We start from the raw sequence: 72089 nt of genomic DNA on the forward strand, positions 1-72089 counted from the left end.
TCTACTGCTACTGTCCTACTTACTGCACCTCCCCTATACTGTACTTACTGTACCTCCCCTATACTGTACTTACTGCACCTCCCTATACTGTACTTACTGCACCTCCCTATACTGTACTTACTGCACCTCCCCTATACTGTATGTCTACTGCTACTGTCCTACTTACTGCACCTCAGTTAACCCACTGTTCCCCATCATTGTAAATAAACATTTGTTCTTAACTGACTTGCCTAATAAAACAATAAATCAAGTTCAAATATAACCCCTCTCGTCTGTAGTTTGAGCTGATTCCAGAGACTGGAGGAGGGAACAGGAGTGTCACCGTACCTTTAACAGGGTTTTGTAGTAAGTGGCGTACCAGTGTGTTCCCACATAAACTTTAACAACTTTATAAATGCTGAACGTTGCCACTGAGGCGGACCAGGGCCCTGCTGTAAAACACCCTGTAAAACACAGACAGAGAGACAGAGAGAGAGAGAGACAGAAAGAAAGACAGAGAGAGAGAGACAGAGATGGAGAGAGACAGAGATGGAGAGAGACAGAGAGAGAGAAAGAAAGAGAGAGAGAAAGAAAGACAGAGAGCGAGAGAGACAGAGAGAAAGAAAGACACAGAGAGAGACATTCACTTTATATATTATCTACCTCACTTGCTTTGGCACAATGCACACGTGTGTGTGTGTGTGTGTGTGTGTGTGTGTGTGTGTGTGTGTGTGTGTGTGTGTGTGTGTGTGTGTGTGTGTGTGTGTGTGTGTGTGTGTGTGTGTGTGTGTGTGTGTGTGTTCCTCACTGCCTCTGGTCCTGTGTAGGAACTCCCACAGTGCATCTCTGAAGGTGTGGTAGGCCTCATCCTGCCTGTCCAGGTACTCACACAACCCCGGCAGCTCACACTGCCTCTCTGTCAGCGGGACACGACTCGTCCCTAACCAGTTCCTGCAACATCCCCCAATGGGAATGACAGTTTTAGGGTCTGTTCACACTGCTCACCGCAACAACAAACAAAACACTACGTCAGAAAGGAAGCCGTTTCATTGGTTGTAAGCTGTGCAAGGTTGCAATTGAACCAATGAAAAGGCTTTTCCCAGTGTGACTGGCCCGTTATGAGGAGCATGAACATTAAATCCACGTTAGATAACGACACAACGCTGCTGTTCACCGTCTCTCCAGCAGCTACAGTCACGTCAGTCACTGAATTACATTATGATCACCACTAGAGTAGGGCCAGGAGTTTTACCGGACCACTAGAATAGGGCCAGGAGTTTTACCGACCACTGGAGTAGGGCCAGGAGTGTTACCGGACCACTGGAGTAGGGCCAGGAGTTTTACCGGACCACTAGAATAGGGCCAGGAGTTTTACCGGACCACTGGAGTAGGGCCAGGAGTGTTACCGGACCACTGGAATAGGGCCGGGAGTTTTACCGGACCTCTAGAATAGGGCCAGGAGTTTTACCGGATCACTGGAATAGGGCCAGGAGTTTTACCGGACCTCTAGAATAGGGCCAGGAGTTTTACCGGACCACTGGAATAGGGCCAGGAGTTTTAATGGACCACTGGAATAGGGCCAGGAGTTTTACCGGACCTCTAGAATAGGGCCAGGGGTTTTACCGGACCTCTAGAATAGGGCCAGGGGTTTTACCGGACCACTGGAATAGGGCCAGGAGTTTTACCGGACCTCTAGAATATGGCCAGGGGTTTTACTGGACCACTGGAATAGGGCCAGGAGTTTTACCGGACCACTGGAATAGGGCCAGGAGTTTTACCGGACCTCTAGAATAGGGCCAGGAGTTTTACCGGACCTCTAGAATAGGGCCAGGAGTTTTACCGGACCACTGGAATAGGGCCAGGAGTTTTACCGACCACTGGAATAGGGCCAGGAGTTTTACCGGACCACTGGAATAGGGCCTAGTTTCCTAGTCAGTAGGTATAGACGACTACCAGGGCCAGAGTGTTTCCTAGTCAGTAGGTATAGACAGCTTTCTCAGGGGCCCAGAGTGTTTCCTAGTCAGTAGGTATAGACAACAGGGGCCCAGAGTGTTTCCTAGTCAGTAGGTAGACGACAACAGGGGCCCCAGAGTGTTTCCTAGTCAGTAGGTATAGACGACAACAGGGGCCCAGAGTGTTTCCTAGTCAGTAGGTATAGACAACAGGGGCCCAGAGTGTTTCCTAGTCAGTAGGTATAGACTACAACAGGGGCCCAGAGTGTTTCCTAGTCAGTAGGTATAGACAACAGGGGCCCAGAGTGTTTCCTAGTCAGTAGGTATAGACGACAACAGGGGCCCCAGAATGTTTCCTAGTCAGTAGGTATAGACAACAGGGGCCCCAGAGTGTTTCCTAGTCAGTAGGTACTGACTACAACAGGGGTCCCAGAGTGTTTCCTAGTCAGTAGTTATAGACGACAACAGGGGCCCAGAGTGTTTCCTAGTCAGTAGGTATAGACGACAGGGGCCCAGAGTGTTTCCTAGTCAGTAGGTATAGACAACAGGGCCCAAGAGTGTTTCCTAGTCAGTAGGTATAGACGACAACAGGGGCCCCAGAGTGTTTCCTAGTCAGTAGGTATAGACAACAGGGGCCCCAGAGTGTTTCCTAGTCAGTAGGTATAGACGACAGGGGCCCAGAGTGTTTCCTAGTCAGGTCAGTAGATCAGGAGACTCCTGTCTCTAATCATCACTGATAATGGAGAGACTTGTTGCTCCATATCATAATGGCCTCCTGTAGGATAAATAAAGTCTATGTGAATTGGGTGGACTTACTCCACGTGCTGGAAGACCACCCCGTTGCCAGAGAGATGCAGCCTGCTGCCCTCCACGTTACTGTCCACACAGAGCTGTCCCAGAGCCGAGTCCTGGTACCTCACCAACAGGTCAAAGGTCATAATGTACAGAGGTTGAGGGGACAACTGATGCTGCTGCTGTTGTTGCTGTTGCTTCATCTGAGGGCAGCCATCTTGAGGCTGCATGATGTCATCACCAATCAATTCTGTGGTAGGAATGACACGCTGTAGTTACTATAGACCAGAGCCCTGTTCCCTATATAGTGGTACTACTATAGACCAGAGCCCTGTTCCCTATATAGTGGTACTACTATAGACCAGAGCCCTGTTCCCTATATAGTGGTACTACTATAGACCAGAGCCCTGTTCCCTATATAGTGGTACTACTATAGACCAGAGCCCTATTCCCTATATAGTGGTACTACTATAGACCAGAGCCCTATTCCCTATATAGTGCACTACTATAGACCAGAGCCCTATTCCCTATATAGTGGTACTACTATAGACCAGAGCCCTATTCCCTATATAGTGGTACTACTATAGACCAGAGCCCTGTTCCCTATATAGTGGTACTACTATAGACCAGAGCCCTATTCCCTATATAGTGGTACTACTATAGACCAGAGCCCTATTCCCTATATAGTGGTACTACTATAGACCAGAGCCCTATTCCCTATATAGTGGTACTACTATAGACCAGAGCCCTGTTCCCTATATAGTGGTACTACTATAGACCAGAGCCCTGTTCCCTATATAGTGGTACTACTATAGACCAGAGCCCTGTTCCCTATATAGTGGTACTACTATAGACCAGAGCCCTGTTCCCTATATAGTGGTACTACTATAGACCAGAGCCCTGTTCCCTATATAGTGGTACTACTATAGACCAGAGCCCTGTTCCCTATATAGTGGTACTACTATAGACCAGAGCCCTGTTCCCTATATAGTGGTACTACTATAGACCAGAGCCCTGTTCCCTATATAGTGGTACTACTATAGACCAGAGCCCTATTCCCTATATAGTACTACTATAGACCAGAGCCCTATTCCCTATATAGTGGTACTACTATAGACCAGAGCCCTATTCCCTATATAGTGGTACTACTATAGACCAGAGCCCTATTCCCTATATAGTGGTACTACTATAGACCAGAGCCCTATTCCCTATATAGTGGTACTACTATAGACCAGAGCCCTATTCCCTATATAGTGGTACTCCTATTCCTATATAGTGGTACTACTATAGACCAGAGCCCTATTCCTATATAGTGGTACTACTATAGACCAGAGCCCTATTCCCTATATAGTGGTACTACTATAGACCAGAGCCCTATTCCTATATAGTGGTACTACTATAGACCAGAGCCCTATTCCTATATAGTGGTACTACTATAGACCAGAGCCCTATTCCTATATAGTGGTACTACTATAGACCAGAGCCCTATTCCCTATATAGTGGTACTACTATAGACCAGAGCCCTATTCCCTATATAGTGGTACTACTATAGACCAGAGCCCTATTCCTATATAGTGGTACTACTTAGACCAGAGCCCTATTCCTATATAGTGGTACTACTATAGACCAGAGCCCTATTCCTATATAGTGGTACTACTATAGACCAGAGCCCTATTCCCTATATAGTGGTACTACTATAGACCAGACCTATTCCTATATAGTGGTACTACTTTAGACCAGAGCCCTATTCCTATATAGTGGTACTACTATAGACCAGAGCCCTATTCCTATATAGTGGTACTACTATAGACCAGAGCCCTATTCCTATATAGTGGTACTACTATAGACCAGAGCCCTATTCCTATATAGTGGTACTACTATAGACCAGAGCCCTATTCCTATATAGTGGTACTACTATAGACCAGAGCCCTATTCCTATATAGTGGTACTACTATAGACCAGAGCCCTATTCCCTATATAGTGGTACTACTATAGACCAGAGCCCTATTCCTATATAGTGGTACTACTACTTTAGACCAGAGCCCTATTCCTATATAGTGGTACTACTATAGACCAGAGCCCTATTCCTATATAGTGGTACTACTATAGACCAGAGCCCTATTCCTATATAGTGGTACTACTATAGACCAGAGCCCTATTCCTATATAGTGGTACTACTATAGACCAGAGCCCTATTCCTATAGTGGTACTTATAGACCAGAGCCCTATTCCTATATAGTGGTACTACTATAGACCAGAGCCCTATTCCTATATAGTGGTACTACTATAGACCAGAGCCCTATTCCTATATAGTGGTACTACTATAGACCAGAGCCCTATTCCTATATAGTGTACTACTATAGACCAGAGCCCTATTCCTATATAGTGGTACTACTTTAGACCAGAGCCCTATTCCTATATAGTGGTACTACTATAGACCAGAGCCCTATTCCTATATAGTGGTACTACTTTAGACCAGAGCCCTATTCCTATATAGTGGTACTACTATAGACCAGAGCCCTATTCCTATATAGTGGTACTACTATAGACCAGAGCCCTATTCCTATATAGTGGTACTACTTTAGACCAGAGCCCTATTCCTATATGGTGGTACTACTTTAGACCAGAGCCCTATTCCTATATAGTGGTACTACTTTAGACCAGAGCCCTATTCCTATATAGTGGTACTACTTTATAGACCAGAGCCTTTAGACCAGAGCCCTATTCCTATATGGTGGTACTACTATAGACCAGGCCCTATTCCTATATAGTGGTACTACTATAGACCAGAGCCCTATTCCTATATAGTGGTACTACTATAGACCAGAGCCCTATTCCTATATAGTGTACTACTATAGACCAGAGCCCTATTCCTATATAGTGTACTACTATAGACCAGAGCCCTATTCCTATATAGTTACTACTATAGACCAGAGCCCTATTCCTATATAGTGGCACTACTATAGACCAGAGCCCTATTCCTATATAGTGTACTACTATAGACCAGAGCCCTATTCCTATATAGTGGTACTACTATAGACCAGAGCCCTATTCCTATATAGTGGTACTACTATAGACCAGAGCCCTATTCCTATATAGTGGTACTACTATAGACCAGAGCCCTATTCCTATATGGTACTACTATAGACCAGAGCCCTATTCCCTATATAGTGGTACTACTATAGACCAGAGCCCTATTCCTATATAGTGGTACTACTATAGACCAGAGCCCTATTCCTATATAGTGGTACTACTATAGACCAGAGCCCTATTCCCTATATAGTGGTACTACTATAGACCAGAGCCCTATTCCTATATAGTGGTACTACTATAGACCAGAGCCCTATTCCTATAGTGGTACTACTATAGACCAGAGCCCTATTCCTATATAGGAGCCCTGTTCCCTATATAGTGGTACTACTATAGACCAGCGCCCTATTCCTATATAGTGGTACTACTATAGACCAGAGCCCTATTCCTATATAGTGGTACTACTATAGACCAGAGCCCTATTCCTACCGGGTCGTTTCTGTAACTCTTCCAGGAAGTCTGTCATGCCAGCGACTCCGGCCTCCTGGTTCAACCTGTCATGATCACTGAAGTCCTCTGGCAGGAAGATGTTTCCCGGTCTGAAGGTAATTAGCTGAACAGAACACAGACACATGGCTCTCATCACCTGTTAGGAGATGCTGCTGCTTCACATCCGCAGAGATACACACGGAAATACATTCAAACACGCCACACACACGCATGCACGCAAGCAAACACACTTACAGAAACACGCTTATTTTGACAGATGCATCAACGGAATCATCCTGACTAACACAATGACAGGAATCATCACAGAGATACTAGATAGGGTCCTTCCTGTAGCTACTAGAGATAATACTGGTCCTTACTGTAGCTACTAGAGATAATACTGATCCTTACTGTAGCTACTAGAGATAATACCAGAGGGTAATACTGATCCTGACTGTAGCTACTAGAGATAATACTGATCCTTACTGTAGCTACTAGAGATAATACTGGTCCTTACTGTAGCTACTAGAGATAATACTGGTCCTTACTGTAGCTACTAGAGATAATACTGGTCCTTACTGTAGCTACTAGAGATAATACCAGAGATACTAGATGGGGTCCTGGGAATCATCACAGTGAAGAGTCAGATACCAGAGATAATAGATGGGGTCCTTCCTGTAGCTACTAGAGATAATACTGGTCCTTACTGTAGCTACTAGAGATAATACTGGTCCTTACTGTAGCTACTAGAGATAATACTGGTCCTTACTGTAGCTACTAGAGATAATACTGGTCCTTACTGTAGCTACTAGAGATAATACTGGTCCTTACTGTAGCTACTAGAGATAATACTGGTCCTTACTGTAGCTACTAGAGATAATACCAGAGATACTAGATGGGGTCCTGGGAATCATCACAGTGAAGAGTCAGATACCAGAGATAATAGATGGGGTCCTTCCTGTAGCTACTAGAGATAATACTGGTCCTTACTGTAGCTACTAGAGATAATACTGGTCCTTACTGTAGCTACTAGAGATAATACCAGAGATACTAGATGGGGTCCTGGGAATCATCACAGTGAAGAGTCAGATACCAGAGATAATAGATAGGGTCCTGGGAATCATCACAGTGAAGAGTCAGATACCAGAGATAATAGATAGGGTCCTGGGAATCATCACAGTGAAGAGTCAGATACCAGAGATAATAGATAGGGCCCTGGGAATCATCACAGTGAAGAGTCAGATACCAGAGATAATAGATAGGGTCCTGGGAATCATCACAGTGAAGAGTCAGATACCAGAGATACTAGATAGCTACTAGAGATAATACTGATCCTTACTGTAGCTACTAGAGGTAATACTGATCCTTACTGTAGCTACTAGAGGTAATACTGATCCTTACTGTAGCTACTAGAGGTAATACTGATCCTTCCTGTAGCTACTAGAGATAATACCAGAGATACTAGATAGGGTCCTGGGAATCATCACAGTGAAGAGTCAGATACCAGAGATACTAGATGGGGTCCTTCCTGTAGCTACTAGAGATAATACCAGAGGGTAATACTGATCCTCACTGTAGCTACTAGAGATAATACTGTTCCTTACTGTAGCTACTAGAGATAATACTGTTCCTTACTGTAGCTACTAGAGATAATACCAGAGGGTAATACTGTTCCTTACTGTAGTTACTAGAGATAATACTGTTCCTTACTGTAGTTACTAGAGATAATACTGATCCTTACTGTAGCTACTAGAGATAATACTGTTCCTTACTGTAGCTACTAGAGATAATACTGTTCCTTACTGTAGCTACTAGAGATAATACTGTTCCTTACTGTAGTTACTAGAGATAATACCAGAGGGTAATACTGATCCTTACTGTAGCTACTAGAGATAATACTGTTCCTTACTGTAGCTACTAGAGATAATACTGTTCCTTACTGTAGTTACTAGAGATAATACTGGTCCTTACTATAGCTACTAGAGATAATACCAGAGGGTAACACTGGTCCTTACTGTAGCTACTAGAGATAATACCAGAGGGTAATACTGATCCTTACTGTAGCTACTAGAGATAATACTGATCCTTACTGTAGCTACTAGAGATAATACCAGAGGGTAATACTGATCCTTACTGTAGCTACTAGAGATAATACTGATCCTTACTGTAGCTACTAGAGATAATACTGTTCCTTACTGTAGCTACTAGAGATAATACTGTTCCTTACTGTAGCTACTAGAGATAATACTGTTCCTTACTGTAGTTACTAGAGATAATACCAGAGGGTAATACTGATCCTTACTGTAGCTACTAGAGATAATACTGTTCCTTACTGTAGCTACTAGAGATAATACTGTTCCTTACTGTAGTTACTAGAGATAATACTGTTCCTTACTGTAGTTACTAGAGATAATACTGATCCTTACTGTAGCTACTAGAGATAACACTGATCCTTACTGTAGTTACTAGAGATAATACTGATCCTTACTGTAGCTACTAGAGATAATACTGATCCTTACTGTAGCTACTAGAGATAATACCAGAGGGTAATACTGATCCTTACTGTAGCTACTAGAGATAATACCAGAGGGTAATACTGATCCTTACTGTAGCTACTAGAGATAATACCAGAGGGTAATACTGATCCTTACTGTAGCTACTAGAGATAATACTGATCCTTACTGTAGCTACTAGAGATAATACCAGAGGGTAATACTGGTCCTTACTGTAGCTACTAGAGATAATACTGATCCTTACTGTAGCTACTAGAGATAATACCAGAGGGTAATACTGGTCCTTACTGTAGCTACTAGAGATAATACCAGAGGGTAACACTGGTCCTTACTGTAGCTACTAGAGATAATACCAGAGGGTAATACTGATCCTGACTGTAGCTACTAGAGATAATACCAGAGGGTAATACTGATCCTGACTGTAGCTACTAGAGATAACACTGATCCTTACTGTAGCTACTAGAGATAATACCAGAGGGTAATACTGGTCCTTACTGTAGCTACTAGAGATAATACCAGAGGGTAACACTGGTCCTTACTGTAGCTACTAGAGATAATACCAGAGGGTAATACTGATCCTTACTGTAGCTACTAGAGATAATACTGATCCTTACTGTAGCTACTAGAGATAATACCAGAGGGTAATACTGATCCTTACTGTAGCTACTAGAGATAATACTGATCCTTACTGTAGCTACTAGAGATAATACTGTTCCTTACTGTAGCTACTAGAGATAATACTGTTCCTTACTGTAGCTACTAGAGATAATACTGTTCCTTACTGTAGTTACTAGAGATAATACCAGAGGGTAATACTGATCCTTACTGTAGCAACTAGAGATAATACTGTTCCTTACTGTAGCTACTAGAGATAATACTGTTCCTTACTGTAGTTACTAGAGATAATACTGTTCCTTACTGTAGTTACTAGAGATAATACTGGTCCTTACTGTAGCTACTAGAGATAATACCAGAGGGTAATACTGATCCTGACTGTAGCTACTAGAGATAATACCAGAGGGTAATACTGATCCTTACTGTAGCTACTAGAGATAATACCAGAGGGTAATACTGATCCTGACTGTAGCTACTAGAGATAATACCAGAGGGTAATACTGATCCTTACTGTAGCTACTAGAGATAATACTGTTCCTTACTGTAGCTACTAGAGATAATACTGTTCCTTACTGTAGCTACTAGAGATAATACCAGAGGGTAATACTGATCCTTACTGTAGCTACTAGAGATAATACTGATCCTTACTGTAGCTACTGGAGATAATACCAGAGGGTAATACTGATCCTTACTGTAGCTACTAGAGATAATACCAGAGGGTAATACTGATCCTTACTGTAGCTACTAGAGATAATACCAGAGGGTAATACTGATCCTTACTGTAGCTACTAGAGATAATACTGATCCTTACTGTATCTACTAGAGATAATACTGGTCCTTACTGTAGCTACTAGAGATAATACCAGAGGGTAATACTGATCCTTACTGTAGCTACTAGAGATAATACTGGTCCTTACTGTAGCTACTAGAGATAACACCAGAGGGTAATACTGATCCTTACTGTAGCTACTAGAGATAATACTGATCCTTACTGTATCTACTAGAGATAATACTGGTCCTTACTGTAGCTACTAGAGATAATACCAGAGGGTAATACTGATCCTTACTGTAGCTACTAGAGATAACACTGATCCTTACTGTAGCTACTAGAGATAATACCAGAGGGTAATACTGATCCTTACTGTAGCTACTAGAGATAACACTGATCCTTACTGTAGCTACTAGAGATAATACCAGAGGGTAATACTGATCCTTACTGTAGCTACTAGAGATAATACCAGAGGGTAATACTGGTCCTTCCTGTAGCTACTAGAGATAATACTGGTCCTTACTGTAGCTACTAGAGATAATACTGGTCCTTACTGTAGCTACTGGAGATAATACTGATCCTTACTGTAGCTACTAGAGATAATACCAGAGGGTAATACTGATCCTTACTGTAGCTACTAGAGATAATACTGATCCTTACTGTAGCTACTAGAGATAATACTGTTCCTTACTGTAGCTACTAGAGATAATACTGATCCTTACTGTAGCTACTAGAGATAATACCAGAGGGTAATACTGATCCTTACTGTAGCTACTAGAGATAACACTGATCCTTACTGTAGCGACTAGAGATAATACTGGTCCTTACTGTAGCTACTAGAGATAATACTGATCCTTACTGTAGCTACTAGAGATAATACCAGAGGGTAATACTGATCCTTACTGTAGCTACTAGAGATAATACCAGAGGGTAACACTGATCCTTACTGTAGCTACTAGAGATAATACTGATCCTTACTGTAGCTACTAGAGATAATACCAGAGGGTAATACTGATCCTTACTGTAGCTACTAGAGATAATAGACCAGAGGGTAATACTGGTCCTTACTGTAGCTACTAGAGATAATACCAGAGGTAACACTGATCCTTACTGTAGCTACTAGAGATAATACCAGAGGGTAACACTGATCCTTACTGTAGCTACTAGAGATAATACCAGAGGGTAACACTGATCCTTACTGTAGCTACTAGAGATAATACCAGAGGGTAACACTGATCCTTACTGTAGCTACTAGAGATAATACCAGAGGGTAACACTGATTCCTTACTGTAGCTACTAGAGATAATACCAGAGGGTAACACTGATCCTTACTGTAGCTACTAGAGATAATACCAGAGGTAACACTGTCCCTTACTGTAGCTACTAGAGATAATACCAGAGGGTAACACTGGTCCTTACTGTAGCTACTAGAGATAATACCAGAGGGTAACACTGATCCTTACTGTAGCTACTAGAGATAATACCAGAGGGTAACAGGTAACACTGGTCCTTACTGTAGCTACTAGAGATAATACCAGAGGGTAACACTGATCCTTACTGTAGCTACTAGAGATAATACCAGAGGGTAATACTGATCCTTACTGTAGCTACTAGAGATAATACCAGAGGGTAATACTGATCCTTACTGTAGCTACTAGAGATAATACTGATCCTTACTGTATCTGACTAGAGATAATACTGGTCCTTACTGTAGCTACTAGAGATAATACCTGTAGAGGGTAATACTGATCCTTACTGTAGCTACTAGAGATAATACTGATCCTTCCTGTAGCTACTAGAGATAATACCAGAGGGTAATACTGAATCCTCACTGTAGCTACTAGAGATAATACTGATCCTTACTGTATCTACTAGAGATAATACTGGTCCTTACTGTAGCTACTAGAATACTGATACCAGAGGTAATAATACTGATCCTGACTGTAGCTACTAGAGATAACACTGATCCTTACTGTAGCTACTAGAGATAATACCAGAGGGTAATACTGATCCTTACTGTAGCTACTAGAGATAACACTGATCCTTACTGTAGCTACTAGAGATAATACCAGAGGGTAATACTGATCCTTACTGTAGCTACTAGAGGTAATACTGATCCTTACTGTAGCTACTAGAGATAATACCAGAGGGTAATACTGGTCCTTCCTGTAGCTACTAGAGATAATACTGATCCTTACTGTAGCTACTAGAGATAATACCAGAGGGTAATACTGATCCTTACTGTAGCTACTAGAGATAATACTGGTCCTTACTGTAGCTACTAGAGATAATACTGGTCCTTACTGTAGCTACTAGAGATAATACTGATCCTTACTGTAGCTACTAGAGATAATACCAGAGGGTAATACTGATCCTTACTGTAGCTACTAGAGATAATACTGATCCTTACTGTAGCTACTAGAGATAATACTGTCCTTACTGTAGGAGATAATACTGATCCTTACTGTAGCTACTAGAGATAATACCACTGAGGGTAATACTGTTCCTTACTGTAGCTACTAGAGATAATACTGATCCTTACTGTAGCTACTAGAGATAATACTGGTCCTTACTGTAGCTACTAGAGATAATACTGATCCTTACTGTAGCTACTAGAGATAATACCAGAGGGTAATACTGATCCTTACTGTAGCTACTAGAGATAATACCAGAGGGTAACACTGATCCTTACTGTAGCTACTAGAGATAATACTGATCCTTACTGTAGCTACTAGAGATAATACCAGAGGGTAACACTGATCCTTACTGTAGCTACTAGAGATAATACCAGAGGGTAACACTGATCCTTACTGTAGCTACTAGAGATAATACCAGAGGGTAACACTGATCCTTACTGTAGCTACTAGAGATAATACCAGAGGGTAACACTGATCCTTACTGTAGCTACTAGAGATAATACCAGAGGGTAACACTGGTCCTTACTGTAGCTACTAGAGATAATACCACTGAGGTAACACTGATCCTTACTGTAGCTACTAGAGATAATACCAGAGGGTAACACTGGTCCTTACTAGCTACTAGAGTAGGGTAACACTGATCCTTACTGTAGCTACTAGAGATAATACCAGAGGGTAACACTGATCCTTACTGTAGCTACTAGAGATAATACCAGAGGGTAACACTGGTCCTTACTGTAGCTACTAGAGATAATACTGATCCTTACTGTAGCTACTAGAGATAATACCAGAGGGTAACACTGGTCCTTACTGTAGCTACTAGAGATAATACCAGAGGGTAACACTGGTCCTTACTGTAGCTACTAGAGATAATACTGATCCTTACTGTAGCTACTAGAGATAATACCAGAGGGTAACACTGGTCCTTACTGTAGCTACTTGTGAAGGCATAAGGCCACTGGAGTGGGAAACAGTAACTGAAGCTTTGAGAGGTAGGTTTGTTGGGAGTTCCTATTGAGTTGATTGGTGTTTGGTTGTAATGGGAATAGAGGCTACGTTAAGATCTCTGTATATGTTGTAAATGACTTGAGCGATATGAGCCTGAAGAGAGAAACTTGTGTTTACGGTCTATGAATGTGTGTTTTTGGTTATAATGAGGGTGTAAGAAGGGTGACTCTCTGAGGTCATTAAAGATCCCATGGCTCTTATCGTAGAGTAGGGTGTTAACCCCGGTGTCCTGGCTCTCTGAGGTCATTAAAGATCCCATGGCTCTTATCGTAAGAGTAGGGGTGTTAACCCCGGTGTCCTGGCTCTCTGAGGTCATTAAAGATCCCATGGCTCTTATCGTAAGAGTAGGGGTGTTAACCCGGTGTCCTGGCTAAATTCCCAATCTGGCCCTCAAACCATCATGGTCACCTAATAATCCCCAGTTTACAATTGTCTCATTCATCCCTCCTCCTCTCCTGTAACTATTCCCCAGGTCGTTGCTGCAAATGAGAACATGTTCTCAGTCAACTTACCTGGTAGAATAACAGATACATAAATCATAAATAAAAGATACTTCTAGGAGTTTTCTCGATTTTGAATTTTAGTTTGATGTTGATTTCTTTGTTGGATATTTTTTTCTTTATTTAACGAGGCAAGTCAGTTAAGACAGTAACTGGTCTAGGAACAGTGGGGTTAACTGCCTTGTTCAGGGGAACAGTGGGTTAACTGGTCTAGGAACAGTGGGTTAACTGGTCTAGGAACAGTGGGGTTAACTGCCTTGTTCACTGGGGAACAGTGGGTTAACTGGTCTAGGAACAGTGGGTTAACTGGTCTAGGAACAGTGGGTTAACTGCCTTGTTCAGGGGAACAGTGGGTTAACTGGTCTAGGAACAGTGGGTTAACTGGTCTAGGAACAGTGGGTTAACTGCCTTGTTAGGGAACAGTGGGTTAACTGGTCTAGGAACAGTGGGTTAACTGGTCTAGGAACAGTGGGTTAACTGGTCTAGGAACAGTGGGTTAACTGGTCTAGGAACAGTGGGTTAACTGGTCTAGGAACAGTGGGTTAACTGGTCTAGGAACAGTGGGTTAACTGGTCTAGGAACAGTGGGTTAACTGGTCTAGGAACAATGGGTTAACTGGTCTAGGAACAGTGGGTTAACTGGTCTAGGAACAGTGGGGTTAACTGGTCTAGGAACAGTGGGTTAACTGGTCTAGGAACAGTGGGTTAACTGGTCTAGGAACAGTGGGTTAACTGGTCTAGGAACAGTGGGTTAACTGGTCTAGGAACAGTGGGTTAACTGGTCTAGGAACAGTGGGTTAACTGGTCTAGGAACAGTGGGTTAACTGGTTCAGGGGGAACAGTGGGTTAACTGGTCTAGGAACAGTGGGTTAACTGGTCTATGGGGTGGAACAGTGGGTTAACTAGCTGGCCCAGAACAGTGGGTTAACTGCCTTGTTCAGGGCAGAATTAAAGACTTTGTATCTTGTCAGCTCGGGATTCAGAACTTGCAACCTTTTGGAGCTGGAGTTTGGAAGCAGACACCAGAACATCCGGTATGGGGTGGAACAAGGTTGAGAAGACTAGCTGCCCAGAACAGAGTGTGATGTAGATGAGTCCTCGACATAGCCTATGGTCCCTAGGCCAAATAATTAAATGAAACTTACCTATGAATCTGAAGAGGAGCTGTCACACTCGATGACCTGAGTACACCAGGTGGGGGGCCTACCTGAGGACACACAGCCACAGCAGGTTGTGAGGCGTCACCAGGCGGGGTACAGGCGGACCGCTCCATGGGAACGAAGCAGTACCGCACCTGACCGTCACCGTCGACCAGATGGAGTCCCCACCAGACCCAGGGGTACCTGAGGACACGTCATGAACTACACAACAACACAGTGACATCAGGGCCTACCTGAGGACACTGGGCTGGCTATGGGGGCCTACCTGAGGACACTAGGCTGGCTATGGGGGTCTACCTGAGGACACTAGGCTGGCTATGGGGGCCTACCTGAGGACACTGGGCTGGCTATGGGGGCCTACCTGAGGACACTAGGCTGGCTATGGGGGCCTACCTGAGGACACTGGGCTGGCTATGGAGGGCCTACCTGAGTACATTGGGCTGGCTATGGGGGGCCTACCTGAGGACACTGGGCTAGCTATGGGGGGCCTACCTGAGGACACTGGGCTGGATATGGGGGCCTACCTGAGGACACTGGGCTGGCTATGGGGGGCCTACCTGAGGAAACTGGGCTGGCTATGGGGGGCCTACCTGAGGACACTGGGCTGGACTATGGGGGCCTACCTGAGGACACTGGGCTGACTATGGGGGGCCTACCTGAGGACACTGGGCTGACTATGGGGGGCCTACCTGAGGACACTGGGCTGGCTATGGGGGGCCTACCTGAGGACACTGGGCTGGCTATGGGGGGCCTACCTGAGGACACTGGGCTGGCTATGGGGGGCCTACCTGAGGACACTGGGCTGACTATGGGGGGCCTACCTGAGGACACTGGGCTGACTATGGGGGGCCTACCTGAGGACACTGGGCTGACTATGGGGGGCCTACCTGAGGACACTGGGCTGGCTATGGGGGGCCTACCTGAGGACACTGGGCTGGCTATGGGGGCCTACCTGAGGACACTGGGCTGGCTATGGGGGCCTACCTGAGGACACTGGGCTGACTATGGGGGCCTACCTGAGGACACTGGGCTGACTATGGGGGCCTACCTGAGGACACTGGGCTGACCATGGGGGGCCTACCTGAGGACACTGGGCTGGCTATGGGGGGCCTACCTGAGGACACTGGGCTGACTATGGGGGGCCTACCTGAGGACACTGGGCTGACTATGGGGGGCCTACCTGAGGACACTGGGCTGACTATGGGGGCCTACCTGAGGACACTGGGCTGACTATGGGGGGCCTACCTGAGGACACTGGGCTGACTATGGGGGCCTACCTGAGGACACTGGGCTGACTATGGGGGGCCTACCTGAGGACACTGGGCTGACTATGGGGGGCCTACCTGAGGACACTGGGCTGACTATGGGGGGCCTACCTGAGGACACTGGGCTGGCTATGGGGGGCCTACCTGAGGACACTGGGCTGACTATGGGGGCCTACCTGAGGACATTGGGCTGACTATGGGGGGCCTACCTGAGGACACTGGGCTGGCTATGGGGGGCCTACCTGAGGACACTGGGCTGGCTATGGGGGGCCTACCTGAGGACACTGGGCTGACTATGGGGGGCCTACCTGAGGACACTGGGCTGGCTATGGGGGCCTACCTGAGGACACTGGGCTGACTATGGGGGGCCTACCTGAGGACACTGGGCTGGCTATGGGGGGCCTACCTGAGGACACTGGGCTGGCTATGGGGGCCTACCTGAGGACACTGGGCTGACTATGGGGGGCCTACCTGAGGACACTGGGCTGACTATGGGGGGCCTACCTGAGGACACTGGGCTGGCTATGGGGGCCTACCTGAGGACACTGGGCTGGCTATGGGGGGCCTACCTGAGGACACTGGGCTGACTATGGGGGCCTACCTGAGGACACTGGGCTGACTATGGGGGGCCTACCTGAGGACACTGGGCTGATATGGGGGCCTACCTGAGGACTGAGGACACTGGGCTGACTATGGGTTCAGGTTCTCTGGTGTTACAGATTCTGGTCTTCCAGTAGTTCAGGGTGGCTCTCTCAGTCACCTGCAGGTCTACTGGCGGTCTCGCAGGAAATGCTTCCCTGACTGGAGGTTCTCTAAGGCCTAGTGGGAAATTAATCCGAGGACATAAATCATGAGCCCACTTTATATCAAACCAAATGTCATTTGTTACATATAGTTTACAGCACCGGGTATAAAAGGTGCAGTGAAATGCTTAGATCTGCCTCCCTCAACATTACAGTATCAATATCAATAATAATCAACGTTTTAATAAAAAAATAACAAGTAATTAGAGGAAGTTAGTATGCATAGTAATATAACTGATATGTACACACTAGATATCAATTATGATAGTGTAAACATTAAATATTTTCGGTATAAATTAACTTATTCTTAAACACTTGTCCAAGTATATTTTTTATGTTAGACTCAATGATGTAGTACAAGATCTTTCCCGACCAATCACATCAGCCCTCTTCAAATCCAATCTTTTTCAGAGCTAAACTGATTGGTCAAAAGACCAATTATTGAGAAAAAAAAGATCAGAATTGGGCTGCTTGTCTAAATGCAGCCTTATTGTTTTGATTTCGTTTTTTCTTAAACCTTGATTGAATGTTATTGTGAAACAGTAGACTGTTTGCGTTACTTTACCATATTAGGTAGACTAATAACCATGTCTTTAACTTTGCAAACAGGCAAAAAGGGTTGATCGGTTAATTGATTTTACCTGTAGCAGTGACGTTAGACGTAAACCTGCGGTAAGCTCATATAAAATATTTAATTCTGACACACATGATGTAGCTAGTTTCCCGTTTGTAGATAATAATGTACATGTCTGAATGTGCATCCGTCTCTGTCGATAAACCACCGTGGTTTCTGACCGGAAGTCGTCTCTTTGAAAAGCAACGAGTCCTGAAGGTGAGAAAGTCGGTTGAACCGGATGGAAAAAAAACAACCACCAACGTTGAAGGAACAAAATTGATTGTCCTGTTCGGTTGCCATTTTTTTTGGCGTTATAGTAGCTTACTTTAACAAAACAAATAAACTTTACCCAAAAGCCAGGTAAAGAAACAGAAAGTGAATTAGTTATAAACCTCGCAGCAACTACCGTCTCCACTTCACTTTGCCCGTTGCTAACACCTGGCTAGCTATCAAAAATCACCCCCAATTCATTATTCATCAGCTACCTTCTTCTTAATCAAACTTTTATAGTAGCCTATTTTAGAAAATTATTTTAAAAATATATATATTTAAATGCACTACTGTTTCAAAATATAGGGCCTGGCTATTGCGAAGAAAGTCTATTTTTGTCTCCGTTTTGACAGCTGGCCTCAAGGAGCCGTTTTAATATGTGGGCCGTGACGTCACTGAAACGTCCTCTCAGCGTCAGTGACGTCACTGAAACGTCCTCTCTGCGTCAGTGACGTCAGAATTAAACGCCCGCTGGAGGAGAAACCGAGTAGCTTCCGGAGGGTCAAAAAAACATCGCTTTATTATCATCATCTAATTACACAAATGACAATACAGAAAAGTGTATTATGATATACTAACGTTATCTTTCTTTAGAAGTGTTTTTTTGTTGAGTGCATATAAAAAGCATGTATATTACAAATACATTTTCAATGTAATTTCACAGTATGCCAAACAGCCTACAACAGTTTACAGAGAAGGCTCGAGTCATTAGAACGCAGTACAATCTTGGCAAAGGCTTGAATTGATGTTCAATGTTGAACTCATTAGATTAGTCTGCTGGCTGGATTCTCTGGACTCTGGACTCCGTTTGTTCTGTTATGTGTTCATTTAGATGTCCCAACAGAGAGTTATTATTGGACACCAAAGACCTGTGGAAAATACATAAATACAACAAACTAAAAAACATATTTGGAGGGTGACAAAAAGCTGAGTCTTGGCACAGACTTTTGACAGACAGAATGTTGAGTTAATTGTTTGTGTGTGTGTGTGTGTATTGACCTGTGATTGCCCTGTAGAAGCACAATGGTCTGCTCCAGTTGTCTCAGGTGTGTCTCCTGCTCTCGCAGAGCAAGCACCTGTCTCTGTAGACACCTGTCCCAATGCCTGCCACCTACACACACACACACACACACACACACACACACACACACACACACACACACACACACACACACACACACACACACACACACACACACACACACACACACACACACACACACACACACACACACACACACACACACACACACAGAGAGAGCAGAGAAGAGAGAGATTTGTCCACACCATCCAAAAGACACAGAAATGGAGACACACTGTGCCATAGACAAGGCAACTCACAGTTGGCCTCTGCAGTGGTAGAGGAGTCCTGCTTTAGGCTGGTTAGTCTCAAGTTGTAGTTTTCTTTCAGAGCCTCGACAAGCCTTTTCTTCAGGGATTCCTGCAACACAGACAAATAGAGACACAGAGAGGCGAATCATTAATTCCAATATAGATGAATTTTCACTTATTCATGTGTTGATGTCAATGGGAGATTAAGTGGAAGTTAGGGTTTGCCCCTGAGAGAAGATCATTTAGGTCGGGATTTAACCTAAACAAATTCAGATTCTGGTGACAAATTATTGTAGTGCACTATATTGGTCCAAAGTAGTGCACTATATTGGTTCAAAGTAGTGCACTATATTGGTCCAAAGTAGTGCACTATATTGGTCCTAAGTAGTGCACTATATTGATCCTAAGTAGTGCACTATATTGGTCCAAAGTAGTGCACTATATTGGTCCTAAGTAGTGCACTATATTGGTCCTAAGTAGTGCACTATATTGGTCCAAAGTAGTGCACTATATTGGTTCAAAGTAGTGCACTATATTGGTCCAAAGTAGTGCACTATATTGGTCCAAAGTAGTGCACTATATTGGTTCAAAGTAGTGCACTATATTGGTCCAAAGTAGTGCACTATATTGGTTCAAAGTAGTGCACTATATTGGTCCAAAGTAGTGCCATATATTCAGTAGGGAATAGTGTGCCATTTGGAACACATTCCTAGTGTTGTTGAGGTACTAACCAGCTGCTGATGAGGTACTAACCAGCTGCTGATGAGGTACTAACCAGCTGCTGTTGAGGTACTAACCAGCTGCTGTTGTGGTACTAACCAGCTGCTGTTGAGGTACTAACCAGCTGCTGATGAGGTACTAACCAGCTGCTGTTGTGGTACTAACCAGCTGCTGTTGAGGTACTAACCAGCTGCTGTTGAGGTACTAACCAGCTGCTGTTGAGGTACTAACCAGCTGCTGTTGAGGTACTAACCAGCTGCTGATGAGGTACTAACCAGCTGCTGTTGTGGTACTAACCAGCTGCTGATGAGGTACTAACCAGCTGCTGTTGAGGTACTAACCAGCTGCTGTTGAGGTACTAACCAGCTGCTGATGAGGTACTAACCAGCTGCTGTTGAGGTACTAACCAGCTGCTGTTGAGGTACTAACCAGCTGCTGTTGAGAGGTACTAACCAGCTGCTGTTGAGGTACTAACCAGCTGCTGTTGAGGTACTAACCAGCTGCTGTTGAGGTACTAACCAGCTGCTGTTGAGGTACTAACCAGCTGCTGTTGAGGTACTAATCAGCTGCTGATGAGGTACTAACCAGCTGCTGATGAGGTACTAACCAGCTGCTGTTGAGGTACTAACCAGCTGTTGTTGAGGTACTAACCAGCTGCTGTTGAGGTACTAACCAGCTGCTGTTGAGGTACTAACCAGCTGCTGATGAGGTACTAACCAGCTGCTGTTGAGGTACTAACCAGCTGCTGTTGAGGTACTAACCAGCTGCTGTTGAGGTACTAACCAGCTGCTGTTGAGGTACTAACCAGCTGCTGATGAGGTACTAACCAGCTGCTGTTGAGGTACTAACCATCTGTTGAGGTACTAACCAGCTGCTGTTGAGGTACTAACCAGCTGCTGTTGAGGTACTAATCAGCTGCTGTTGAGGTACTAACCAGCTGCTGTTGAGGTACTAACCATCTGTTGAGGTACTAACCAGCTGCTGTTGAGGTACTAACCAGCTGCTGTTGAGGTACTAACCAGCTGCTGTTGAGGTACTAACCAGCTGCTGTTGAGGTACTAACCAGCTGTTGAGGTACTAACCAGCTGCTGTTGAGGTACTAACCAGCTGCTGTTGAGGTACTAACCAGCTGCTGTTGGGGTACTAACCAGCTGCTGTTGAGGTACTAACCAGCTGCTGTTGAGGTACTAACCAGCTGCTGTTGAGGTACTAACCAGCTGCTGTTGAGGTACTAACCAGCTGCTGTTGAGGTACTAACCAGCTGCTGTTGGGGTACTAACCAGCTGCTGTTGAGGTACTAACCAGCTGCTGTTGAGGTACTAACCAGCTGCTGTTGAGGTACTAACCAGCTGTTGAGGTACTAACCAGCTGCTGTTGAGGTACTAACCAGCTGTTGAGGTACTAACCAACTGCTGTTGTGTGAAGGACAGCTTCCTCTTCAGGAGAGCTATCTCACTGCACTGTGGAGTCACATCAACATGACTCTCACTCTGTTCTTGTCCTCCTCTGTTCTGTCCTTCTCTCTTTTCTTCTGTCTCTGTCAGACAGGAAGTAGCAGGAGGTGATCCCAGGGCAGAGAGCAGGTCGTAGGCCTGGCCTGGAGAGGAGACAGAAGACAGGAAGGTACACGGTGTGAGAACGGTATCTAGGAAGTTTCTTGTTATCGTTACAATGGCAAGCAAAGGACTAGCTAATGTATTAGTCTGAGGAAAATATGTTAGAATGGTTACATCTAGAATGGTTATATATATACTTTTATTTCACCTTTATTTCACCAAGTAGGCAAGTTGAGAACAAACATACAGTCAATAATACAGTAGAATAATAAGTATTTTTACAATGTGAGCAAATGAGGTGAGATAAGGGAGGTAAAGGCAAAAAAAAGCCACGGTGGCAAAGTAAATACAATATAGCAAGTAAAACACTGGAATGGTAGATTTGCAGTGGAAGAATGTGCAAAGTAGAGATAGAAATAATGGGGTGCAAAGGAGCAAAATAAATAAATACAGTAGGGGAAGAGGTAGTTGTTTGGGCTAAATTATAGGTGGGCTATGTACAGGTGCAGTAATCTGTGAGCTGCTCTGACAGCTGGTGCTTAAAGCTAGTGAGGGAGATGAGTGTTTCCAGTTTCAGAGATTTTTGTAGTTCGTTCCAGTCATTGGCAGCAGAGAACTGGAAGGAGAGGCGGCCAAAGGAGGAATGTATAAACAGTGGAGAGAACAAGTATTTGATACACTGCCGGTTTTGCAGGTTTTCCTACTTACAAAGCATGTAGAGGTCTGTAATTTTTCTCCCCACTGTATATATATATCTAGAATGGTTAAAAACCCAGGTCTAAAACATCTGTTTGTGTGAGTGATGATGACGACACATAAATGCATCTCCGTGGTCAGTAGTAAGTGCAGTACATATGGAACAGGGTACTATTTGGGATGTAGCGTAGTGACTGATTGTGTACCCAGGAAGCTGGGGTTAAGGTGGAGGGAGCGTGTGCCAGCCCAGTGCTGATCCACCAGGTTCAGGAGTCCTCTCAGGGAGGAGGAGAGCTCTGCCACCCCAGGCTGAGGTGATGGAGTCCTGGGCACAGAGAGGTGGTCACTAAGCCCTAGTCTGGAGATCTGGAAAAATACAATGATTAAAGAAAGGCCTTATCATTCGAGTGAAAACAGAAGTTTGTCCAAAAAAAATGGTGTCATGATATCCTTGTTTCTAGAACAATAAGATCAGGTAAATGTTTCTAACACTGTAATCTCACCTCACTTAAAAAGTGATCTTTCTACATTATATTTGGTCTCTTAGACCTCGACCGAGCACTTGGCCCAAAAGTGTCTGTGTGCTCTGCTGTGTTGTGAGAGGCAGTGCATTGAGATTAGCCCCAAAGTATCTGTGTGCTCTACTGTGTTGTGAGAGGCAGTGCATTGAGATTAGCCCCAAAGTGTCTGTGTGCTCTACTGTGTTGTGAGAGGCAGTGCATTGAGATTAGCCCCAAAGTGTCTGTGTGCTCTACTGTGTTGTGAGAGGCAGTGCATTGAGATTAGCCCCAAAGTGTCTGTGTGCTCTGCTGTGTTGTGAGAGGCAGTGCATTGAGATTAGCCCCAAAGTGTCTGTGTGCTCTACTGTGCTGTGAGAGACAGTGCATTGAGATGGTGTTCCCACTCCTCTCACATTACTGATGCTCCCTCCCAAATGGCACCCTATTCCATTTATAGTGCATTAACCCCATAGGACCCTGGTGAAAAGTAGTGCACACTATATAGGGAATAGGGTGCCAATTTGGACTCAACCCTCCTTCCAGAACCCTTTAAGTAACAGATCCTCACCCTCAGTACCGCCAAGTTCAATGTCCCTGCCAATCACACAGTAACCCACCAAATATTTTCACAGATAATTACTCTTCTTGGTTCTGAACAGATAAGAGAGATCTCAAAAGCCAGTGTTGTCTTACCCCCCGCACATCCCTCAATGAAATGAGCTTCTCAAATGAATGTCGTCGTCCCCCCCCCCCCCCAAGGCAGTAAGACTTCATAGCGTTTGTGGAGATTACTCCCCAGAGGGGGTTGGCTTGGGATGTGATAAATACTGTGAAACACACGTAGACTTTACATGTCGGACCACAGACCATAGCCTCCTGTCATTAGCATTAAGGACCACAGCCTCCTGTCATTAGCATTAAGGACCACAGCCTCCTGTCATTAGCATTAAGGACCACAGCCTCCTGTCATTAGCATTAAGGACCACAGCATCCTGTCATTAGCATTAAGGACCACAGCCTCCTGGCATTAGCATTAAGGACCACAGCCTCCTGTCATTAGCATTAAGGACCACAGCCTCCTGTCATTAGCATTAAGGACCACAGCCTCCTGTCATTAGCATTAAGAACCACAGCCTCCTGTCATTAGCATTAAGGACCACAGCCTCCTGTCATTAGCATTAAGGACCACAGCCAGCCTCCTGTCATTAGCATTAAGGACCACAGCCTCCTGTCATTAGCATTAAGGACCACAGCCTCCTGTCATTAGTATTAAGGACCACAGCCTCCTGTCATTAGCATTAAGGACCACAGCATCCTGTCATTAGCATTAAGGACCACAGCCTCCTGTCATTAGCATTAAGGACCACAGCCTCCTGTCATTAGCATTAAGGACCACAGCCTCCTGTCATTAGTATTAAGGACCACAGCCTCCTGTCATTAGTATTAAGGACCACAGCCTCCTGTCATTAGCATTAAGGACCACAGCCTCCTGTCATTAGTATTAAGGACCACAGCCTCCTGTCATTAGCATTAAGGACCACAGCCTCCTGTCATTAGCATTAAGGACCACAGCCTCCTGGCATTAGCATTAAGGACCACAGCCTCCTGTCATTAGCATTAAGGACCACAGCCTCCTGTCATTAGCATTAAGGACCACAGCCTCCTGTCATTAGCATTAAGGACCACATCCTCCTGTCATCAGCATTAAGGACCACAGCCTCCTGTCATTAGCATTAAGGACCACAGCCTCCTGTCATTAGCATTAAGGACCACAGCCTCCTGTCATTAGCATTAAGGACCACAGCCTCCTGTCATTAGCATTAAGGACCACAGCCTCCTGTCATTAGCATTAAGGACCACAGCCTCCTGTCATTAGCATTAAGGACCACAGCCTCCTGTCATTAGCATTAAGGACCACAGCCTCCTGTCATTAGCATTAAGGACCACAGCCTCCTGTCATTAGCATTAAGGACCACAGCCTCCTGTCATTAGCATTAAGGACCACAGCCTCCTGTCATTAGCATTAAGGACCACAGCCTCCTGTCATTAGCATCAAGGTGTGTAAAACCTCATGTCTGGCCACAGACCACAGCTTTCTGCCATTAGCATCAAGGTGTGTAAAACCTCATGCTACATCAAAGGTGCCATGGAATGACTCTGTATCATGGAATAATTGGGTCGTTGCTATTCTAGTGTTATTGATGCAGACAGCTGCATCAATAACAGCTGTCGACTGGTCACATTGATCTGTGACACCACAACATTGATCTGTGACCCCACAACATTGATCTGTGACCCCACAACGTTGATCTGTGACCCCACAACGTTGATCTGTGACCCCACAACGTTGATCTGTGACCCCACAACGTTGATCTGTGACCCCACAACATTGATCTGTGACCCCACAACATTCATCTGTGACGACACTTCTGTATTCACACTGTAGGCTACTTATGATGTGTGTGTTAATATTTAAATAAATAAATATCAGTCATTTTTGTTGTTTAATTTATTTAACCTTTTATTTAACCAGGAAGTGCTCATTCGAGATTAGATGGGTTTTTTTTTCCAGGAGCGTTCTGGATTAAGTTGGCGCGTGTTTTCTATCCGCTATAAATTGTTCGGGGTTTGGAGCGTGTGTTGACTAACTTAGTCCTGTTGTCTCCGGACTGAAGCAGATCAAACTAAATCAAACTAGAATCAAACTAGAATCAAACTAAATAAAACTAGAATCAAACTAGAATCAAACTAAATCAAACTAGAATCAAACTAAATAAAACTAGAATCAAACTAGAATCAAACTAAATCAAACTAGAATCAAACTAAATCAAACTAGAATCAAACTAAATCAAACTAGAATCAAACTAGAATCAAACTAGAATCAAACTAAATCAAACTAAATCAAACTAGAATCAAACTAGAATCAAACTAGAATCAAACTAAATCCAACTAGAATCAAACTAGAATCAAACTAGAATCAAACTAAATCAAACTAGAATCAAACTAAATCAAACTAAATCAAACTAAATCAAACTAGAATCAAACTAGAATCAAACTAGAATCAAACTAAATCCAACTAGAATCCAACTAGAATCAAACTAAATCAAACTAGAATCAAACTAAATCAAACTAGAATCAAACTAGAATCAAATTAGAATCAAACTAAATCAAACTAGAATCTACAATATACATGTACGTGTTGACCTGTGTTGTGTTGATGGAGTTGAATCTGGTGTCTGTCTGCAGGTCTGACCCTGGGGGAGGTGGGCTGTAAAGACTGGAGTAGAGACCGGACCGGGCAGTCTGCCCAGTGTAGTCTACCGGACCAGAGGGAGAGTAGAGACCTGAGTAGAGACCGGACCGGGCAGTCTGCCCAGTGTAGTCTACCGGACCAGAGAGTAGAGACCAGACGGGCAGTCTGCCCAGTGTAGTCTACCGGACCAGAGGGAGAGTAGAGACAGGACCCGGCAGTCTGCCCAGTGTAGTCTACTGGACCAGAGGGAGAGTAGAGACAGGACCGGGCAGTCTGACCAGTGTAGTCTACCGGACCAGAGGGAGAGTAGAGACCGGAGTAGAGACCGGACCGGGCAGTCTGCCCAGTGTAGTCTACTGGACCAGAGGGACAGTAGAGACAGGACCCGGCAGTCTGCACAGTGTAGTCTACCTGACCAGAGGGAGAGTAGAGACAGCAGTCTGCCCAGTGTAGTCTACCTGACCAGAGGGAGAGTAGAGACAGGACCCGGCAGTCTGCCCAGTGTAGTCTACCTGACCAGGGGGAGTTAGAGCAACCAGACAGCCCTGCTCCATGCTCTGTCTCTGGGGAGATCCTCCATGTTGTATCCTGGAGGCCTGCTGAAGCCTGGGGCTCTGGTGATCCAGCAGCCTATCCACAGAGACACTCCGTGGGGCTGGACTCTGGCACCGACTGGCCCCTTCAGAGAACCGCCGGAGGACAGTGGAATCGTCTGATCGGTGAGTGGCTACATACAGGTCTGGAGTAGGGAGGAGACAACACACCCATCTCTTAGAGAAGTAGCCTGGTCTGTAGATGAGAGACAGACTGGTGTTCTAAATGTCACTGTGTTCCCTAGATAGTGCACTACACACCTTTGTCCAGAACTCATAGGGAATGAAGACAGTACAGGGTGCCACTACGACCATTGACCCTGGTCTGTACAGTTCTCTAACGTGGGTATTTAGTTTCCTTGTACAAGTCTGCCCTCTAGTGGCTAAAATGAAACATGAGCATCAATTAGGGAATGAGATTTTACAAGGAAAATGACATCACGAGATAGTAACTACAACCACCACTACTACTACTACTTCTGTTACTACTACTACTGTTACTAATACTACACTACGGCAGCTTAGCCTAGTGGTTAGAGCGTTGGACTAGTAACCGGAAGGTTGCGAGTTCAAACCCCCGAGCTGACAAGGTACAAATCTGTCGTTCTGCCCCTGAACAGGCAGTTAACCCACTGTTCCTAGGCTGTCATTGAAAATAAGAATTTGTTCTTAACTGACTTGCCTAGTTAAATAAAGGTAAAATAAAGGTAAAAAAATAATAATACTACACTACTACTAAGACTACTACTACTATAGTACTACTACCACTACTAGACTACTACTAGACTACTACTATACTACTACTATAGTACTACTACCACTACTAGACTCCTACTAGACTACTACTATACTACTACTATAGTACTACTACCACTACTAGACTACTACTAGACTACTACTATACTACTACTATAGTACTACTACCACTACTAGACTACTACTAGACTACTACTATACTACTACTATAGTACTACTACCACTACTAGACTACTACTAGACTACTACTATACTACTACTATAGTACTACTACTACCACTACTAGACTACTACTATACTACTACTATAGTACTACTACCACTACTAGACTACTACTACTACTACTACTATAGTACTACTACTACCACTACTAGAATACTACTATACTACTACTATAGTACTACTACTACCACTACTAGACTACTACTATACTACTACTATAGTACTACTACTACCACTACTAGACTACTACTACTACTACTACTATAGTACTACTACTACCACTACTAGACTACTACTATACTACTACTATAGTACTACTACTACCACTACTAGACTACTACTACTACTACTACTATAGTACTACTACTACCACTACTAGACTACTACTATACTACTACTATAGTACTACTACTACCACTACTAGACTACTACTATACTACTACTATAGTACTACTACTACCACTACTAGACTACTACTATACTACTACTATAGTACTACTACTACCACTACTAGACTACTACTACTACTACTACTACCACTACTAGACTACTACTACTACTACTACTATAGTACTACTACTACCACTACTAGACTACTACTACTACTACTACTATAGTACTACTACTACCACTACTAGACTACTACTATACTACTACTATAGTACTACTACTACCACTACTAGACTACTACTATACTACTACTATAGTACTACTACTACTACTACTACTATAGTACTACTACTACCACTACTAGACTACTACTATACTACTACTACTACTACTAATATACTGCTACTACTATACTACTTCTACTACTATACTACTACTACTACTACTACTACTATAGTACTACTACTACTACCACTACTAGACTACTACTATACTACTACTACTACTATACTGCTACTACTATACTACTTCTACTACTATACTACTACTACTACTACTACTACTACTATGACGATGACAACGACTACTACTACTACCACTACTACTAAGACAACTACTATTAGTATTATACTACTACTACTACTACTACCACTGCTACTACTAAGACAACTACTACTACTACACTACTACTACTACTACTACTACTACTACTACTACTACTACTACTACTACTACTACACTACTACTACACTACTACTACACTACTACTACACTACTACTACTACTACTACTACTACTACTACTACTACTACTACTATTAAGACAACTACTATTAGTATTATACTACTACTACTACACTACTACTACTACTACTACTACTACTAAGACTACTACTACTACTATTGTACTACTACTACTACTACTACTACTACTACTACTACTACTACCACTGCTACTACTAAGACAACTACTATTAGTACTATATACTACTACTACACTACTACTACTACTACTACTACTACTAAGACTACTACTACTAATTGGTACTACTACTACTACTACTACTACTACTACTACTACTATGACGATGACAACGACTACTACTACTACCACTACTACTAAGACAACTACTACTACTACACTACTACTACTACTACTACTACTACTACTACTACTACTACTACTACTACTACTACTACTACTACTACTACACTACTACTACACTACTACTACACTACTACTACACTACTACTACTACTACTACTACTACTACTACTACTACTACTGCTACTACTAAGACAACTACTATTAGTCCTATACTACTACTACTACACTACTACTACTACTACTACTACTTATGTTACTACTACTATAGTACTACTACCACTACTAGACTACTACTACTACTACTACTATAGTACTACTACTACCACTACTAGAATACTACTATACTACTACTATAGTACTACTACTACCACTACTAGACTACTACTATACTACTACTATAGTACTACTACTACCACTACTAGACTACTACTACTACTACTACTATAGTACTACTACTACCACTACTAGACTACTACTATACTACTACTATAGTACTACTACTACCACTACTAGACTACTACTACTACTACTACTATAGTACTACTACTACCACTACTAGACTACTACTATACTACTACTATAGTACTACTACTACCACTACTAGACTACTACTATACTACTACTATAGTACTACTACTACCACTACTAGACTACTACTATACTACTACTATAGTACTACTACTACCACTACTAGACTACTACTACTACTACTACTACCACTACTAGACTACTACTACTACTACTACTATAGTACTACTACTACCACTACTAGACTACTACTACTACTACTACTATAGTACTACTACTACCACTACTAGACTACTACTATACTACTACTATAGTACTACTACTACCACTACTAGACTACTACTATACTACTACTATAGTACTACTACTACTACTACTACTATAGTACTACTACTACCACTACTAGACTACTACTATACTACTACTACTACTACTAATATACTGCTACTACTATACTACTTCTACTACTATACTACTACTACTACTACTACTACTATAGTACTACTACTACCACTACTAGACTACTACTATACTACTACTACTACTATACTGCTACTACTATACTACTTCTACTACTATACTACTACTACTACTACTACTACTACTATGACGATGACAACGACTACTACTACTACCACTACTACTAAGACAACTACTATTAGTATTATACTACTACTACTACTACTACCACTGCTACTACTAAGACAACTACTACTACTACACTACTACTACTACTACTACTACTACTACTACTACTACTACTACTACTACTACACTACTACTACACTACTACTACACTACTACTACACTACTACTACTACTACTACTACTACTACTACTACTACTACTACTATTAAGACAACTACTATTAGTATTATACTACTACTACTACACTACTACTACTACTACTACTACTACTAAGACTACTACTACTACTATTGGTACTACTACTACTACTACTACTACTACTACTACTACTACTACCACTGCTACTACTAAGACAACTACTATTAGTACTATACTACTACTACTACACTACTACTACTACTACTACTACTACTAAGACTACTACTACTACTATTGGTACTACTACTACTACTACTACTACTACTACTACTACTATGACAATGACAACGACTACTACTACTACCACTACTACTAAGACAACTACTACTACTACACTACTACTACTACTACTACTACTACTACTACTACTACTACTACTACTACTACTACTACTACTACTACTACACTACTACTACACTACTACTACACTACTACTACACTACTACTACTACTACTACTACTACTACTACTACTACTACTGCTACTACTAAGACAACTACTATTAGTCCTATACTACTACTACTACACTACTACTACTACTACTACTACTTATGTTACTACTACTAAGACTACTACTACTACTAAGACTACTACTGCTACTGCTACTACTACTACTAAGACTACTACTGCTACTACTACTACCATTAGCACTATACTACTACTGCTACTACTACTACTACACTACTACTGCACTACTACTGCTAAGACTACTACTACTACTACTACTATAGTACTACTACTACCACTACTAGACTACTACTACTACTACTATACTACTACTACTACTATACTGCTACTACTATACTACTTCTACTACTATACTACTACTACTACTACTACTACTATGACGATGACAACGACTACTACTACTACCACTACTACTAAGACAACTACTATTAGTATTATACTACTACTACACTACTACTACTACTACTACTACTACTACTACTACTACTACTACTACTACACTACTACTACACTACTACTACACTACTACTACACTACTACTACTACTACTACTACTACTACTACTACTATTAAGACAACTACTATTAGTATTATACTACTACTACTACTACTACTACTACTACTACTACTACCACTGCTACTACTAAGACAACTACTATTAGTACTATACTACTACTACTACACTACTACTACTACTACTACTACTACTACTACTACTACTACTATTAAGACAACTACTATTAGTATTATACTACTACTACTACTACTACTACTACTACTACTACTACTACCACTGCTACTACTAAGACAACTACTATTAGTACTATACTACTACTACTACACTACTACTACTACTACTACTACTACTACTACTACTACTACTACTAAGACTACTACTACTACTATTGGTACTACTACTACTACTATACTACTACTAAGACTACTACTACTATTGGTACTACTACTACTACTACTACTATACTACTACTAAGACTACTACTACTACCACTACTACTACTACTACTACTACTACTACTACTACTACTACTACTACCACTGCTACTACTAAGACAACTACTATTAGTACTATACTACTACTACTACACTACTACTACTACTACTACTACTACTAAGACTACTACTACTACTATTGGTACTACTACTACTACTAAGACTATTACTACTATTGGTACTACTACTACTACTACTACTACTATACTACTACTAAGACTACTACTACTACCACTACTACTACTACTACTACTACTACTATACTACTACTACTATACTACTACTACTACTACTACTATACTACTACTGCTGTTACTACTACTATTACTGATGTACTACTACTACTACTACTACTACTACTACTATTGGTACTACCACCACCACTACTACTACTATACTACTACTACTACTACTGCTGTTACTACTTCTACTACGACTACTTCTACTGGTACTACTACTACTACCACTACTACTACTACTAAGACTACTACTACCACTACTACTACTACTACTACTACTACTACCACTACTACTATTACTAATAGTACTACTACTACTACTACTACTACTACTACACTACTACTACTACCACTACTACTACTACTAAGACTACTACTACCACTACTACTACTACTACTACTACTACTACTACTACTACTACTACTACCACTACTACTATTACTAATACTACTACTACTACTACTACACTACTACCACTACTACCACAATGCTACTGCTACTACTAGTATTGGTACTACTACTACTATTGGTACTACTACTACTACTACTACTACTACTACTACTATTATTGGTACTACTACCACTACTACTATTACTAATAGTAATACTACTACTACTACCACTACTACTATTACTAATAGTACTACTACTACTACTACTACTACTACTACTACTACTACTACTACCACTACTACCACAATGCTACTGCTACTACTACTATTGGTACTACTACTACTATTGGTACTACTACTACTACTACTACTACTACTATTATTGGTACTACTACTACTACTACTACTATTATTGGTACTACTACTACTACTACTACTACACTACCACCGCTACTACCACAATGCTACTGCTACTACTACTACTATACTACTACTAAGACTACTACTACTACCACTACTACTACTACTACTACTATACTACTACTACTATACTACTACTACTACTACTATACTACTACTGCTGTTACTACTACTATTACTGATATACTACTACTACTACTACTACTACTATTGGTACAACCACCACCACTACTACTACTATACTACTACTACTACTACTGCTGTTACTACTTCTACTACGACTACTTCTACTGGTACTACTACTACTACTACTACACTACTACTACTACCACTACCACTACTACTACTACTAAGACTACTACTACCACTACTACTACTACTACTACTACTACTACTACTACTACTACCACTACTACTATTACTAATAGTACTACTACTACTACTACTACTACTACTACTACTACTACTACTACACTACTACTACTACCACTACTACTACTACTAAGACTACTACTACCACTACTACTACTACTACTACTACTACTACTACTACTACCACTACTACTATTACTAATAGTACTACTACTACTACTACCACTACTACTATTACTAATAGTACTACTACTACTACTACTACTACTACTACTACTACTACTACTGCTACTACTAAGACAACTACTATTAGTCCTATACTACTACTACTACACTACTACTACTACTACTACTACTTATGTTACTACTACTAAGACTACTACTACTACTAAGACTACTACTGCTACTGCTACTACTACTACTAAGACTACTACTGCTACTACTACTACCATTAGCACTATACTACTACTGCTACTACTACTACTACACTACTACTGCACTACTACTGCTAAGACTACTACTACTACTACTACTACTATAGTACTACTACTACCACTACTAGACTACTACTACTACTACTACTATACTACTACTACTACTATACTGTTACTACTATACTACTTCTACTACTATACTACTACTACTACTACTACTACTATGACGATGACAACGACTACTACTACTACCACTACTACTAAGACAACTACTATTAGTATTATACTACTACTACTACACTACTACTACTACTACTACTACTACTACTACTACTACTACTACTACTACTACACTACTACTACACTACTACTACACTACTACTACTACTACTACTACTACTACTACTACTACTACTATTAAGACAACTACTATTAGTATTATACTACTACTACTACTACTACTACTACTACTACCACTGCTACTACTAAGACAACTACTATTAGTACTATACTACTACTACTACACTACTACTACTACTACTACTACTACTACTACTACTACTACTACTACTATTAAGACAACTACTATTAGTATTATACTACTACTACTACTACTACTACTACTACTACCACTGCTACTACTAAGACAACTACTATTAGTACTATACTACTACTACTACACTACTACTACTACTACTACTACTACTACTACTACTACTACTACTACTAAGACTACTACTACTACTATTGGTACTACTACTACTACTATACTACTACTAAGACTACTACTACTATTGGTACTACTACTACTACTACTATACTACTACTAAGACTACTACTACTACCACTACTACTACTACTACTACTACTACTACTACTACTACTACTACCACTGCTACTACTAAGACAACTACTATTAGTACTATACTACTACTACTACACTACTACTACTACTACTACTACTACTAAGACTACTACTACTACTATTGGTACTACTACTACTACTAAGACTATTACTACTATTGGTACTACTACTACTACTACTACTATACTACTACTAAGACTACTACTACTACCACTACTACTACTACTACTACTATTATACTACTACTACTATACTACTACTACTACTACTACTATACTACTACTGCTGTTACTACTACTATTACTGTTGTACTACTACTACTACTACTACTACTACTACTACTACTATTGGTACTACCACCACCACTACTACTACTATACTACTACTACTACTACTGCTGTTACTACTTCTACTACGACTACTTCTACTGGTACTACTACTACTACTACACTACTACTACTACCACTACTACTACTACTAAGACTACTACTACCACTACTACTACTACTACTACTACTACTACCACTACTACTATTACTAATAGTACTACTACTACTACTACTACTACTACTACACTACTACTACTACCACTACTACTACTACTAAGACTACTACTACCACTACTACTACTACTACTACTACTACTACTACCACTACTACTATTACTAATACTACTACTACTACTACTACACTACTACCACTACTACCACAATGCTACTGCTACTACTAGTATTGGTACTACTACTACTATTGGTACTACTACTACTACTACTACTACTACTACTATTATTGGTACTACTACCACTACTACTATTACTAATAGTAATACTACTACTACTACCACTACTACTATTACTAATAGTACTACTACTACTACTACTACTACTACTACTACTACTACTACTACTACTACCACTACTACCACAATGCTACTGCTACTACTACTATTGGTACTACTACTACTATTGGTACTACTACTACTACTACTACTACTACTATTATTGGTACTACTACTACTACTACTACTATTATTGGTACTACTACTACTACTACTACTACTACACTACCACCGCTACTACCACAATGCTACTGCTACTACTACTACTATACTACTACTAAGACTACTACTACTACCACTACTACTACTACTACTACTATACTACTACTACTATACTACTACTACTACTACTATACTACTACTGCTGTTACTACTACTATTACTGATATACTACTACTACTACTACTACTACTATTGGTACAACCACCACCACTACTACTACTATACTACTACTACTACTACTGCTGTTACTACTTCTACTACGACTACTTCTACTGGTACTACTACTAATACTACTACACTACTACTACTACCACTACTACTACTACTAAGACTACTACTACCACTACTACTACTACTACTACTACTACTACTACTACTACTACTACCACTACTACTATTACTAATAGTACTACTACTACTACTACTACTACTACTACTACTACTACTACTACACTACTACTACTACCACTACTACTACTACTAAGACTACTACTACCACTACTACTACTACTACTACTACTACTACTACTACTACCACTACTACTATTACTAATAGTACTACTACTACTACTACCACTACTACTATTACTAATAGTACTACTACTACTACTACTACTACTACTACTACTACTACTACTAAACTACTACCACTACTACCACAATGCTACTGCTACTACTAGTATTGGTACTACTACTACTATTGGTACTACTACTACTACTACTACTACTACTATTATTGGTACTACTACCACTACTACTATTACTAATAGTACTACTACTACTACTACCACTACTACTATTACTAATAGTACTACTACTACTACTACTACTACTACTACACTACTACCACTACTACCACAATGCTACTGCTACTACTACTATTGGTACTACTACTACTATTGGTACTACTACTACTACTACTACTACTACTACTATTATTGGTACTACTACTACTACTACTACTACACTACCACTACTACTACTACTACTACTATTATTGGTACTACTACTACTACTACTACTACACTACCACTACTACTACTACCACTACTACTACTACTACTACTATTATTGGTACTACTACTACTACTACTACTACACTACCACTACTACTACTACTACTACTATTATTGGTACTACTACTACTACTACTACTACACTACCGCTACTACTACTACCACTACTACTACTACTACTATTATTATTGGTACTACTACTACTACTACTACTACACTACCACTACTACTACTACTACTACTACTACTATTATTGGTACTACTACTATTGGTACTACTACTACACTACCACTACTACTACTACTACTACACAATGATATCATCTGATAGTAATGGTCCACTTTCCAGACACTGTCTGTGATTTGGTTATCACCATATACTGTTCATTACTGTATTATACTGCATTATACTGTATTATAAACTGTACTCTATATTACTGTTGGTAATTCATATGGTCTCTAACCTGAGGTGAGCCTCAGCAGTCTGCTGTCCCGGGCCTCCAAGTCTGTATCTCTGGGAGGTGGTGGAGCCAGGGACTGGAGTACTGGAGTCAAGCTGGAGGAGAGGGAATGGGCACGGCTGCACTCAGGGGCCCAGGCTTTTGGGGCCTGTACTGGGTCTTGTGGCTCTGGGTCTGTCCCCAATGGAGGGGTCCATGGTGCCTGTCCCCTGCCCAGTTGGGTATCATACGGTTGGAGGTTAGGCTGGAGATTGGGCTGGAGGTTAGGCTGGAGGTTAGGCTGGAGGTTGGGCTGAAGGTTGGGCTGGAGTTTGGGCTGGAGGTTAGGCTGGAGGTTAGGCTGGAGGTTAGGCTGGAGGTTGAGCTGGAGGTTGGGCTGGAGGTTAGGTTGGAGGTTGGGCTGGCGGTTGGGCTGGAGGTTAGGCTGGAGGTTGGGCTGAAGGTTGGGCTGGAGGTTAGGCTGGAGATTGGGCTGGAGGTTGGGCTGAAGGTTGGGCTGGAGGTTGAGCTGGAGGTTGGGCTGGAGGTTGGGATGGAGGTTGGGCTGAAGGTTGGGCTGGAGGTTGAGCTGGAGGTTAGGCTGGAGGTTGGGCTGGAGGTTGGGCTGGAGGTTGGGCTGGAGGTTGGGCTGGAGGTTGGGCTGGAGGTTGGGCTGGAGGTTGGGCTGGAGGTTGAGCTGGAGGTTGGGCTGAAGGTTGGGCTGAAGGTTAGGCTGGAGGTTGGGCTGAAGGTTGGGCTGGAGGTTGGGCTGAAGGTTAGGCTGGAGGTTGAGCTGGAGGTTGGGCTGGAGGTTAGGCTGGAGGTTAGGCTGGAGGTTGGGCTGGAGGTTCTGAGGGTCAGGTGTTGACACATCAGAGGTGTTGTTACTGGAAAAGTCCTGAGCGAAGGTCACCCGGCCTCGGCCTCTGTCTCTGGAGCGGGTTGGAGAGCGGCCGGAGCGCAGAGAGGAGCGAGGGGGAGAGGGCAGAGAGGGTGAGGGCAGAGAGGAGCGAGGGGGAGAGGGTAGAGAGGAGCGAGGGGGAGAGGGCAGAGAGGGTGAGGGCAGAGAGGAGCGAGGGGGAGAGGGTAGGGGCTGGAACTCTGAACCACAGTTATGAGCAGTGTTAGATGTAGAAAAGTTGTGATGTTTCTCTATATTTGTTGGTTGGGCTGTTCTTTAATCATTTGTCCTCAACCCCAAAAAAACATTCTACAACCTACTGAATGACTTTGGAACACAGATGAAATGTTGATCTGAAATGGCAATACAAACTCAACATGTAGACCCATGTCCATACCCTCTCCCTGTAGGTCCTTACCCTCTCCCTGTAGGTCCTTACCCTCTCCCTGTAGGTCCTTACCCTCTCCCTGTAGGTCCTTACCCTCTTCCTGTAGGTCCTTACCCTCTCCCTGTAGGTCATTACCCTCTCCCTGTAGGTCCTTACCCTCTCCCTGTAGGTCCTTACCCTCTCCCTGTAGGTCCTTACCCTCTCCCTGTAGGTCCTTACCCTCTCCCTGTAGGTCCTTACCCTCTTCCTGTAGGTCCTTACCCTCTCCCTGTAGGTCCTTACCCTCTCCCTGTAGGTCCTTACCCTCTCCCTGTAGGTCCTTACCCTCTCCCTGTAGGTCCTTCCCTCTCCATGTAGGTCCATGTCCTTACCCTCTCCCTGTAGGTCCTTACCCTCTCCCTGTAGGTCCTTACCCTCTCCCTGTAGGTCCTTACCCTCTCCCTGTAGGTCCTTACTCTCTCCCTGTAGGTCCTTACCCTCTCCCTGTAGGTCCTTACCCTCTCCCTGTAGGTCCTTACCCTCTTCCTGTAGGTCCTTACCCTCTCCCTGTAGGTCCTTACCCTCTCCCTGTAGGTCCTTACCCTCTCCCTGTAGGTCCTTACCCTCTCCCTGTAGGTCATTCCCCTCTCCATGTAGGTCCATGTCCTTACCCTCTCCCTGTAGGTCCTTACCCTCTCCCTGTAGGTCCTTACCCTCTCCCTGTAGGTCCTTACCCTCTCCCTGTAGGTCCTTACCCTCTCCCTGTAGGTCCTTACTCTCTCCCTGTAGGTCCTTAATCTCTCCCTGTAGGTCCTTACCCTCTCCCTGTAGGTCCTTACCCTCTCCCTGTAGGTCCTTACCCTTTCCCTGTAGGTCCTTACCCTCTCCCTGTAGGTCCTTACCATCTCCCTGTAGGTCCTTACCCTCTCCCTGTTGGTCATTACCCTCTCCCTGTAGGTCCTTACTCTCTCCCTGTAGGTCCTTACCCTCTCCCTGTAGGTCATTACCCTCTCCCTGTAGGTCCTTACCCTCTCCCTGTAGGTCCTTACCCTCTTCCTGTAGGTCCTTACCCTCTCCCTGTAGGTCCTTACCCTCTCCCTGTAGGCCCTTACCCTCTCCCTGTAGGTCCTTACCCTCTCCCTGTAGGTCCTTACCCTCTTCCTGTAGGTCCTTACCCTCTCCCTGTAGGTCCTTGCCCTCTCCCTGTAGGCCCTTACCCTCTTCCTGTAGGTCCTTACCCTCTTCCTGTAGGTCCTTACCCTCTCCCTGTAGGTCCTTACCCTCTCCCTGTAGGCCCTTACCCACTTCCTGTAGGCCCTTACCCTCTTCCTGTAGGTCCTTACCCTCTTCCAGTAGATCCTTACCCTCTTCCAGTAGGTCCTTACCCTCTCCCTGTAGGTCCTTACCCTCTCCCTGTAGGTCCTTACCCTCTCCCTGTAGGTCCTTACCCTCTCCCTGTAGGTCCTTACCCTCTTCCAGTAGGTCCTTACCCTCTCCCTGTAGGTCCTTACCCTCTCCCTGTAGGTCCTTACCCTCTCCCTGTATGTCCTTACCCTCTTCCTGTAGGCCCTTACCCTCTTCCTGTAGGCCCTTACCCTCTTCCTGTAGGTCCTTACCCTCTCCCTGTAGGTCCCTACCCTCTCCCTGTAGGCCATTACCCTCTTCCTGTAGGTCCTTACCCTCTCCCTGTAGGTCCTTACCCTCTTCCTGTAGGTCCTTACCCTCTTCCTGTAGGCCCTTACCCTCTCCCTGTTGGTCCTTACCCTCTCCCTGTATGTCCTTACCCTCTCCCTGTGGGTCCTTACCCTCTTCCTGTATGTCCTTACCCTCTTCCTGTATGTCCTTACCCTCTTCCTGTAGGTCCTTACCCTCTCCCTGTATGTCCTTACCCTCTCCCTGTAGGTCCTTACCCTCTCCCTGTATGTCCTTACCCTCTCCCTGTAGGTCCTTACCCTCTCCTTTGTAGGTCCTTACCCTCTCCCTGTAGGTCCTTACCCTCTCCCTGTAGGTCCTTACCCTCTCCCTGTATGTCCTTACCCTCTCCCTGTAGGTCATTACCCTCTCCCTGTAGGTCCTTACCCTCTCCCTGTAGGTCCTTACCCTCTCCCTGTAGTTCCATGCCCTCTTCCTGTAGGTCCATGCCCTCTTCCTGTATGTCCTTACCCTCTTCCTGTAGGTCCTGTAGGTCCTTACCCTCTCCCTGTATGTCCTTACCCTCTCCCTGTAGGTCATTACCCTCTCCCTGTAGGTCCTTACCCACTTCCTGTAGGTCCATGCCCTCTTCCTGTAGGTCCATGCCCTCTTCCTGTAGGAAATGAAGATGTGGTTCAGTTTGATTGATCTCATACAACATTGTCCAATAATACACTGCTCAAAAAATAAAGGGAACACTTAAACAACACAATGTAACTCCAAGTCGATCACACTTCTGTGAAATCAAACTGTCCACTTAGGAAGCAACACTGATTGACAATACATTTCACATGCTGTTGTGCCAATGGAATAGACAACAGGTGGAAATTATAGGCAATTAGCAAGACACCCCCAATAAAGGAGTGGTTCTGCAGGTGGTGACCACAGACCACTTCTCAGTTCCTATGCTTCCTGGCTGATGTTTTGGTCACTTTTGAATGCTGGCGGTGCTTTCACTCTAGTCTACAACCCACACAAGTGGCTCAGGTTGTAGTGCAGCTCATCCAGGATGGTACATCAATGCGAGCTGTGGCAAGAAGGTTTGCTGTGTCTGTCAGCGTAGTGTCCAGAGCATGGAGGCGCTACCAGGAGACAGGCCAGTACATCAGGAGACGTGGAGGAGGCCGTAGGAAGGCAACAACCCAGCAGCAGGACCGCTACCTCCGCCTTTGTGCAAGGAGGAGCAGGAGGAGCACTGCCAGAGCCCTGCAAAATGACCTCCAGCAGGCCACAAATGTGCATGTGTCAGCTCAAACGGTCAGAAACAGACTCCATGAGGGTGGTATGAGGGCCCGATGTCCACACGTTGCAGTTTGTGCTTACAGCCCAACACCGTGCAGGACGTTTGGCATTTGCCAGAGAACACCAAGATTGGCAAATTCGTCACTGGCGCCCTGTGCTCTTCACAGATGAAAGCAGGTTCAAGCTGAGCACATGTGACAGACGTGACAGAGTCTGGAGATGCCGTGGAGAACGTTCTGCTGCATGCAACATCCTCCAGCATGACCGGTTTGGCGGTGGGTCAGTCATGGTGTGGGGTGGCATTTATTTGGGGGGCCGCACAGCCTTCCATGTGCTCACCAGAGGTAGCCTGACTGCCATTAGGTACCGAGATGAGATCCTCAGACCCCTTATGAGACCATATGCTGGTGCGGTTGGCCCTGGGTTCCTACTAATGCAGGACAATGCTCGACCTCATGTGGCTGGAGTGTGTCAGCAGTTCCTGCAAGAGGAAGGCATTGATGCTATGGACTGGCCCGCCCGTTCCCCAGACCTGAATCCAATTGAGCACATCTGGGACATCATGTCTCGCTCCATCCACCAACGCCACATTGCACCACAGACTGTCCAGGAGTTGGCGGATGCTTTAGTCCAGGTCTGGGAGGAGATCCCTCAGGAGACCATCCGCCATCTCATCAGGAGCATGCCCAGGCGTTGTAGGGAGGTCATACAGGCACGTGGAGGCTACACACACTACTGAGCCTCATTTTGACTTGTTTTAAGGACATTACATCAAAGTTGGATCAGCCTGTAGTGTGGTTTTCCACTTTAATTTTGAGTGTGACTCCAAATCCAGACCTCCATGGGTTGATAAATTTGATTTCCATTGATAATTTTTGTGTGATTTCGTTGTCAGCACATTCAAGTATGTAAAGAAAAAAAATATTTCATAAGAATATTTCATTCATTCAGATCTAGGATGTGTTATTTTAGTGTTCCCTTTATTTTTTGGAGCAGTGTATATTCTGATACTCTAGTCTTGGTAACAGTATCATATAGAATGTTGGACCGACCGCTGTCTTAGCATGATATTATACCACAGTCAGTGTTTATTGGTCAGATAAACTTCTGAGAGTTTTTTTACCTCATCTAGACATTCCGTCCACCGTGCTGCATAGACTACATATTTTGTCCATTGACTAGTGAGCCCCGGTATTGAGTCTTAGTGACTGAATCATTGACTAGTGAGCTCCGGTATTGAGTCTTAGTGGCTGAAACATTGACTAGTGAGCTCCGGTATTGAGTCTTAGTGGCTGAGTCATTGACTAGTGAGCTCCGGTATTGAGTCTTTGACTAGTGAGCTCCGGTATTGAGTCTTAGTGGCTGAATCATTGGCTAGTGAGCTCCGTTATTGAGTCTTAGTGGCTGAGTCATTGACTAGTGAGCTCCGGTATTGAGTCTTTGACTAGTGAGCTCCGGTATTGAGTCTTTGACTAGTGAGCTCCGGTATTGAGTCTTAGTGGCCTAATCATTGGCTAGTGAGCTCCGTTATTGAGTCTTAGTGGCTGAGTCTTAGTGGCTGAAGTCATTGACTAGTGAGCTCCGGTATTGAGTCTAAGTGGCTGAATCATTGGCTAGTGAGCTCCGTTATTGAGTCTTAGTGGCTGAGTCATTGACTAGTGAGCTCCGGTATTGAGTCTTATTGGCTGAATCATTGACTAGTGAGCTCCGGTATTGAGTCATAGTGGCTGAATCATTGACTAGTGAGCTCCGTATTGAGTCTTAGTGACTGGATCATTGACTAGTGAGCTCTGGTATTGAGTCTTAGTGACTGAATCAATGACTAGTGAGCTCCGGTATTGAGTCTTAGTGGCTGAGTCATTGACTAGTGAGCTCCGGTATTGAGTCTTAGTGACTGGATCATTGACTAGTGAGCTCTGGTATTGAGTCTTAGTGACTGAATCAATGACTAGTGAGCTCCGGTATTGAGTCTTAGTGTGACTGAATCATTCTATTGACTTGAGTCTTAGTGGTCATTGAGTCTTTAGTGACTGAATCATTGACTAGTGAGCTCCGGTATTGAGTCTTAGTGGCTGAATCATTGACTAGTGAGCTCCAGTATTGAGTCTTTGACTAGTGAGCTCCGGTATTGAGAGTGATCGGTTGAGTCTTAGTGAGCTGACCGGTATTGAGTCTTAGTGACTGAATCATTGACTAGTGAGCTCCGGTATTGAGTCGGTATTGAAGTGACTGAATCATTGACTAGTGAGTCTGTATTGAGTCTTAGTGAGTCTGAATCATTGACTAGTGAGCTCCAGTATTGAGTCTTAGTGAGCTGAATCATTGACTAGTGAGCTCCTAGTGAGTATTGAGTCTTAGTGGCTGAATCATTGACTAGTGAGCTCCAGTATTGAGTCTTAGTGACTGAATCATTGACTAGTGAGCTCCTGTATTGAGTCTTTGACTGAATCATTGTGAGCTCCAGTATTGAGTCTTAGTGACTGAATCATTGACTAGTGAGCTGAATCATTGACTCGTGAGTCCAGTGAGTCTTAGTGGCTGAATCATTGACTAGTGAGCTCCTGTATTGAGTCTTAGTGACTGAATCATTGACTAGTGAGCTCCGGTATTGAGTCTTTGACTAGTGAGCTCCTGTACTGAGTCTTAGTGGCTGAATCATTGACTAGTGAGCTCCAGTATTGAGTCTTAGTGGCTGAATCATTGACTAGTGAGCTCCAGTATTGAGTCTTTGACTAGTGAGAACCAGTATTGAGTCTTAGTGACTGAATCATTGACTAGTGAGCTCCAGTATTGAGTCTTTGACTAGTGAGCTCCAGTATTGAGTCTTAGTGGCTGAATCATTGACTAGTGAGCTCCAGTATTGAGTCTTTGACTAGTGAGCTCCAGTATTGAGTCTTTGACTAGTGAGCTCCAGTATTGAGTCTTAGTGACTGAATCATTGACTAGTGAGCTCCAGTATTGAGTCTTTGACTAGTGAGCTCCAGTATTGAGTCTTAGTGGCTGAATCATTGACTAGTGAGATCCAGTATTGAGTCTTTGACTAGTGAGCTCCAGTATTGAGTCTTTGACTAGTGAGCTCCAGTATTGAGTCTTAGTGGCTGAATCATTGACTAGTGAGCTCCGGTATTGAGTCTTTGACTAGTGAGCTCCGGTATTGAGTCTTAGTGACTGAATCATTGACTAGTGAGCTCCAGTATTGAGTCTTAGTGGCTGAATCATTGACTAGTGAGCTCCTGTATTGAGTCTTAGTGACTGAATCATTGACTAGTGAGCTCCGGTATTGAGTCTTTGACTAGTGAGCTCCTGTACTGAGTCTTAGTGACTGAATCATTGACTAGTGAGCTCCGGTATTGAGTCTTAGTGGCTGAATCATTGACTAGTGAGCTCCAGTATTGAGTCTTTGACTAGTGAGAACCAGTATTGAGTCTTAGTGACTGAATCATTGACTAGTGAGCTCCAGTATTGAGTCTTTGACTAGTGAGAACCAGTATTGAGTCTTAGTGACTGAATCATTGACTAGTGAGCTCCAGTATTGAGTCTTAGTGACTGAATCATTGACTAGTGAGCTCCGGTATTGAGTCTTAGTGACTGAATCATTGACTAGTGAGCTCCGGTATTGAGTCTTTGACTAGTGAGCTCCGGTATTGAGTCTTAGTGGCTGAATCATTGAAGCATAAACCTGTGAATGATTAGCATATCCATTCACTAACTGTAGCTTCCTGTCATCATAACCAACATGTGTCCCTATGGGCCCTGGTCAAAAGTAGTGCACTATATAGAGAATAGGGTGCCATAGGGCTGTGGTCTAAAGTAGTGCACTATATAGAGAATAGGGTGCCATAGGGCTCTGGTCTAAAGTAGTGCACTATATAGAGAATAGGGTGGGCTCTGGTCTAAAGTAGTGCACTATATAGAGAATAGGGTGCCATAGGGCTCTGGTCTAAAGTAGTGCACTATATAGGGAATAGGGTGCCATAGGGCTCTGGTCTAAAGTAGTGCACTATATAGGGAATAGGGTGCCATGCCCTATGGGCCCTGGTCTAAAGTAGTGCAATATGTAGAGAATAGGGAGCTATTTGGGACAATGGACAATATAATATATGAGAACCCAGGCTGTGTCGCTCTGTGACATTTCTGTGACTTCGTCTCTTATAAATCAAATGACATTTTATTGGTCACATACACATGGTTAGCAGATGTTAATGTGAGTCTAGTGAAATGCTATGTAGAGTTTGAGGTTGATTCTGTAACTTCGGGCACTTTTCACACTGCAAGCTTTCAGAAATTAAAACTTATTGAAAAACCATTTGAGCAGTATTATACTTGTCTTTGATTTGTTTAGAAACTATATCTGATCATGTCTGTGATCGTACTATTCAGGAATTTAAATATTTTTGTCATTTTTCTCAGACAACAATAGACAAAATGTCATTAAACATCTTTTTTTGGGGGGGAAAATTAAATATCATAAAATTAATTTATACCACATTTCTTATACATTTGTACGTTAACTTGTATTGAATATTATTTAAAGTGTTTTTTAAAGTTTTCCTGCAATTAATAAATCAACACGACGCCTGAATGTTTAAACTTGCCTTGGTGAAGAGCTGAAAACATTTATCATGAAAAATAAGATATTTCTCCCCAACCGTTTAGTGAGATGACGACAACAACCATATGATTTCCCCGTCAGAAACACATCAATCAATATAAATTATAAATTATACATCATATACTCATCTACCGTGAAAATATGGGTGTGGGACCTACAGGGAGGAGGTAAGGAACTAACTAAAGGACAAGGTGGGGGTAAGGACCTACCTAAAGGACAAGGTGGGTGTGGGACCTACAGGGTAAGGACCTACAGGGAGGAGGTAAGGAACTAACTAAAGGACAAGGTGGGGGTAAGGACCTACAGGGAGGAGGTAAGGAACTAACTAAAGGACAAGGTGGGGGTAAGGACCTACCTAAAGGACAAGGTGGGTGTGGGACCTACAGGGTAAGGACCTACAGGGAGGAGGTAAGGAACTAACTAAAGGACAAGGTGGGGGTAAGGACCTACCTAAAGGACAAGGTGGGTGTGGGACCTACAGGGTAAGGACCTACAGGGAGGAGGTAAGGAACTAACTAAAGGACAAGGTGGGGGTAAGGACCTACCTAAAGGACAAGGTGGGTGTGGGACCTACAGGGTAAGGACCTACCTAAAGGACAAGGTGGGTGTGGGACCTACAGGGTAAGGACCTACAGGGAGGAGGTAAGGACCTACCTAAAGGACAAGGTGGGGGTGGGACCTACAGGGAGGAGGTAAGGAACTAACTAAAGGACAAGGTGGGGGTAAGGACCTACAGGGAGGAGGTAAGGAACTAACTAAAGGACAAGGTGGGGGTAAGGACCTACCTAAAGGACAAGGTGGGGGTAAGGACCTACAGGGAGGAGGTAAGGAACTAACTAAAGGACAAGGTGGGGGTAAGGACCTACAGGGAGGAGGTAAGGAACTAACTAAAGGACAAGGTGGGGGTAAGGACCTACCTAAAGGACAAGGTGGGGGTAAGGACCTACCTAAAGGACAAGGTGGGGGTAAGGACCTACCTAAAGGACAAGGTGGGGGTAAGGACCTACCTATAGGACAAGGTGGGGGTAAGGACCTACCTAAAGGACAAGGTGGGGGTAAGGACCTACCTAAAGGACAAGGTGGGGGTAAGGACCTACCTAAAGGAAAAATATGGGTGAAAATGGGTGTGGTGGAAAGGACAAGGTGGGGGTGGTGGTGACAAGGTGGGGGTGGATATGACAAGGTGGGGGTGGATATGACAAGGTGGGGGTGGATATGACAAGGTGGGGGTGGATATGACAAGGTGGGGGTGGATATGACAAGGTGGGGGTGGATATGACAAGGTGGGGGTGGATATGACAAGGTGGGGGTGGAAAAAAAAAACTTACGTAAATAATATTTTCTTGCAAACATTTTAAACAACAACCATTATAACACAATGAATCGATATAAGACGAAGGAAGATTCCAAAAAGCTGCCGATGGGCGGAGCTCCAGGAAGTCGGCCAGTGTTTCTGAGAGATGGGGCCCAGATAGCAGAGGGGGGTGTCATGCTGCATAGAAGAGCTCAGGGAGCAAAGTGTGTAATATCCAACACAGGTGTGGAGGGTCACCTGCTTGTGAGAATCACAACTATCTGGATTTCACCGGTGTATTTACACAGGTAGTTTCTCTGCAAAGTCGATATGATCGAGGATCTTTAATTCTCTCAGTTTGGGAGGATGTTGCACACGTGTTTCCCAAACTTCTCTGTCGATCTTTTTGGAGAAGTCCTCCAGTAGAATCTGCAGTGTGCCACACACAATACGTTTCCATGGTAACTAAGTGAACATTCTCTTTTGAAAAAACTTTATTGATGAGGAAGTTGCCCTCAGTGGTGGTAATGACACCACTGCCAAAGGACAGGTATATTTTGTGTAAAAAATAAACAATATAAAGGGCATACTCACAATAAATATTCATATAGATTTTATTTAATTGACTCTTTCTCTAGTAGATAACATTATTGTCACGCCCTGGTCGTAGTATTTTGTGTTTTTCTTCATGTATTTGGTCAGGCCAGGGTTTGACATGGGTTTTTGTATGTGGTGTGTATGTAGTGGGATTGTAGCTTAGTGGGGTGTTCTAGGAGAGTCTATGGCTGTCTGAAGTGGTTCTCAATCAGAGGCAGGTGTTTATCGTTGTCTCTGATTGGGAACCATATTTAGGCAGCCATATTCTTTGGTTGTATTGTGGGTGATTGTCCTGAGTGTCTTGATGTCCTTGTGCTGTTTTAGTTGACACAAGTATAGGCTGTTTTTGTTTTGTTTATTGTTTTGTTGTGTTTATTCGTGTTTACGTTTGTTTGATTAAACATGGATCGCAATATACACGCTGCAGTTTGGTCCGACTCTCCTTCACCATGTGAAAACCGTGACAATTATATAATGTGTAATTATTGTTTGTTTTTTCTCATAGAAAAACATCGTAGATCACAAGGGCAAAACAGTGAACTTGAGGTATAAAATAAATCTGTAAAGTATCTAAAATACTTGACAGAGAGGTGTTTAAAAACACCTGGGATGATCGCAGTGTGGACTTAAAGTATAAAGAAAATCGACCCCGAGGACATTGAAGTGTTGCAGAATCCCTATTAAACGTCATGGACAGAGTTAGTTGGCTGTGAAATGGCTGCTACCTGTAGCCTTGATTCTCTCTGTCTCTGTCTCTCTGCACATCATCAGGGCTGTGAAATGGCTGCTACCTGTAGCCTTGATTCTCTCTGTCTCTCTGTCTCTCTGCACATCATCAGGGCTGTGAAATGGCTGCTACCTGTAGCCTTGATTCTCTCTGTCTCACTGCACATCATCAGGGCTGTGAAATGGCTGCTACCTGTAGCCTTGATTCTCTCTGTCTCACTGCACATCATCAGGGCTGTGAAATGGCTGCTACCTGTAGCCTTGATTCTCTCTGTCTCACTGCACATCATCAGGGCTGTGAAATGGCTGCTACCTGTAGCCTTGATTCTCTCTGTCTCACTGCACATCATCAGGGCTGTGAAATGGCTGCTACCTGTAGCCTTGATTCTCTCTGTCTCTCTGCACATCATCAGGGCTGTGAAATGGCTGCTACCTGTAGCCTTGATTCTCTCTGTCTCTCTGCACATCATCAGGGCTGTGAAATGGCTGCTACCTGTAGCCTTGATTCTCTCTGTCTCTCTGCACATCATCAGGGCTGTGAAATGGCTGCTACCTGTAGCCTTGATTCTCTCTGTCTCTCTGCACATCATCAGGGCTGTGAAATGGCTGCTACCTGTAGCCTTGATTCTCTCTGTCTCTCTGCACATCATCAAGGCTGTGAAATGGCTGCTACCTGTAGCCTTGATTCTCTCTGTCTCTCTGCACATCATCAAGGCTGTGAAATGGCTGCTACCTGTAGCCTTGATTAACTCTGTCTCTCTGCACATCATCAAGGCTGTGAAATGGCTGCTATCTGTAGCCTTGATTCTCTCTGTCTCTCTGCACATCATCAAGGCTGTGAAATGGCTGCTACCTGTAGCCTTGATTCTCTCTGTCTCTCTGCACATCATCAAGGCTGTGAAATGGCTGCTACCTGTAGCCTTGATTCTCTCTGTCTCTCTGCACATCATCAAGGCTGTGAAATGGCTGCTACCTGTAGCCTTGATTCTCTCTGTCTCTCTGCACATCATCAGGGCTGTGAAATGGCTGCTACCTGTAGCCTTGATTCTCTCTGTCTCTCTGCACATCATCAGGGCTGTGAAATGGCTGCTACCTGTAGCCTTGATTCTCTCTGTCTCTCTGCACATCATCAAGGCTGTGAAATGGCTGCTACCTGTAGCCTTGATTCTCTCTGTCTCTCTGCACATCATCAAGGCTGTGAAATGGCTGCTACCTGTAGCCTTGATTCTCTCTGTCTCTCTGCACATCATCAGGGCTGTGAAATGGCTGCTACCTGTAGCTGCTGCCGGTTATTTCCGAGGTTTTATGATCTTCCTTGTTGTCCTCAGTGACTGTATGAGAGCTGTTGTCATCATACTGCTCATACAGTAGAAACAGACTGCTGAGGTCAGTTGATAATCTGATTCACATGATTTATTATCTCTATTCATTTACCATCTCTGTTTACCCTATTGGCTAACAAAGGTTCCTGGATTCATTCCAGCATTACTCAGTGTGGTTCTGCTATGACACGATAGTTTGGCATTTGGCACTCTTAAGATTCACAGTCATTTTCCTCCTTACCTGATGAAATACGTTCCTCTGATGAAACACGTCTGGGTTCTTCCCTGCTTCTGCCTTCAGATTCTGCCTCTCGTTCCTCTTCCAACTTTCTGTAAACTCCCAAAATACTGAGACAAATATAGCAGAGTATCTATAGTGATTTACAGGACCTCTGGGTTGCCAGATATGTCCAGTTGAGGTGAGATGTGCTGCATAGTGATTTATAGGACCTCTGGGTTGCCAGATATGTCAAGTTGAGGAGAGATGTGCTGTAGCCACAGGGGCAATACAGAAGATCTCGTCACGACATGAAGGTGGTTGGCGGTTGGGTTACCTGGCCGCGCTCGCCCGGTGCATTCCTGGTCGTCACGGATACAGCTTGTCTCGTAGTCAAACATTAGAAAAGGTGAGGGTTTGAAGAGCACGGGGGGGAAATATCTGGACCGGGATTTAGTTGTGGTCACAATAGTAAAAAATAAACTTTGTTTGGTATTTACAAATGTCTTAGATGTACTGTAGAGTAGTAGTGACATTATACAGTATATTCATAGTACTGTAGTTAATAGTAGTTACATTATACAGTATATTCATAGTACTGTAGTTACCCTGTAGTTAATAGTAGTGACATTATACAGTATATTCATAGTACTGTAGTTAATAATAGTGACATTATACAGTATATTCATAGTACTGTAGTTAATAGTAGTGACATTATACAGTATATTCATAGTACCGTAGTTACCCTGTAGTTAATAGTAGTTACATTATACAGTATATTCATAGTACTGTAGTTAATAGTAGTGACATTATACAGTATATTTATAGTACTGTAGTTAGTAGTAGTGACACTATACAGTATATTCATAGTACTGTAGTTACCCTGTAGTTATTAGTAGTTACATTATACAGTATATTTATAGTACTGTAGTTAATAGTAGTGACATTATACAGTATATTCATAGTACTGTAGTTAATAGTAGTGACATTATACAGTATATTCATAGTACTGTAGTTAATAGTAGTGACATTATACAGTATATTCATAGTACCGTAGTTACCCTGTAGTTAATAGTAGTTACATTATACAGTATATTCATAGTACTGTAGTTAATAGTAGTGACATTATACAGTATATTTATAGTACTGTAGTTAGTAGTAGTGACACTATACAGTATATTCATAGTACTGTAGTTACCCTGTAGTTAATAGTAGTTACATTATACAGTATATTTATAGTACTGTAGTTAATAGTAGTTACATTATACAGTACATTCATAGTACTGTAGTTAATGTTAATAGTAGTGACATTATACAGTATATTCATAGTACTGTAGTTAATAGTAGTTACATTATACAGTATATTTACAGTACTGTAGTTAATAGTAGTGACATTATACAGTATTTGCATAGTACTGTAGTTAATAGTAGTGACATTATACAGTATATTTATAGTACTGTAGTTAATAGTAGTGACATTATACAGTATATTTATAGTACTGTAGTTACCCTGTAGTTAATAGTAGTGACATTATACAGTATATTTATAGTACTGTAGTTAATAGTAGTGACATTATACAGTATATTCATAGTACTGTAGTTAATAGTAGTGACATTATACAGTATATTTATAGTACTGTAGTTAATAGTAGTTACATTATACAGTATATTCATAGTACTGTAGTTACCCTGTAGTTAATAGTAGTGACATTATACAGTACATTCATAGTACTGTAGTTAATAGTAGTGACATTATACAGTATATTCATAGTACTGTAGTTAATAGTAGTGACATTATACAGTATATTCATAGTACTGTAGTTAATAGTAGTGACATTATACAGTATATTCATAGTACCGTAGTTACCCTGTAGTTAATAGTAGTTACATTATACAGTATATTCATAGTACTGTAGTTAATAGTAGTGACATTATACAGTATATTTATAGTACTGTAGTTAGTAGTAGTGACACTATACAGTATATTCATAGTACTGTAGTTACCCTGTAGTTAATAGTAGTTACATTATACAGTATATTTATAGTACTGTAGTTAATAGTAGTTACATTATACAGTACATTCATAGTACTGTAGTTAATAGTAGTGACATTATACAGTATATTCATAGTACTGTAGTTAATAGTAGTTACATTATACAGTATATTTACAGTACTGTAGTTAATAGTAGTGACATTATACAGTATTTGCATAGTACTGTAGTTAATAGTAGTGACATTATACAGTATATTTATAGTACTGTAGTTAATAGTAGTGACATTATACAGTATATTTATAGTACTGTAGTTACCCTGTAGTTAATAGTAGTGACATTATACAGTATATTTATAGTACTGTAGTTAATAGTAGTGACATTATACAGTATATTCATAGTACTGTAGTTAATAGTAGTGACATTATACAGTATATTTATAGTACTGTAGTTAATAGTAGTTACATTATACAGTATATTCATAGTACTGTAGTTACCCTGTAGTTAATAGTAGTGACATTATACAGTACATTCATAGTACTGTAGTTAATAGTAGTTACATTATACAGTATATTCATAGTACTGTAGTTACCCTGTAGTTAATAGTAGTTACATTATACAGTACATTCATAGTACTGTAGTTAATAGTAGTGACATTATACAGTATATTCATAGTACTGTAGTTAATAGTAGTGACATTGTACTGTAGTTAATAGTAGTTACATTATACAGTATATTCATAGTACTGTAGTTAATAGTAGTGACATTATACAGTATATTTATAGTACTGTAGTTAGTAGTAGTGACACTATACAGTATATTCATAGTACTGTAGTTACCCTGTAGTTAATAGTAGTTACATTATACAGTACATTCATAGTACTGTAGTTAATAGTAGTGACATTATACAGTATATTCATAGTACTGTAGTTAATAGTAGTTACATTATACAGTATATTTACAGTACTGTAGTTAATAGTAGTGACATTATACAGTATTTGCATAGTACTGTAGTTAATAGTAGTGACATTATACAGTATATTTATAGTACTGTAGTTAATAGTAGTGACATTATACAGTATATTTATAGTACTGTAGTTACCCTGTAGTTAATAGTAGTGACATTATACAGTATATTTATAGTACTGTAGTTAATAGTAGTGACATTATACAGTATATTCATAGTACTGTAGTTAATAGTAGTGACATTATACAGTATATTTATAGTACTGTAGTTAATAGTAGTTACATTATACAGTATATTCATAGTACTGTAGTTACCCTGTAGTTAATAGTAGTGACATTATACAGTACATTCATAGTACTGTAGTTAATAGTAGTTACATTATACAGTATATTCATAGTACTGTAGTTACCCTGTAGTTAATAGTAGTTACATTATACAGTACATTCATAGTACTGTAGTTAATAGTAGTGACATTATACAGTATATTCATAGTACTGTAGTTAATAGTAGTGACATTGTACTGTAGTTAATAGTAGTTACATTATACAGTATATTCATAGTACTGTAGTTAATAGTAGTGACATTATACAGTATATTTATAGTACTGTAGTTAGTAGTAGTGACACTATACAGTATATTCATAGTACTGTAGTTACCCTGTAGTTAATAGTAGTTACATTATACAGTACATTCATAGTACTGTAGTTAATAGTAGTGACATTATACAGTATATTCATAGTACTGTAGTTAATAGTAGTTACATTATACAGTATATTTACAGTACTGTAGTTAATAGTAGTGACATTATACAGTATTTGCATAGTACTGTAGTTAATAGTAGTGACATTATACAGTATATTTATAGTACTGTAGTGACATTATACAGTATATTTATAGTACTGTAGTTACCCTGTAGTTAATAGTAGTTACATTATACAGTACATTCATAGTACTGTAGTTAATAGTAGTGACATTATACAGTATATTTATAGTACTGTAGTTAATAGTAGTGACATTATATAGTATATTCATAGTACTGTAGTTAATAGTAGTGACATTATACAGTATATTTATAGTACTGTAGTTAATAGTAGTTACATTATACAGTATATTCATAGTACTGTAGTTACCCTGTAGTTAATAGTAGTGACATTATACAGTACATTCATAGTACTGTAGTTAATAGTAGTTACATTATACAGTATATTCATAGTACTGTAGTTACCCTGTAGTTAATAGTAGTTACATTATACAGTACATTCATAGTACTGTAGTTAATAGTAGTGACATTATACAGTATATTCATAGTACTGTAGTTAATAGTAGTGACATTATACAGTATATTTATAGTACTGTAGTTAATAGTAGTTACATTATACAGTACATTCATAGTACTGTAGTTAATAGTAGTGACATTATACAGTATATTCATAGTACTGTAGTTAATAGTAGTGACATTGTACTGTAGTTAATAGTAGTTACATTATACAGTATATTCATAGTACTGTAGTTAATAGTAGTGACATTATACAGTATATTTATAGTACTGTAGTTAGTAGTAGTGACACTATACAGTATATTCATAGTACTGTAGTTACCCTGTAGTTAATAGTAGTTACATTATACAGTACATTCATAGTACTGTAGTTAATAGTAGTGACATTATACAGTATATTCATAGTACTGTAGTTAATAGTAGTTACATTATACAGTATATTTACAGTACTGTAGTTAATAGTAGTGACATTATACAGTATTTGCATAGTACTGTAGTTAATAGTAGTGACATTATACAGTATATTTATAGTACTGTAGTGACATTATACAGTATATTTATAGTACTGTAGTTACCCTGTAGTTAATAGTAGTGACATTATACAGTATATTTATAGTACTGTAGTTAATAGTAGTGACATTATACAGTATATTCATAGTACTGTAGTTAATAGTAGTGACATTATACAGTATATTTATAGTACTGTAGTTAATAGTAGTTACATTATAAAGTATATTCATAGTACTGTAGTTACCCTGTAGTTAATAGTAGTGACATTATACAGTACATTCATAGTACTGTAGTTAATAGTAGTTACATTATACAGTATATTCATAGTACTGTAGTTACCCTGTAGTTAATAGTAGTTACATTATACAGTACATTCATAGTACTGTAGTTAATAGTAGTGACATTATACAGTATATTCATAGTACTGTAGTTAATAGTAGTGACATTGTACTGTAGTTAATAGTAGTTACATTATACAGTATATTCATAGTACTGTAGTTAATAGTAGTGACATTATACAGTATATTCATAGTACTGTAGTTAATAGTAGTGACATTATACAGTATATTTATAGTACTGTAGTTAATAGTAGTGACATTATACAGTATATTCATAGTACTGTAGTTAATAGTAGTGACATTATACAGTATATTTATAGTACTGTAGTTAATAGTAGTGACATTATACAGTATATTCATAGTACTGTAGTTAATAGTAGTGACATTATACAGTATATTTATAGTACTGTAGTTAATAGTAGTGACACTATACAGTATATTCATAGTACTGTAGTTAATAGTAGTGACATTATACAGTATATTCATAGTACTGTAGTTAATAGTAGTGACATTATACAGTATATTCATAGTACTGTAGTTAATAGTAGTGACATTATACAGTATATTCATAGTACTGTAGTTACCCTGTAGTTAATAGTAGTTACATTATACAGTACATTCATAGTACTGTAGTTAATAGTAGTGACATTATACAGTATATTCATAGTACTGTAGTTAATAGTAGTTACATTATACAGTATATTTACAGTACTGTAGTTAATAGTAGTGACATTATACAGTATTTGCATAGTACTGTAGTTAATAGTAGTGACATTATACAGTATATTTATAGTACTGTAGTGACATTATACAGTATATTTATAGTACTGTAGTTACCCTGTAGTTAATAGTAGTTACATTATACAGTACATTCATAGTACTGTAGTTAATAGTAGTGACATTATACAGTATATTTATAGTACTGTAGTTAATAGTAGTGACATTATATAGTATATTCATAGTACTGTAGTTAATAGTAGTGACATTATACAGTATATTTATAGTACTGTAGTTAATAGTAGTTACATTATACAGTATATTCATAGTACTGTAGTTACCCTGTAGTTAATAGTAGTGACATTATACAGTACATTCATAGTACTGTAGTTAATAGTAGTTACATTATACAGTATATTCATAGTACTGTAGTTACCCTGTAGTTAATAGTAGTTACATTATACAGTACATTCATAGTACTGTAGTTAATAGTAGTGACATTATACAGTATATTCATAGTACTGTAGTTAATAGTAGTGACATTATACAGTATATTTATAGTACTGTAGTTAATAGTAGTTACATTATACAGTACATTCATAGTACTGTAGTTAATAGTAGTGACATTATACAGTATATTCATAGTACTGTAGTTAATAGTAGTGACATTGTACTGTAGTTAATAGTAGTTACATTATACAGTATATTCATAGTACTGTAGTTAATAGTAGTGACATTATACAGTATATTTATAGTACTGTAGTTAGTAGTAGTGACACTATACAGTATATTCATAGTACTGTAGTTACCCTGTAGTTAATAGTAGTTACATTATACAGTACATTCATAGTACTGTAGTTAATAGTAGTGACATTATACAGTATATTCATAGTACTGTAGTTAATAGTAGTTACATTATACAGTATATTTACAGTACTGTAGTTAATAGTAGTGACATTATACAGTATTTGCATAGTACTGTAGTTAATAGTAGTGACATTATACAGTATATTTATAGTACTGTAGTGACATTATACAGTATATTTATAGTACTGTAGTTACCCTGTAGTTAATAGTAGTGACATTATACAGTATATTTATAGTACTGTAGTTAATAGTAGTGACATTATACAGTATATTCATAGTACTGTAGTTAATAGTAGTGACATTATACAGTATATTTATAGTACTGTAGTTAATAGTAGTTACATTATAAAGTATATTCATAGTACTGTAGTTACCCTGTAGTTAATAGTAGTGACATTATACAGTACATTCATAGTACTGTAGTTAATAGTAGTTACATTATACAGTATATTCATAGTACTGTAGTTACCCTGTAGTTAATAGTAGTTACATTATACAGTACATTCATAGTACTGTAGTTAATAGTAGTGACATTATACAGTATATTCATAGTACTGTAGTTAATAGTAGTGACATTGTACTGTAGTTAATAGTAGTTACATTATACAGTATATTCATAGTACTGTAGTTAATAGTAGTGACATTATACAGTATATTCATAGTACTGTAGTTAATAGTAGTGACATTATACAGTATATTTATAGTACTGTAGTTAATAGTAGTGACATTATACAGTATATTCATAGTACTGTAGTTAATAGTAGTGACATTATACAGTATATTTATAGTACTGTAGTTAATAGTAGTGACATTATACAGTATATTCATAGTACTGTAGTTAATAGTAGTGACATTATACAGTATATTTATAGTACTGTAGTTAATAGTAGTGACACTATACAGTATATTCATAGTACTGTAGTTAATAGTAGTGACATTATACAGTATATTCATAGTACTGTAGTTAATAGTAGTGACATTATACAGTATATTCATAGTACTGTAGTTAATAGTAGTGACATTATACAGTATATTCATAGTACTGTAGTTAATAGTAGTGACATTATACAGTATATTTATAGTACTGTAGTTAATAGTAGTGACATTATACAGTATATTTATAGTACTGTAGTTAATAGTAGTGACATTATACAGTATATTCATAGTACTGTAGTTAATAGTAGTGACATTATACAGTATATTCATAGTACTGTAGTTAATAGTAGTGACATTATACAGTATATTTATAGTACTGTAGTTAATAGTAGTGACATTATACAGTATATTCATAGTACTGTAGTTAATAGTAGTGACATTATACAGTATATTTATAGTACTGTAGTTAATAGTAGTGACATTATACAGTATATTCATAGTACTGTAGTTAATAGTAGTGACATTATACAGTATATTTATAGTACTGTAGTTAATAGTAGTGACATTATACAGTATATTTATAGTACTGTAGTTAATAGTAGTGACATTATACAGTATATTCATAGTACTGTAGTTAATAGTAGTGACATTATACAGTATATTTATAGTACTGTAGTTAATAGTAGTGACATTATACAGTATATTTATAGTACTGTAGTTAATAGTAGTGACATTATACAGTATATTTATAGTACTGTAGTTAATAGTAGTGACATTATACAGTATATTTATAGTACTGTAGTTAATAGTAGTGACATTATACAGTATATTTATAGTACTGTAGTTAATAGTAGTGACATTATACAGTATATTTATAGTACTGTAGTTAATAGTAGTGACATTATACAGTATATTTATAGTACTGTAGTTAATAGTAGTGACATTATACAGTATATTTATAGTAGGAAACATTGTTGTCATTGTTCTTTTATAGTTATTTTGAACTGTTGTAGAATTGTGTAACTACCTTATTAGAATTGTCTGAGGTGTGTTCAGCGCCCCCCTGTGGACACACATGTACATCACACTCAGTCGCGGACCCAAAACAACCTCCTCCTCCCTCTTGGAGAGGCTGTGTTTTTCATCACAATGAAACAAGCACTCTTCTGTTTTAACCTCTGTTGCTGTCTTTATTAAACAATAAAACATTTTAAAACCTTTTTTTTTTTTTTTACAAATTGGACAGATTTGGTTTCACTTGCAAGCAGCCGGGATCAAACCCAACTTATTTGTCTCTAGAATCAACAAGACAACTCAGTGAAGGAGAGACCTCTTCAAAAAGCTGCACTTCTGTACTGTACGGTACTTTTTCCTGGATTATCGGGTGCATTCGTTTTTGCTTCGCCCGGTTCCCCGTATTGGATGGAAATGGGTAAACCCTTCCCAGCTGGGGCACGGCAATGCAAAACGAACGCACCCTTACTGCAAGGTTCTATATAAGGTTTATTTTCTGCAGCCGTGCAACAGCTGCAACCCAGAACAGGACGTGTTGCCACTGTTGTATGGAAACAGGTATCTGTTGTGTGTTCAGTCACCAGCTGACACAAGATACAGAAAGTCCAGTTTGAGCTTCGTTTCGTCTGGGTTTTCCAGGCAGAGAGAAAGAAGCCCACAGAAAACATCTGGAGCAGGCTGTGTGAATTAAAACCCCGAGACTCTGAATATCCACATCTGTATCTACAACTATTGTTGTTTTCATGTAACCATTTAGGGTGGAAACACGGGGAAAAATGTGAACTAAAAAAATAAATCCCCCCCCAGACAATATCTATAGTTGGTTTAGTCTGCTTTATACTAAGCAGACAGGACTACTAGACCAGACAGGACTACTGGACCAGACAGGACTACTGGACCAGACAGGACTACTGGACCAGACAGGACTACCCGGTTAGTCTGCTTTATACTGAGCAGACAGGACTACTGGACCAGACAGGACTACTGGACCAGACAGGACTACCCGGTTAGTCTGCTTTATACTGAGCAGACAGGACTACTGGACCAGACAGGACTACTGGACCAGACAGGACTACTGGACCAGACAGGACTACTGGACCAGACAGGACTACTGGACCAGACAGGACTACTGGTTTAGTCTGCTTTATCATGACCAGACAGGACTACTGGGTTAGTCTGCTTTATCATTACCAGACAGGACTACTGGGTTAGTCTGCTTTATCATGACCAGACAGGACTACTGGTTTAGTCTGCTTTATACTGACCAGACAGGACTACTGGGTTAGTCTGCTTTATCATGACCAGACAGGACTACTGGACCAGACAGGACTACTGGTTTAGTCTGCTTTATACTGAGCAGACAGGACTACTGGACCAGACAGGACTACTGGACCAGACAGGACTACTGGACCAGACAGGACTACTGGTTTAGTCTGCTTTATCATGACCAGACAGGACTACTGGGTTAGTCTGCTTTATCATTACCAGACAGGACTACTGGGTTAGTCTGCTTTATCATTACCAGACAGGACTACTGGGTTAGTCTGCTTTATCATGACCAGACAGGACTACTGGTTTAGTCTGCTTTATACTGACCAGACAGGACTACTGGGTTAGTCTGCTTTATCATGACCAGACAGGACTACTGGGTTAGTTTGCTTTATCATGACCAGACAGGACTACTGGGTTAGTTTGCTTTATCATGACCAGACAGGACTACTGGGTTAGTCTGCTTTATCATGACCAGACAGGACTACTGTTTTAGTCTGCTTTATCATGACCAGACAGGACTACTGGGTTAGTCTGCTTTATCCTGACCAGACAGGACTACTGGACCAGACAGGACTAGTGGACCAGACAGGACTACTGGTTTAGTCTGCTTTATCCTGACCAGACAGGACTACTGATTTAGTCTGCTTTATCCTGACCAGACAGGACTACTGGACCAGACAGGACTAGTGGACCAGACAGGACTACTGGTTTAGTCTGCTTTATCCTGACCAGACAGGACTACTGGACCAAACAGGACTACTGATTTAGTCTGCTTTATACTGACCAGACAGGACTACTGATTTAGTCTGCTTTATACTGACCAGACAGGACTACTGATTTAGTCTGCTTTATACTGACCAGACAGGACTACTGGACCAGACAGGACTACTGGTTCACCAGTGACACAGCAACACATGCTGCTTCATTAAAACCCTGTAAAAGAGCTCCTTTACCAATGACAGGATGACCTGTCACAACACATAGAGATAAAAGAAGTCATGGTGAAGGAGGAGGGAGAAACGAACAGGCCTCAGTGTTTATTAACAGGACAACACTGTGTGTGTCCAGTGTTTGGCCTTGGAGAGAGAGACGAACTTAAGACTGGCTCCAGTGGTATAGTTGATTATCTCTCCTGGAGTTGTTGAGTCCCACGGTTACCTGGTTACGCCTGTTGTCTCTCCTGGAGCTGTTGAGTCCCACGGTTACCTGGTTACGCCTGTTGTCTCTCCTGGAGCTGTTGAGTCTACGGTTACCTGGTTACGCCTGTTGTCTCTCCTGGAGCTGTTGAGTCTACGGTTACCTGGTTACGCCTGTTGTCTCTCCTGGAGCTGTTGAGTCCCACGGTTACCTGGTTACGCCTGTTGTCTCTCCTGGAGCTGTTGAGTCTACGGTTACCTGGTTACGCCTGTTATCTCTCCTGGAGCTGTTGAGTCCACGGTTACCTGGTTACGCCTGTTATCTCTCTTGGAGCTGTTGAGTCCACGGTTACCTGGTTACGCCTGTTATCTCTCCTGGAGCTGTTGAGTCCACGGTTACCTGGTTACACCTGTTATCTCTCCTGGAGCTGTTGAGTCCCACGGTTACCTGGTTACGCCTGTTATCTCTCCTGGAGCTGTTGAGTCCACGGTTACCTGGTTACGCCTGTTATCTCTCCTGGAGCTGTTGAGTCCACGGTTACCTGGTTACGCCTGTTATCTCTCCTGGAGCTGTTGAGTCCACGGTTACCTGGTTACGCCTGTTATCTCTCCTGGAGCTGTTGAGTCCACGGTTACCTGGTTACACCTGTTATCTCTCCTGGAGCTGTTGAGTCCACGGTTACCTGGTTACGCCTGTCATCTCTCCTGGAGCTGTTGAGTCCACGGTTACCTGGTTACGCCTGTTATCTCTCCTGGAGCTGTTGAGTCCACGGTTACCTGGTTACGCCTGTCATCTCTCCTGGAGCTGTTGAGTCCCACGGTTACCTGGTTACGCCTGTCATCTCTCCTGGAGCTGTTGAGTCCACGGTTACCTGGTTACGCCTGTTATCTCTCCTGGAGCTGTTGAGTCCATGGTTACCTGGCAACGTCTGGACCTGCCCACGATGACTGATGGGATACATACACTTACATACACATTCACAAAGGTCAATATGATTTCACCTCAGAACACTCAGTCATCCACCCTAATGACACACACACACACACACACACACACACACACACACACACACACACACACACACACACACACACACACACACACACACACACACACACACACACACACACACACACACACACACACACACACACACACACACACACACACACACACACACACACACACACACACACACACAAAGGGAGCACCACTTGTAGATGTCTTGTCAGAACATGGTTGAGGGCCAACACCAGGTCAACCCTGTTTGCAGAATGTGACAGAGACAGATGTTTGAAAGGCCCTGGGGGGTTGTCACTGTTTAACCTCCCTCAGGAGATAGAGTTCTGGGGGGGGGTGTTCTGGGGGGTTGTCACTGTTTAACCTCTCTCAGGAGATAGAGCTGTTCTAGGGGGGGGTTGTCACTGTTTAACCTCTCTCAGGAGATAGAGCTGTTCTGGGGGGGGGGGGTTGTCACTGTTTAATCTCCCTCAGGAGATAGAGCTGTTCTGGGGAGTTGTCACTGTTTAACCTCTCTCAGGAGATAGAGCTGTTCTGGGGGGGTTGGGGGGGGGTTGTCACTGTTTAACCTCTCTCAGGAGATAGAGCTGTTCTAGGGGGGGGGGTTGTCACTGTTTAACCTCTCTCAGGAGATAGAGCTGTTCTGGGGGGTTGTTCTGGGGGGTTGTCACTGTTTAACCTCCCTCAGGAGATAAAGCTGTTCTGGGGGGTTGTCACTGTTTAACCTCCCCCAGGAGATAGAGCTGTTCTGGGGGGTTGTCACTGTTTAACCTCCCTCAGGAGATAGAGCTGTTCTGGGGGGTTGTCACTGTTTAACCTCTCTCAGGAGATAGAGCTGTTCTGGGGGGTTGTCACTGTTTAACCTCCCTCAGGAGATAGAGCTGTTCTGGGGGGGGGGGGGGTTGTCACTGTTTAACCTCTCTCAGGAGATAGAGCTGTTCTGGGGGGGGGGTTGTCACTGTTTAACCTCCCTCAGGAGATAGAGCTGTTCTGGGGGGGTGTCACTGTTTAACCTCTCTCCTGTTCTGGGGGGTTGTCACTCAGGAGATAGAGCTGTTCTGGGGGGGTTGTCAGCTGTTCTGTCACTTTAACCTCCCTCAGGAGATAGAGCTGTTCTGGGGTGGGGGGGGTGGGGGGGGGGTGATGGGGATGAACCTGGAGAAGAGTCCCCTAAGCAAGCTGGTCCTGGGGCTCTCTTCACAAACATACCCTACAGAGCCCCAGGACAGCAGCACAATTAGACCCAACCAAATCATGAGAAAACAAAAAGATAATTACATGACACATTGGAAAGAATTAACAAAAAAACAGAGCAAACTAGAATGATATTTGGCCCTAAACAGAGAGTACACAGCGGCAGAATACCTGACCACTGTGACTGACCCAAACTTAAGGAAAGCTTTGACTATGTACAGACTCAGTGAGCATAGCCTTGCTATTGAGAAAGGCCGCCGTAGGCAGACATGGCTCTCAAGAGAAGACAGGCTATGTGCTCACTGCCCACAAAATGAGGTGGAAACTGAGCAGCACTTCCTAACCTCCTGCCAAATGTATGACCATATTAGAGACACGGGAGATGAGAGAGAGAGACGAGAGAGAGAGACGAGAGAGAGAGACGAGCGAGAGGAGAGTGAGAGACTAGAGAGTGAGAGACTAGAGAGAGAGAGAGAGACACTGAAGGGGAGAGAGGAGAGGAGAGGAGAGAGAGAGACTAGAGAGAGAGTGTGAGACAGTGAGAGACGAGAGAGAGAGATAGAGAAAGATTAGAGGGAGAAATTAGACTGTAGCTTTCTGCAGTCCTGGTTGTGCTTTGACTCTGAGGTTGTAACTCAACAGGATCCTCTTATGTCATCAGACTGAGCCAAGCCTGTCAGACTCCCTGCTGCCAGTTAGCATATCATCAATCAGACAATTTATTACCAACTCCGGCCCACCTCACCTTTAACCCTGGGGCTATTACCTCAACCCCTAACCCTCAGTCCACCTCACCTTTAACCCTGGGGCTATTACCTCAACCCCTAACCCTCAGTCCACCTCACCTTTAACCCTGGGGCTATTACCTCAACCCCTAACCCTCAGGAAGAGAGAGGGAGAAAGAGAGAGAGAGGTGGGGGGGGGGGAGAGGGGGGAGGAGGGGAAGAGAGAGGGGGAAAGAGAGAGAGAGGGTGAGAGAGAGGTGGGGGGAGGGGGAAGGAGGGGAAGAGAGAGGGGGAAAGAGAGAGAGAGGGTGAGAGAGAGGTGGGGGGAGGGGGGAGGAGGGGAAGAGAGAGGGGGAAAGAGAGAGAGAGGGTGAGAGAGAGGTGGGGGGAGGGGGAAGGAGGGGAAGAGAGAGGGGGAAAGAGAGAGAGAGGGTGAGAGAGAGGTGGGGGGGGGGAGAGGGTGAGAGAGAGGTGGGGGGAGAGGGGGGAGGGGGGAAGAGAGAGGGGAAAGAGAGAGAAAGGTGGGGGGAGGAGGAGGGGAAGAGAGAGAGAGGGGGAGAGAGAGGTGGGGGGGGAGAGGGTGAGAGAGAGGGGGGGGGAGAGGGGGAGGAGGGGAAGAGAGAGGGGGAAAGAGAGAGAGAGGTGGGGGGGAGGGGGGGGGGGGAGGGGAAGAGAGAGGGGGAAAGAGAGAGAGAGAGGGGGAGAGAGAGGGGGGAAGAGCAATAGAGAGGGAGGAGAGAGAGAGAGGGTGAGAGGGTGAGAGAGAGAGGGGGAAAGAGAGAGAGAGGGTGAGAGAGAGGTGGGGGGAGGGGAAGAGAGACGGGGAAAGAGAGAGAGAGAGGGTGAGAGAGAGGTGGGGGGAGGAGGGGAAGAGAGAGAGAGAGGGGGAGAGGGGGGGAGGAGGGGAAGAGAGAGGGGGAAAGAGAGAGAGAGAGGGGGAGAGAGAGGGGGAAGAGCAATAGAGAGGGAGGAGAGAGAGAGAGGTGTGGGGGTAGGGAGAGGGGGGGGGACGGGAAGAGAGAGGGGGAAAGAGAGAGAGAGAGGGTGAGAGAGAGGGGGAGGAGGGGAAGAGGGGGGAAAGAGAGCGAGAGGGGAGAGAGAGGGGGGGGAGAGGGGGAGGAGGGGAAGAGAGAGGGGGAAAGAGAGAGGGTGAGAGAGAGGTGGGGGGGGAAGAGAGAGAGAGAGGTGGGGGGAGAGGGGGGAGTAGGGGGGAAGAGAGAGGGGGAAAGAGAGAGAGAGAGGGGGAGAGGGGGAGGAGGGGAAGAGAGAGGGGGAAAGAGAGAGAGAGGGGGGGGAGAGAGGGGGGGAGCAATAGAGAGGGAGGAGAGAGAGAGAGGTGTGGGGGGGAGAGGGGGAGGGGGGGGAGGAGGGGAAGAGAGAGGGGGAAAGAGAGAGAGAGAGGGTGAGAGAGAGGTGGGGGGAGGGGGGAGACAGGGGGAAAGAGCAATAGAGAGGGAGGAGAGAGAGAGAGGGTGAGAGAGAGAGGGGGAAAGAGCAATAGAGAGGGAGGAGGAGGGGGGGAGAGAGAGAGAGAGAGAGAGAGAGAGAGAGAGAGAGAGAGAGGAGAGAGAGAGAGAGAGAGAGAGAGAGAGAGAGAGAGAGAGAGAGAGAGAGAGAGAGAGAGGGGGAAATAGCAATAGAGAGGGAGGGAGGAGGGGGGGAGAGAGAGAATTAGAGAGAGAGAGAGAAATAGAGAAAGAGGGGAGGGAAGTAGCGAGAGAGAGAAAGAGAGACCATTGGAGCCAGGTGTTGAAGTGTTATTTTGTGTACACTTGTGCTGCCATGACAACAAGGGACCCGCGTGGGCTTCCTGTTCCCTGTTTCTGGACACGGACAGAGTGTACTGCTGGGGAGGGAGTGTGTGTAGGGGGAGGGGTGACTGGCTGTTCTGCTGTCTGACTCTGTGTTCAAGACAACACTTAATAGGGTGTGTGTCCCAAATGGCTGGGGTGAAGGCAGGAGATGGTCTGAAATGGCACCCTATTCCCTCTATATAGTTCACTAGGTTCACCCTATTCCCTCTATATAGTTCACTACTTCTAACCTGGCACCCTATTCCCTCTATATAGTTCACTAGGTTCACCCTATTCCCTCTATATAGTTCACTACTTCTACCCATCTAAACCAAGCTGCGTACCTATTGCAGATTCAGAGTCTTCCCAGCCTGGTGCAGGTCTACAATTTTGTTTCTGGTGTCCTTTGTCAACTCTTTGGTCTTGGCCATAGTGGAGTTTGGAGTGTGACTGTTTGAGGTTGTGGACAGGTGTTTTTTATACTGATAACAAGTTCAAACAGGTGCCATTAATACAGGTAACGAGTGGAGAACAGAGGAGCCTCTTAAAGAAGAAGTTACAGGTCTGTGAGAGCCAGAAATCTTGCTTATTTTGTAGGTGACCAAATACTTATTTTCCACCATAATTTGCAAATAAATTCATTAAAAATCCTAGAATGTGATTTTCTGGATTTTTTTCTCCAAATTTTGTCTGTCATAGTTGAAGTGTACCTACGATGAAAATTACAGGCCTCTCTCATCTTTTTAAGTGGGAGAACCTGCACACTTGGTGGCTGACTAAATACTTTTATTGCCCCACAGTATGTCTCGGAGCTCCAGTATGAAACTTAGCATCACTGCCCGTGAACGAAAACGTCATCCTCGTTCCTCATGTTAAGTATGTTCATTAAAACCTGCCTTGAATATTTACCCCTTATTATATACTTCTAAAAGAATAATATTAACATTGCTGATTACCTACAGAAATAAAAAATGGTAACCCTTCCATCGTTGGGATTTGCTTTAAGTTCGTGAGGAACTCATCGACCAAAACTGTCAGTGTTCAGCCTTAACCATGACAATTACAACAGAACAGATGAACAGGAAGGACTCTTAACGGTTGGCCCCAAAAATAATATTTATATCTTAATGCCACGCCCCTACTAAGCCACGCCCCCACTCCGTTGCTATACGTGGTTGTTACCACGGTAACCGACGGGCGCAACTATGAACCGTTGACTAGAATTCATTCCTTGAGGATCTCCAGGTTTCCTCCAGTCACTACTAACTCTGAGAGTGTACTTGATACTTCTGCCCTGACACCCTATTCCCCTATTGGCCCTGGTCAAAAGGAGTGCACTATAAGTGGAATAGGGTGCTGTTTGCAACGCAGCCCAGCTCAGTGCGCTCCAGATGTGTCAGTGCTGTGTTGAAAATGTCACATTGACGAGGAGGCAACGAGGCGGCACTGCGTGAAACGGAACGCATAAACATTACGACCAGATTCTCCCCTTCCCCCTTGCTTGATCGGTTGTTAGGCTATTAGCTGGACAAAAGTAGGCTACATGAAAAGTACTGTTAATATAACCGTGTTAGTGTGGGTTTTCAGTGAATTTATGGAAATCACAAAACAAAAGAGCGATCAAATTAAAATCCAACATCAGTAGGGAATAGGGCTCTGGTCAGAAGTAGTGCACTATATAGAGAATAAGGTGCCATTTGGGATATACACATAGACTGGATAGCAGCCAAGACCCAAGGACTTGCTTGATTGTGTAACGGCGTTCGTCTGTTGAAGGAAGAGAGTCGGACCGAAATGCAGCGTGTTTGTTACTCATGACTTTAATGAAAGAATCGCGGTACATGAAATAACTATTACAAAATACAAAAACAACAAAACGGAACGTGAAACTAATTACAGCCTATCTGGTGACTACAACACAGAGACAGGAACAATCACCCACAAAATACAAAGCGAACTCAGGCTACCTAAATACGGTTCCCAATCAGAGACAACGAGAATCACCTGACTCTGATTGAGAATCGCCTCAGGCAGCCAAGCCCATACAACACCCCTAAACAGCCCCGATCCCAAATACTACAAACCCCAACACGACAATACAACAACAAAACCCCATGTCACACCCTGGCCTGACCAAATATATAACGAAAACACTAAATACAATGACCAAGGCGTGACAGACTGGCCCTTTAAATGTCACATGACCAGAAGCAGAGGAGAGAGGACTCATCTGTGATTCGTGTTCTTCAAGCGAAGGAATCTGTGGAAAAGTCTGTGACTTTCAGTCTGATGTCTCAGTGTTTAGTCAGTGTGTTAGACATGGTTCATGTTTGTGCATTCACACCACACAGTTTAACACAGGCTAGTTACCTGTTTATTAGAATACAGTTTAACACAGGCTAGTTACCTGTTTATTAGAATACAGTTTAACACAGGCTAGTTACCTGTTTATTAGGAGAATACAGTTTAACACAGGCTAGTTACCTGTTTATTAGAATACAGTTTAACACAGGCTAGTTACCTGTTTATTAGGAGAATACAGTTTAACACAGGCTAGTTACCTGTTTATTAGGGGAATACAGTTTAACACAGGCTAGTTACCTGTTTATTAGGAGAATACAGTTTAACACAGGCTAGTTACCTGTTTATTAGGAGAATACAGTTTAACACAGGCTAGTTACCTGTTTATTAGAATACAGTTTAACACAGGCTAGTTACCTGTTTATTAGAATACAGTTTAACACAGGCTAGTTACCTGTTTATTAGGAGAATACAGTTTAACACAGGCTAGTTACCTGTTTATTAGGAGAATACAGTTTAACACAGGCTAGTTACCTGTTTATTAGAATACAGTTTAACACAGGCTAGTTACCTGTTTATTAGAATACAGTTTAACACAGGCTAGTTACCTGTTTATTAGAATACAGTTTAACACAGGCTAGTTACCTGTTTATTAGAATACAGTTTAACACAGGCTAGTTACCTGTTTATTAGGAGAATACAGTTTAACACAGGCTAGTTACCTGTTTATTAGGAGAATACAGTTTAACACAGGCTAGTTACCTGTTTATTAGAATACAGTTTAACACAGGCTAGTTACCTGTTTATTAGAATACAGTTTAACACAGGCTAGTTACCTGTTTATTGGGGAATACAGTTTAACACAGGCTAGTTACCTGTTTATTAGAATACAGTTTAACACAGGCTAGTTACCTGTTTATTAGAATACAGTTTAACACAGGCTAGTTACCTGTTTATTAGAATACAGTTTAACACAGGCTAGTTACCTGTTTATTAGAATACAGTTTAACACAGGCTAGTTACCTGTTTATTAGAATACAGTTTAACACAGGCTAGTTACCTGTTTATTAGAATACAGTTTAACACAGGCTAGTTACCTGTTTATTAGAATACAGTTTAACACAGGCTAGTTACCTGTTTATTAGGGGAATACAGTTTAACACAGGCTAGTTACCTGTTTATTAGAATACAGTTTAACACAGGCTAGTTACCTGTTTATTAGAATACAGTTTAACACAGGCTAGTTACCTGTTTATTAGAATACAGTTTAACACAGGCTAGTTACCTGTTTATTAGAATACAGTTTAACACAGGCTAGTTACCTGTTTATTAGAATACAGTTTAACACAGGCTAGTTACCTGTTTATTAGGGGAATACAGTTTAACACAGGCTAGTTACCTGTTTATTAGGGAATACAGTTTAACACAGGCTAGTTACCTGTTTATTAGAATACAGTTTAACACAGGCTAGTTACCTGTTTATTAGGGGAATACAGTTTAACACAGGCTAGTTACCTGTTTATTAGGAGAATACAGTTTAACACAGGCTAGTTACCTGTTTATTAGAATACAGTTTAACACAGGCTAGTTACCTGTTTATTAGGGGAATACAGTTTAACACAGGCTAGTTACCTGTTTATTAGAATACAGTTTAACACAGGCTAGTTACCTGTTTATTAGGGGAATACAGTTTAACACAGGCTAGTTACCTGTTTATTAGGAGAATACAGTTTAACACAGGCTAGTTACCTGTTTATTAGGAGAATACAGTTTAACACAGGCTAGTTACCTGTTTATTAGGAGAATACAGTTTAACACAGGCTAGTTACCTGTTTATTAGGAGAATACAGTTTAACACAGGCTAGTTACCTGTTTATTAGGAGAATACAGTTTAACACAGGCTAGTTACCTGTTTATTAGGGGAATACAGTTAAACACAGGCTAGTTACCTGTTTATTAGAATACAGTTTAACACAGGCTAGTTACCTGTTTATTAGAATACAGTTTAACACAGGCTAGTTACCTGTTTATTAGGGAATACAGTTTAACACAGGCTAGTTACCTGTTTATTAGAATACAGTTTAACACAGGCTAGTTACCTGTTTATTAGAATACAGTTTAACACAGGCTAGTTACCTGTTTATTAGAATACAGTTTAACACAGGCTAGTTACCTGTTTATTAGAATACAGTTTAACACAGGCTAGTTACCTGTTTATTAGAATACAGTTTAACACAGGCTAGTTACCTGTTTATTAGGGGAATACAGTTTAACACAGGCTAGTTACCTGTTTATTACAGGCTAGGGAATACAGTTTAACACAGGCTAGTTACCTGTTTATTAGAATACAGTTTAACACAGGCTAGTTACCTGTTTATTAGGGAATACAGTTTAACACAGGCTAGTTACCTGTTTATTAGAATACAGTTTAACACAGGCTAGTTACCTGTTTATTAGAATACAGTTTAACACAGGCTAGTTACCTGTTTATTAGAATACAGTTTAACACAGGCTAGTTACCTGTTTATTAGGGGAATACAGTTTAACACAGGCTAGTTACCTGTTTATTAGGGGAATACAGTTTAACACAGGCTAGTTACCTGTTTATTAGAATACAGTTTAACACAGGCTAGTTACCTGTTTATTAGGGGAATACAGTTTAACACAGGCTAGTTACCTGTTTATTAGAATACAGTTTAACACAGGCTAGTTACCTGTTTATTAGAATACAGTTTAACACAGGCTAGTTACCTGTTTATTAGGCTAGGGAATACAGTTTAACACAGGCTAGTTACCTGTTTATTAGGGAATACAGTTTAACACAGGCTAGTTACCTGTTTATTAGAATACAGTTTAACACAGGCTAGTTACCTGTTTATTAGAATACAGTTTAACACAGGCTAGTTACCTGTTTATTAGGGAATACAGTTTAACACAGGCTAGTTACCTGTTTATTAGGGAATACAGTTTAACACAGGCTAGTTACCTGTTTATTAGAATACAGTTTAACACAGGCTAGTTACCTGTTTATTAGGGAATACAGTTTAACACAGGCTAGTTACCTGTTTATTAGGGAATACAGTTTAACACAGGCTAGTTACCTGTTTATTAGAATACAGTTTAACACAGGCTAGTTACCTGTTTATTAGGGGAATACAGTTTAACACAGGCTAGTTACCTGTTTATTAGAATACAGTTTAACACAGGCTAGTTACCTGTTTATTAGAATACAGTTTAACACAGGCTAGTTACCTGTTTATTAGAATACAGTTTAACACAGGCTAGTTACCTGTTTATTAGAATACAGTTTAACACAGGCTAGTTACCTGTTTATTAGAATACAGTTTAACACAGGCTAGTTACCTGTTTATTAGAATACAGTTTAACACAGGCTAGTTACCTGTTTATTAGGGGAATACAGTTTAACACAGGCTAGTTACCTGTTTATTAGAATACAGTTTAACACAGGCTAGTTACCTGTTTATTAGAATACAGTTTAACACAGGCTAGTTACCTGTTTATTAGAATACAGTTTAACACAGGCTAGTTACCTGTTTATTAGAATACAGTTTAACACAGGCTAGTTACCTGTTTATTAGAATACAGTTTAACACAGGCTAGTTACCTGTTTATTAGAATACAGTTTAACACAGGCTAGTTACCTGTTTATTAGGAGAATACAGTTTAACACAGGCTAGTTACCTGTTTATTAGGGGAATACAGTTTAA

The 72089-nt window shown here is 41.9% G+C and overlaps 2 protein-coding genes across 2 annotated transcripts; both read right to left on the minus strand.

Annotated features, from left to right (window-relative positions):
- Positions 1-787: 787 nt before the first annotated feature.
- Positions 788-15659, minus strand: LOC124018451 (BTB/POZ domain-containing protein KCTD19-like; the record flags this gene model as incomplete). The annotated part of the gene is made up of 5 exons (XM_046333773.1): positions 15650-15659; positions 15271-15406; positions 6243-6352; positions 2748-2973; positions 788-930 (listed from the first exon to the last, which is right to left on the minus strand). Coding segments are annotated over exons 1-5 (625 nt in total), but the record flags the coding sequence as incomplete, so codon positions are not given.
- Positions 15660-18681: 3022 nt separating this feature from the next.
- Positions 18682-50764, minus strand: LOC124018448 (histone-lysine N-methyltransferase 2D-like). The gene is made up of 10 exons (XM_046333768.1): positions 50701-50764; positions 50388-50494; positions 47806-47930; positions 37418-38325; positions 26747-26973; positions 22688-22847; positions 21636-21826; positions 19519-19618; positions 19177-19288; positions 18682-19046 (listed from the first exon to the last, which is right to left on the minus strand). Exons 1-10 carry the CDS (start codon positions 50762-50764, stop codon positions 18947-18949), a joined length of 2094 nt encoding a protein of 697 aa, XP_046189724.1. The 3' UTR covers positions 18682-18946.
- Positions 50765-72089: the final 21325 nt, after the last annotated feature.

This window comes from Oncorhynchus gorbuscha, unplaced genomic scaffold (genome assembly GCF_021184085.1).
Source record: "Oncorhynchus gorbuscha isolate QuinsamMale2020 ecotype Even-year unplaced genomic scaffold, OgorEven_v1.0 Un_scaffold_522, whole genome shotgun sequence".
Lineage (NCBI taxonomy): Eukaryota > Metazoa > Chordata > Actinopteri > Salmoniformes > Salmonidae > Oncorhynchus > Oncorhynchus gorbuscha.

Bases quoted from the DNA above. Each gene is read 5' to 3' on its own strand.
- LOC124018448 (XM_046333768.1), bottom strand. From the start codon at position 50,764: ATGTTTGACTACGAGACAAGCTGTATCCGTGACGACCAGGAATGCACC. The intron at 26,974-37,417 runs GTTAGAGACCAT...TCCCTACTCCAG, and splicing joins ACTGCTGAGGCTCACCTCAG to ACCTGTATGTAGCCACTCAC. The intron at 19,047-19,176 runs GTCAATACACAC...TATTTTCCACAG, and splicing joins CTTCTACAGGGCAATCACAG to GTCTTTGGTGTCCAATAATA.